This window comes from Hyalella azteca, unplaced genomic scaffold (assembly GCF_000764305.2).
Source record: "Hyalella azteca isolate HAZT.00-mixed unplaced genomic scaffold, Hazt_2.0.2 contig2099, whole genome shotgun sequence".
NCBI lineage: Eukaryota > Metazoa > Arthropoda > Malacostraca > Amphipoda > Hyalellidae > Hyalella > Hyalella azteca.
Genome location: NW_025932386.1, coordinates 48256 through 120344, shown reverse-complemented (window position 1 = coordinate 120344; position 72089 = coordinate 48256). Strand labels below are relative to the sequence as shown.

The window sequence follows — 72089 nt, the reverse complement described above, 5'->3', positions numbered from 1 at the left end:
TCCTATGTGTGAAATGAACGCTTCCAATAAATAATGAGCACTTCATGAAATTGATTTTCTTGATATTTTTTAATGAATTATTTGTTGGAAGGTCAAAATATTGTGGTTTTCAAAAAAACTATAATACATTCTTTATTAATCGAATAAAAACTATTTACGAACCGATGATTTCAATGGATTTCCATGCAATTAAGCGGGATTTTTCTAATTGATTGATTAACTATTTCGCCCACCTCTCTATGTCGGACTTTGTTAAACACTTACCCCAAGAAACACCCAACAAGCCGTCCAATTATTCTCCCCGTATTAACAGTTTTCGAGATAACGTTCTTTAAACTTCTAAAAATACGTCATTATTATTCTCCACGGTAATTATAACTTTCTCTTACGCCGCTCCAGCAAACTGGAAAACTCGAGCGTTGATTGCCTCTAAGTTTCCCGTTCATTGATGCTTATTTTAAATGTACGGCGCAGGAAAAACTCATGAGGTAAAGTGGATATGTTTTGCTAAACTTTGCGGAAAATAATCAAATTGTGCAATACGTTACGTGGGCTGGAATTATGTTAATGGGTGGAAATACAATAGAATAAAATGAAATGGATTTGATTGCCGCGAAAAATTTATATTGAAATAGAATTCTAGCTCAACTGTCGATCGAGTACATTTATCGAGTCTGGTCGTTAAATCACCCGTTTATTTCATCCGTCGAATCACCTGTCTAATCCACCCGTCTAGTCCTTCCGTCTAGTCCACCCGTCTAGTACACCCGTCTAGTCCACCCGTCTACTCCACTCGTGAATGCATCACTGATATTCGCGTGTCCACAAGACACTCCACGTAATAAAAAAGACTCACGCACGTTATTAAAGCTATACTTCACTTTTGGGTTCGTACTTTGCAATTGGCGTTGACATGGCAATGCGAAGGACGGACCCTGTCTCAAATTCAAGCGCGTGAAGAATCTCATTAAGGCCTACAAAAAATGAGTAGACACATAAAAACACACGTAGTAGTATATAAGCACATTTAACAACAACAAGCATACAATCCTTATATTAAAAGAAAAGACTGCAATATTGAAGTAAAATATTACCACTGCAATTAATATCAACAAATACAGAGACGAATGTTAAAAATGCCCTTAGGAAGGTGGCTTGCTTCACTTCTTCATAAACAGAAGAAATAGAGACAGAAATATTAAGAGATCTCCACAGAAATAGAGAGGGGGCCGGCCGTGGTCTTAGATACAGTGTGCATTGGGGCGCAATATCGGCGCTGTCTTGGCTGTTTGCCTTCCTTGGTCTCAGCAACCGGGGGGCGGTGAGTACACTTGATGAATGTGTTTACAGCGCAGTACACGCTGTAAACAGTGCAGTACACGCTGTAAACAGTGCAGTACACGCTGTAAACAGTGCAGTACACGCTGTAAACAGTGCAGTACACGCTGTAAACAGTGCAGTAAACGCTGTAAACAGTGCAGTAAACGCTGTAAACAGTGCAGTACACGCTGTAAACAGTGCAGCATATGCTGTAAATTACGCAGTACACACTGTAAACAGTGCTGTACACGCTGTAAACTGTGCAGTACACGCTGTAAACAGCGCAGTACACGCTGTAAACATTGCAGTACACGCTGTATAAGCGCAGTATATCATGTGTACAGTGCCGTATTACACATTTACAGTGCAGTGTAACATCTTTACAATGCAGTACACAATGTGCATTGTGCAGTATCACATGTGTACAGTGTACTGTGCATAAAGTGTGCATTTTCACCGTTCTGAACGATCTTCTCTCCTAATTTATGACATGCACACAGTGTTCTGTGTGCGCTGTACGAAGTACAGTGCGCACAGTGCACACTGTTTACCCTCTGCTTGAAGTCTTGCTATGTGAAAAGAATAATATGAAACGACAATTCGATATCGTACAAGATGTTGAATATTTAAAAATGTTCAGCAAGAAATAGAGGGCAACAGTTAAGCAATTCCAAGTACAGTATTTGTAGAATTTGCCGTTACGTGACGATGTATGAACAAGATGATAATGACGCGTGAGTTTGAAATATAGTGCTTGAATTTCTCCGGACAAGGTCTTAAGATTTTAAATGAAGTTGAACTATAGAAACAGGCTGCGTATTGTCCTGCACTCCGCTACTGCACAAATAACAAACTTGCTTTTACTACGCGGCTAACGAGCCAGCGGGGATTTTGCTGAAGAATCACCGACGTATATGCATCAGTTTATACCGCATTATTCATGCCTAACGCTAAATTAGTTTCTTATTGTTATTTACTCTTTAAATGAGTGTATATTAACAAATAATTTTAATTTTATTAAACGTATAAGGCTTGTGCAACGAACATTGTGTTTGCTACTCGCTGCATAATTAAGAGTTAAACAGTTAAACAGTCTCCTCATTAGTCGCGCTGCAATTCACGGCGAATTATGCTCATTAATTTATAGCCGCTTTAAACTAACAAGGAGCACTTTAGTTTGTTAAGTAAAATTAGAAGATTGGAAAGTGTCGCAGAGGTGAGATTTTATAAGACAGTTTTTTGTTAAAAACTCCATCTTTTGTGTATTTTTGTGAAGTTTTCCTATTTTTTTGAAACATCGGCACGAAGTAGAGAATTAATTTTCTATTTGAATTGAGAATTTATAGTGAAAATCATAAAATGAAGCAATGAAATATTTAAACATTAAATAATACAACAACGAAACGTTTACTGCATACTTGGGGCCATAGAAGCTTAACCCTTTTAGTTCTTATTTTTCTGTTTTGTGCAATCCGCCTCCGCCTATTATAGGCTGCCAAAATTTGAACAGTTAAAACGAACTGTTTGCTTAGGCGATACTTTTTAATTGACTCAAAATTCCTTTGTATCATTTACATTTCTAAATACTCTCGAATAAAGCTTATTACGACCATTAATTAGCAAGGGTATATTATGACGCTTTGTTTTGTCGAGCTGGGATAAAACTTTTCATTTTACCGCAGAACTCGATTGAGGGGAAAATGTTTTCATCAAAGACACTTCTTAATTGCGTTTAAACATATAAATCATTTGTTAGCTAAACTACACGTGGATTAATTTAGGTTGAATATTGATGAGTTTCGAAGGTCAATTTATCCGGAGTGCATTTTTTCCTGGTCTATTATGAATAATGGTCTTCGTTCCTTTACGATGGCTGCTGAGAAATTCACGATCCAGAAGTAAAGTAAAAAATTTTTTAGAAGCAAAACTTTGCTATTATTGCGATCATGTTCATATCTGATGACTCTACAAATTAAAGATTGAAAAATTACATTAATGAATTCTGCTAGTAATAAAATTTGTATGGCCTGACTCTCTGGTCCCGGCTTTGGGACCCATCTTTGAATATTTTCTACTGTTGTGCATGATACCATCGACCATCCTTATTCAAACTCGAGGCAATGCTTGCACTCAGATTCCAGTGCGCTATGTTGTATTTCTAGAAGGTATCAAAGGTGGATCCATGGATAAAAAAATTAATTTGGAATCACGCAATTTTTGGTTCACATGTTATCATCTATGACCGAGATGATCAATATTATTGTTTATTATTTCTGAAACATTCTGACAGTCACAAAGAAATCCAAAATAAATTATTTGGAATAATAATTCGTGCACCGTAATTCATTTCCTATTACTTTCTTACCCTTATTAGCAAAATGAGATCCCTGTTTATGTGCTGATAAAAATACAATGAATAAATTTGGGCACATTTACCCCAATGACTACGATTCTGTAATCAACACTAGTTATGAGAGCTGATACGACATGAACGAGCACCAGCTGTACCGCTAAACATGACACCCAATGTTCTATAAAAAACTTCAGAATTACCTGAGGCTTTTTTGAAGGAACTTCATTAAAAGTCTTTAGAGTTGTGAGCGAAACTTCGATCGCGGGCTTCGAGCGCCGAAATTTGGCAGTTAGGATGGCAAAGTTCGGTGAAACATTGGGACAAATTTCTTAATATAGACTGCGAAGAAATATAAGCAATAAAAAAGTCTCGGTCAAAAATTCAGGTAGTGAAGCCGGTGATGTATAGGCATTTAAGTCGATCAATAGCGCACAGGGAGCGAACGCCAGTCGCTCTTCGGAAGAGTCGAAAATTCGTTCCATTTACGCGCTTAAATATCTGCGGCCGCGATGTGGCGGTGAAGTCATGCGCCTGGGATCGCCGGCTTAGCGCGGTCGAAAGCTGGCTATAATTCCGCAGAAAACGCGAGCGTAATGGTTCTTGTCAACTGCATGGCAGCACCAACGTAAGTTTACAGGATTTTAAATTGAGACGGGAGAGCCGCCTACCTCTGGGATAAGAGCCCCCGCCTTTCCCTGGGAAGAGGCACAGGGATGCACGCATTGGAAGAGGCGCTGGTGTAGAACGATGCACGAAGAGGAAGAGAGGCACAGAAGAAGAAGGGGGTCGTGATGGGCTCTAAATGAGACGAGCCAAGCGTCCCGAAGTTCCTGTGACAGCTAGCAGCCTCTATATGCTCCTTGAAACTCAGCAGCACGCTGCACAGTGATGTGGCGGTGATCCCTAACTGTGCAGCCACGTTGATGTGCATTGGATGAGAGTTTCGGTGGTTGGGAGGTGTACTGGATGAGAAGATACCGCCATGTGTAGGTGCAGTGACTGATATAGATTTACAACCAATTGGAGCAGCAATGAAAGAAGCTGTAAGTTGAGGTGCAGTAGATAGCAGTGAAAGAAATGAGCAACAAAGGGTATAAGCTGAAAAAGATAGGCACTTATTAAAAGTGCATTTGAAGGAAAGGTGTATATAAGTAGAGGTGCTGTCGCAAGAAGACAAAACAGAGTTTGAGGTAATGTGGAAAGACGAGGAAGTGTGATGACTGGGAGCTGTAGGTTTATGGAGGTGCGAATTGATAGAGTAGCGACCGATGAAAGGTACGAATGAGGAATGATTCGTTTGAAGGGAGTTGCAATGGAAGAGAAGTGCTGTGGTAGGGAGCTGCAATGCAGGAGAGGTGTGTTGAAAGGAAAATGCAATAGAAGGAATATGCAATAGAAGGAATGTGCAATTGAAGGAATATGCAACGGAAGGGAAATGCAACGGAAGGAAAATGCAATGGAAGGAAAATGCATTGGAAGAAAAATGCAATGGAAGGAAAATGCAATGGAAGGAATGTGCAATTGAAGGAATATGCAACGGAAGGGAAATGCAACGGAAGGAAAATGCATTGGAAGAAAAATGCAATGGAAGGAAAATGCAATGGAAGGAAAATGCAACGGAAGGAAAATGCAATGGAAGGAAAATGCAATGGAAGGAAAATGCAATGGAAGTAATGGAAGGAAAATGCATTGGAAGGAAAATGCATTGGAAGGAATATGTAATGGAAGGAAAATGCATTGGAAGGAATATGTAATGGAAGGGATGTGTAATGGAAGGAATGTGTTCTAAGAATACCGCTTGCCATAGTTACCGAATAATACTGCACAGCATCTATGTATAATATACCAGTAATCCAGGTTGATAAATAATATTTTTCAGATCTACTTTCAGATATCTGCCTGCCGGTGTCCATTTTATATTTGAGAATATAAAATTTTCAAGCAGCACCTGTTTCGAAATTATTCGGAATAAGAATTTTTTTTTAATATCTGAGCATGAATTTATTGTTGTACAGAAATTTTTTTTACATTTTTCTCATCTCCTCCTTCTTTCCGACTTATAAAGCCTCATGATTCTTCCACAAGAATTAGAATTTGGGCCGGCGAACCTATATCGCAGCTCAGTATAAGATAAGTAATCGCTTACTCATGGGAATAATTTTATCAAAGCATGTACACCTATTATGAGCAACATTATGCATCCTAAATTTTGTTAAATATATCATGTGTCTCTTATCGAAATTGTATTTTGTGCGCACTATTTGTGGTTAACATACCATACCAAAAAAGATAGGGGGACAAAAATTTGCGTTTCATATTGGAACAATGGCATTTTACGGACCGAAGTTCCAACTTTAAATGCGTCATATGGCGAGTGGGGCTACGTAACTCGAAGGGGAGTAATTATATACGTTACTCAGTAACTCGTTTAATTTACTAAGTATTTCGTTTAATTTTAATTTGATCTGGAGTGTCAATATCTTATAGTTCCCTCCAAGTTAATATTCCACAGATAAGCAGGGGCAAATCATTATGATCAATGAGGATAAAAATACCTGATCTGACCTCTGTGCAGTTCCAACCTCTAGAAATTTTCCAATACACCGACATTCCGCCATCCCTGCTTTATTGCCCATAAATCGTGTCGATTGCTCCAGGCTTCATTTGGCCATAAGTATTCATTTGAGTGGCGCTTCCGGAGACGAGGGACTCTAGATGTGTCCATTATTTTCCCTCTGGAGGTCTTGACGGGCGCTTATGTAACGATGTGCATGTATAGTAAAGTTCCCGTTCACATACAATCAGGATTGACCCATTCATTAATAGATTACTTACAGATTTCAAGATTAGACGAAAAATTTTACACGTATGGTAAACTTACATATATAATCACGTACAGTCAGAATTTCACGTGATTTCAATCAGAAAACTGATTGAAATCACGTACAGTCAGAGTCGGAAACACATCCCGAAGCGCACCGCAATAAGCCTTAACTAATTTCTTCTCGTGTGTGAGTCCGGCTAAAAATTTTCATTGAAGCTAGTCTGCTTCAAGGGTTACGTTCATAATCCTGATGTGGATTTAAAACTGATTGAAATTATAATTCAATTGATCGAAACGTATGAACAATTAAGCATGGAATTAAGGTATACGAGCTAGCCTACAAATCGTTACGCTCATACGCTATAAATATTACACAGCCAAGATTAGCTCAAGTCTTGTGGTATTGCGATTCAGTCGGTCAAAAGAAGAGAGAAAATCCATTGCGTGGATGAGAAATCAATGGAAAATCCATTGCCTGGAAGAGATACCTAAATCTACGCGACTAGAATGGGTGTTTTTTCTAGTACTAGTAATCTATTTAGTGGTTATGAAAGGTTTGGTGTAGAGTCAATGCATTCCTGTTACTTTTACAAAGTTATCGGATGCCACTCTGGAGCTCCGGCGGCGTTTGCGCTTCTTCCATTTTTTTATTAGAAAAAACAGAGAACCTCCCAACTTACCGACGCGTTTTTATTAAGTGATTCTCAACGGAAAAGAAGCCAGAAATGCAAATTTTACGAGGCAACTTCGCACTGCGGTAAAGTTCTTACCAGCAGAAGATCAGCCGAGGCTCAGAGCTCGCTTCGATGATTATTTTTTGCCGGGATGCAAAGTTTTGAGGGTCGAACGAAAGCAAAATTCAAGCACCGCATAGATTTTTCAGAAACATTTGTATCTTTTGCAAGTAAGGGCCAAAATTACTGAAGTTTATTAATCAATAAGAATGTAGTTTCAGCTTTAGAATACACTTAGTGTAAAAACCGTATTCATACCATAAAACAATTCTGCAGCTGAAGACAATTAAATAAACTTAAATTGCAATCCGCTGTAAGCTTTAGGCCTGACAGCTCCGTGCATGCTTAGCATTGCAATCGAGCTTGCTCATGGAGCTCAGTTGAAATTCGCTTTCAAGTTCGTTTTCGAAATGAAGGCATTAACAATCGAATGCTCTCTGTTTTGCGCAAAGTCGTTTGGGTATTGAAGTATTCTCGGGATTATTGTAACAATGGATCACGATTATCGTAACATATAAAATCTCACTAGCAACGATCAGAGTTTTTCGTTTTTCTGTGCATATAACCACGACTGATGTTTAAGAAACAGCCTCATATTGAAGGACCGGATCGGTACCAAAGCCTATAGTCGTGACCGAGCTGCAAATCAAGACAGAAAAGCTTCATTAAATTAGAGCCGACCAAACTATTTAGCTATGCGACCTTGTCTTCGTTAGCGCTCTGAGACCCCAAGGAATGCATACAGGAGACATAAGAGAGAAGAATTTAAGGTTTTCCCTATGCGACTCCGGAGACTTCAATGTTATAAAGTAAGAATAGAATATTTTGCATACACGTACCTTGACTCGAATTCTCCTGGCACAAAGAGAGTCCGAGGAATCTGGAATGATAGAAATTTTTGGCTTCATGCTCGTCCGCATGAAAATTCTATAAAAGGAGATTTTATGCCATAAGTTGATAAAGTGTGATATTATTCACTGAAAAATCAGTTTGATCATCCAAAATGAATATATCAGGTTGAAATTGAATTTTAAAATTTCGTTGGCGTCGTAAATCCCGCTACAGGTTCCAAGAAAAAATGTACAAGGGGAGGAAAAAAGTATTGAAATTGATGAAGAAATGTTTATGTGATACGCTTGTTCGTAGACATCACTGTGTGACTGGGACTAATTTAAATTTTACGAATTTTTCTCGAACGAAAGGGAAGAAAACTAAGTTCAGTTAAATTATAGTTTTTTGATTGTAATGTTTATCTCTTTTTTTTAGCCTGAATAATGAGATTGATGAACTTACCAAGAATATTTACTTAATTCGTTAGAAATAGATGCAAGGAAATGAATTCTACTTAGCAGTGAAGTTATAGTTAAAAGTTATAGTTAAAAATTTATGTGTATCGCATTCTCAGAGTAAACGAACTCTTTATTAATAGGCAGAGCAAGAGCCGTACAGAAAATGTTACATATTGATGAAACTGCCTGAATTATTGGAAATATAAGAACTCCAAAGCTGAAACACTGTTTAAATATTTGAAAACAAAGCTACTTCTATGCATGTAAAAATGGTTCGAAAAATTACGTTTTTGACGCAGCTACGTCGAGCTTAGTTTAGGCTATAATGAACGAAATTTAGTCAATGATATTACGACTAAAGAAACGGACAAAACTGCTATAAAATTTATACGCTTGTAAAACAATTTTACATAGTAAAACCATTTGATTACAGTCTCAATTAATGGAAATAAGGTAAAATATTAAAGCGGACAGATAAATACATATTTTTTAGCTGAGGAACGTTAAGCGTAGGCAGGGGAGTGGTCTGTAGAGACTTAAAAGAATCGTGTCATCGATAACTTCTATCTTAAAAAAAGTGCGAAATTATGTGTTCGTTTGCATGTTAAATTTTAGAGTTGGATGTAAGCCGTGAATTTTAGTATCTGCCCTGAATAGAAGTTCGAACTTAGTATATTTAAATTATCATTATTTCAGGAACCATGACACAGATCGAGTGAGCCGTAGGCAAAACTTGGAAAGTTTCGAAAAGTTGTATTGAGATTAGTCTGGAAGTGCCGAGAAGAACGTAAACAGAGAGCAAAAATGAGTTATAAAGTTCAGCGCATCCTGTCGTTCCTCAATAAACTCACGTCCTCTTTACAACACTGGTGTATTAAGACATGGCGACCCGTTACAATGCAGCCTTGGATTACGCAGAAATACAAAAAAATGAGTATTGTACACTTTCTGGACGCAAATTCATAGAATTCTCATTTTAGAATTTTAGAATTAAACAATGTTCACGAATATTTCAGGAAACGTATCCTCTCGACGGTGACGTTCGACAAAGACTTGTCTATATTGAGCTCCCTGCGAGATCAGCCGCTGTGTCACTCACCAGCCTCTGAATACGTTATTCTTCAGAACAATGGCCTGACATGTCTGATGCGGTTCATGTGAAAAATTTGTTACTAGAGAGAAGTTTTGGCTTTCATGTAAGATTTGTTTATGAAGTATGCGGTTAATTTACTTTTCAATATCAATAATGTCTTTGACTACTTAGCTTGCCAAATGTTACTGAAAACGAAGCTCAAGTGTTTGCTTTATACGAGTGTTTAAAACGACAGCTCTGAATGACCAAACGTTAGTAGCATTAATGAAAATTCAAATTATCGTTTACCGTAGATGTTTCCGGAAACAATTTACGGTAGAGTCAGTGAAAATGTCTATCTGAAAGGTATCTGTTAATGTATTCGAAATAATGTAAGCACTAATCTAAGTAATTAGACTACATGTAGTAGGGGCTGTGCATCGTACTCTAATTAGCTGCTGAATAGATGCTAATCAGGGCCTGCCAATTAGCTGCCAGAGTAATCAGGACCGGAGCGGCGTTACTTTAGAGGCTTGCATAAACTAAATAGCAAACTAATTTTCTTTATTATGGCAAAATTTTGAAAGTTAAAATCAAATAACAAGCATTATTAATAATATGTCACTTTTCAAGCTATCCTAAGCCAGGTAAAGCCATCCAAAATAAGTCCAGGAATGACAAACAGAGCCTAACAAGCATCTGTTGTTAATGAGCTAAAGCCTTCGATTCCTTGTTCGATCTCATGAGCTGAATTCCTATTCCCATTCCTCTTGCGAAGATGAATGCTGTTTGCAAGAACAAAATTAATTGCCTCCGGAATGCACTACTTGATCTGCAATTCGAGCAATATATTCTCGATGTTTACGGTAGGTAGTGACAAAGCGACCGTATATGTATTTGTGCGTAACATATGCGATGGTCATAGAGTTTAAATTTCAATGTTCGTGACATTATTAGAAACATGCCGTTTTGTGAATACGTGACCATGTGTCATGATTATTGATGCAAAGTTTTTTCCAATAGATGAGCAGTTTTACTGTAAAAGAGGGTAATCAATAGAAACTTTGTTAAAAATCTTCTCTCATAGGTACTGTATGCCAGTATTGACTATTAAACCTGAAAAAATGCATTAAAAATAAATGCATAGTGCTTGTATAAATAAACGTATTGAATAAAATGGATACATCTTAAGTAATCTGCATTCTTCTTTGATGATAATTCTTTCAATTAAAAAAAAAAGAATTGTACATTTTTGCATAAAGCCTTTCTAGAGTTGGTATAACTACATTTCCTACTTTCTGTTCAATGCAAAGTTTTTGTGAATGCAAATTACTGTTGCCTTTTACGATAATTTCATAATTTGATTCTCTCATAGCGTTCATTATAATTTTGAGATTTCTAGAACTGAAAAAAATATAACTCAGTACTTACTGCAGTGAGTGACAGAGAGTCATTTCAGTCACTTCACGTCGACGAAAACGTGAAGTCATAGAAAGACGGACAGACAGACGGACATGACGAGCACAATAGGGATTTTTTTCATAAATGAGAAAATGCGCTAAAAAGGCCTTTCAATCATTCATGTTTCTCTGAAAATTTTTTTCTGTTATGTTATAATTGAGCAAAGTTACTCAGAAGGCATGCTGGTTAAACGCAGGGATTGTTTTCCATTCAATATAGTTTACTCTAAGTCTAAAGTATCAGGAATAACATCATTCACTTTAAATGATATTAAAATATGTGAAATATCTGGTCGGAAATGAACGTCATTAATCAGGAATTTCAAAAATCCATCTGAGTTCATTAAAAAAATATGAATAAAAAAGGGAAGCCAATTTCAAATATATATGATGGATTTTGTCCAGTGCTTTTTTACTTCATGAAAAAGGGAAGCCATTTTCAAATATATAATAGGGTTTAGTTGATATGAATGACAATAATTAGTTGATATGAATGATTTTTGGACAATAGTTAAATAGGAAAATAAATTAAAATCGATTCAACGAACTCGGAAGAACATAAGAAGGTCTAAAATCATGCGGATTGTCCGAAGATTCAAATCAAAGGCCCAGGAGACAAGCCCTTCCCCCGGTGATGGCATTCTGTCTGCTGAAGACGTCGTGTCATTTCCCCTTCCGGGCCTCCATCGTCACAACGAAATCTCGGTCCTGAAGTCAATGAATCGATTGGTTTAGCATTTTAGCCAATGTCCGATTTTTAGTGAGTGCAATCTCTGGATTACAATGTCCGATTTTTAGTGAGTACAATCTCTGGATTACAATGTCCGATTTTTAGTGAGTGCAATCTCTGGATTACAACTGCTGTCTCTTATACACATCTAGATGTGTATAAGAGACAGGATCACAGCTGTTGTGTTATTCCTTGGGAATCGAATGCCGTTTAATAATCCATCATTGTTTTCCAAACCATCACCGAGAGAACAATAAACTGCGGCCAAAATAATAAACGCATTAAGCAGTGGTTCATCCTGCCGAAGCCTTGTGAATGAACTATCGGAGAAATCAACAATTATTGAAGACAAGAGTTAATTAGGCCGAGAAATTAATTTTCATTTTAATTGTAAAGCGCTCATGTTTTTTTATCTTCATTGACAGCTGTAGAAGTTAATTTTAATTCAAGTTGAATATTTGTTGTGCACAACTCGGTGCATGTGTTGCTGTGAGGATTTAGGATGAGAAAAAAGTCCTAGAAATACTAATTGATTTAGAATTGGAATTCTTCAAACGAAAACCATCACGAGAAACATAATTAAAAGGATTTTCCACGATAACTGAGAAACCCCATGCACAATGCGGGCTGTTTCCTGAATCGGTCTTGAGTGAGCCAAGTTTTGGCCCCACAGTCTAACTTGTCAAGCTCGGCAACTTCTCCAATATCTGTAGCTTTAGCTTAAGACATGATGTAAGTCAAGCAGTTACACGGACGCTTGTTCTCATTATATATTCATATTTACACTGTCGTTAGTTGCCCTAGGAACACAAAATAATTGTGATGTTCGTTAACTTACGCTCATTGTCTATATCTGATGTAGTACATGTTTAAGCGCTAGGCAGGAATTTCGTAACATGAATAAGACATGTAGCATTGTTGGTCAAGTTCATACATGAATAAAAAGTATTACCGTTAATTCGCTTTGCGAAAGATTAAAATCATATCAAATTTTATGCGAAACGAAGATATTTCTTCGACAATATTAATATAGACATCATTTTGTACAAGATGAAGATTGACAAAGATTGTTCAGTCTAGTCACTGGTCTAAACTGCTGGTCTCGTCAGTTGCCTCCCAGTGAGATTGCATAATGACTGCGCTGAGAGTTCTCACTGACATCCATTGCCAATATGACATGCGTACACGCCACGCTATATTTTTTAAGAAGAGACTCCAGTATTTGAGATCTTCTTTGTAGCGCTGACAATTTCAAATGTAGATTTGGGGAACGATACTAAAATTTCCGGCAAACTGGGCACAGACCTGTAAGTTGGTTATGGTCAATTTGGATAAAATAATGTGGAAGTGTGTGAAGCAAGTCCAAAACTCACTTTGTTTAAATTTCGTGTTAATATACATTTTGTGAGTGTGGAACATGAATTTTTCTTTTGAAAGTAAATGCAAATCCGGGGACTTTTTCTACCGATTCCCATCAATTCGTGCATCTATTGTAAAATAAATAAATAAAAAATATTTGATATAGACTAAATTATATAATCTTTGCGATGTCGCTCCTATGCAAGAAGAATATGAACAATAAACATGAATAATAATAGAAAAAGCACAAGAATAAAATATTGGATTATATTTAATAAAAACTAACTCACTTTATTTGTCCCAGAAGGAGCTGAGAGCGGGCGTAGAACGTATTCGCTTTTTTCCAGGTTAACTGGGTCATCTTGACACAGTTTAGCTTATCCATTGAAGGAAAAAAATATAACTCAGTACTCACTGCAGTGAGTGACAGAGAGCGCATTTTCTCGTCGACGAAAACTTGAGGTCACGGACGGACGGACAGACAGACAGACGGACAGGGCGAGCACAATAGGACATTTTTTTCATAAATGAGAAAATGCGCCAAAAAAGGCATCGCTGCTGTAACAAATTCTCGTTCATTTCTCCGAGTTAAGCTTTGACGGCATATTGCCCGCAAGGCAGAGGCATTTTTATAAATGTTTTAGGGTGTGTGTGTTTTAAGGGGGGTACTGGAAATTTTAGAAAACCAAATTTTTGGTAGATACTTGGTTCTTTTAGTCAAGTTGAAGCAACGGCTGTCTTGGAGAATTAGTTGTCGGTGTAATCAGATGGGAAGATGAGATAAAATGAAGTAGAACACAGGCAAGGCTAGTGGCTGATTTTTAGGATCGATGAAAGGGGAGAAACATATTCGAATTCGTTCTGTCACTGTCACTAGTAAGATGAAGCTAATAATTATAAAAACGTACCTATGTTACGGTAAGAAGTTAAAATGTCCACGTTTTGCTTGTAACTAGCAATATGTAGCCACAAACTGGCTCTTGCTATAAAGCAGTTGCAAGTGTCGAGCTTAACAAATTTATTGCTAAGCGAGTCTAACAGTCGCTAATCAGATGCAAGAGCAGCACAACAAAATTCTCTCTTGGGCTGCAAGCAATTTGTGGTGCGTCTGCTCTAGCACTTACATTTAGACGAATGCGAAGACCCAATTCAATAATGCTTTCACTGCTTAGAATGTATGTTGCTTTTATTGTTTTTAGTGCATTTTCTAATTTATGGAGAAAATGCACTATTGTGCTCGCCATGTTCGTCCGTCTGTCTGTCCGTCTGTCCGTCCGTGACTGCACGTTTTCGTCGACGGGAAAATGCGCTCTCTGCATGTCACTCACTGCAGTGACTACTGAGATATATTTTTTTGTGTAGAGCTTAGGAATAGTCAAATGTTCCGATTTATGCAGTAACCGAATCATACCACTAAAGCAAACAAAGTTTCTGAACTTTTCGTGTGTGATAGCTCATGAGAAGTTTCGGCGGTTGACCATGGCCCGCTTGCTGCGTGTTGACTCCCCATTTCACAAGGGCGATTTGTCTGCCTGACCTCCAGAGACGCTATATTTGGAATATCTTGTCCAGGATAAAGATCTCATGAGTCGCCGTTTATAGCTTCTTTGTTTCTCCGTGCAGCCAATGCCCAGAGGAACACTGCCGTCTTGACTAGGATACTTCCAGCTTGATAATGATACTTGATACTTCCAGCTTCATAATGATACTTGATTCTTCCAGCACATCAATGTTTTTATAGCTTTTTAACCTCCGAGCAACCAATGTACAGAGGAACACTGCAGTCTTGACTAGGATACTTCCTAGTCAGGAACTATTCTAATATGCTAGGATCGATCCTAGCTGTGGTTATCCTAAACTGTGGTTATCCCGGAACTGTGGTTATCCTAAAACCTGAACGCGGATTTACGTCAACCCAAACTCAACTAAACGGAAAGCGTTTTACAATAGAACTGTGTCCGAGAGTAGTTTGTGGAGACAAATCCTCATGTGTTTACCAGCAGACCTAGTAAGCTATTAGTATACGGTGTCACTGAGAGCTTGCCTTAGACGCTGAGTCAACTGCTAATACAGCATAAGTCATGAGTCAATATAAAGGCTGGGAACTTTAGTAAGGCCCCCCAGTAACTAAAAAGCACGCCTCCATGTAACATTCTCCATAGAGCTACTCCGACCGGTCGACGTCTTAGCCTATACTTTTATTGTATCTCTCATGTATTACCACCCCGTATCAAGATAAGTTCTATAGAGAGAAGTGCCTTACTTATCCCTCACGCATATGTCAACGAATCTCTGTCCTCAGCTAGAAAAATATAACCAGTCGAGCTTAATGGTGCCCTTTGACATGTAGCGCCCGAACACGTTGATTAAGGTTGACCTTTGATTTTCTTAGTGAAGCCCTAATTTTGCTCGACTACAATTGTGAGACTTTGTGTGAGGCTGCAGCGAAAGACTTGTAAAGTGTATATGATTATAGCAACCCTGCCGCATTCTGATTTTCGTCCGGTCAAGCCTTTCAGCAGATTTTTTCTGTGATATTAAACTCACTCAAACGTTCAATCAACGAATAATCCAAGAAGACTATTATCTAATAATTACACTATATCAGCAGCCGCAAAATGTGAGAAGAGATACAAATTTTTATTGGCGCCTTTTAGTATTTTACCTGCAACGTCAAGAGTTTCTTATTGAGTCGATGACTGACGCAGAGACAAATTTGAAGAGTCTACACATTTTTTTGCGTTCTTCGGAATCTGGTACGACCATACAGATAGCAAATAAAGGCGGTAGTCGTTCGACGCTCTTTCCTCGCAAAGCACAAAGACTTAATGCAGAGATGGGAGGCTACGAGCGACCACAGCCGGGGCAGGCAGCAGCTGAGGGCAGAAGTGTTCCTGATATCGTCGGCAGTGTAGTGATACGGTGGCAGTGTAGTGATACGGTGGCAGCGTAGTGATACGGTGGCAGCGTAGTGATACGGTGGCAGTGTAGTGATACGGTGGCAGCGTAGTGATACGGTGGCAGCGTAGTGATACGGTGGCAGCGTAGTAATATGGTGGCAGTGTAGTGATACGGTGGCAGCGATATGGCAGCGACTGTCGCCACCGTATGCAGTGACAGCAAAAAGGAATCAACAAGAAGAAACTGAAAAATTAAGTCAGTTTTTCAGCAGACAGATCAGCTGAAAAATGTACTGAAAAAGTCAGTATATAAGTCAGCGGAAGTCGAATACAGCGACTGAGAAGATTATTCGAGCCACAGCAAATGCATCTTGAGTTGATCTACGTGGTTGGAATGTCTTGCAAAAGCTAAGCAAAGCTATTGATTCGTAAGTAGAGTATAATTCTACCCTTTTAGGCGTTGATAGCAATAGCAGTTTATCGAATTGATTATGGTGGATGTAGCAGAGTATTCGCGACATTCTGTAATATTTTACCTGATTATGTCATGATATAACTCTTTTGTGTGTAAATTTTAACAAATTTCAAAGTTATACAATGTGCTCTGAACGAATTTTACTCTGATAAAATCTAAATCCGCAGTCATAAATAGATAATGCTGATTAAAATAATGTTCCATTGTAACACAACGATTAGCGAATAGAGATGTAGAATTTTAGAGATAATTTTGCCCCTTTTCATTAAATACCCGTGCTATTTAAATTTATACGAGATAAATTAAGCTGAAATATTTTATTGAATTTAAATAATGCAAAGGCTAAAATATCAGAGTATCTAAGACTCACCTAAATGACATATAAATATATGAACATAATTCTCATAATATGCATAATATTGAGGCAGTAAAGCTTCTTAATAAATTTAATTTCACGTCTTACCCCATTTTGCGGCAGTCGCTGCAAAAAAACAAAATCGAACGCTGCAACAGCCACTGCAGAACGATAACTATAAATAATAACATTAATTTCAATAACGTTAGAGTATTGTGAATGCACGAAGCAGTAAATAATTGTAAGCAAGTATTATCGAATATACGTACCGATAAAATGGAAGCCACAGTAAAGAGTGAATTAGGTAAGCTGAGTACATGTTTATGAACGACGAAGCGAGTTTATGAACAATTATAAGGCCGATTGAGTCAGGTGACGCTTAATTAATGGTGCCGTCTGACAACTGCCATATGTGAAGAAATTGCGATCACATTGTTCATCGTGCATATACAATGCTACTAAAAAGGCATACAAGCGTGAAATTATTTTAAATGGAGTGTGGCGAACTACAAATGTTTGAACTTTGCGTGACCTGACAGAACATTGTTCGTAAATTGAGCGCTTGGGACCGAGCCGATTATTTGCGATAATAATCATGGATTAGTTCAGGTTAATCTAAGATTAGTTGAACTCAATATTTAGGAAGTCTGCCCACTCTGATGGAAATTGCATTGCAATCAGCACATTAAAATCTACTTTTGATTGCCAATGAAATTTGTTCATCTAATAACCCGTGACTACGAACCGAATTAGCTGACAAAAATATTTCACACAAATTTAAACCGTGATGATGGAAGTTGAATAAAAGTTAACCGAACTTTTTAAGCATTATTTAACGAAGATAAAGTAGTTTTCAAAAATTTCGACGCAAAAAATTTTGAGTCGAAAAGTTTCTTGTCTGCTGCAACAAAATAATTTTCCAAGGAAACGCTCAGGACCACAATCTCGGGTCTCTGTGGGAGGGGACGGCTCTTGATAGCTGCTAATTCTTACATTTTATCGTGAATTAATTGTACCATATTATATACCGACGATACACGGTACTTATCGTGTCAGAAATTAAACTGGAAGTAAAATCTTAATTTTCCGTTCGTATCTTTGGTCATGGAAAATGCGAAAATAAGAAGAGATGGTTTTGATAGAAAATATTCAAAACTTTGAAACTTTAAAATAAACTTCCAGTTTGGCGTTAATTATATTAAAGATATAAAGGTAAAATAAATGTTATATAATAAAACAGGACTTTATGAGGAGTTTCGTATTAAATGTGATTTCGAACAGGTCATTCTTCAATGAATGTTTTTGGTTGCAAAATTATAAGCCGGATTCGGGATGATGGGATGCGGAGTAACAGTTATTTATTATAATTTTATATATAATTATATTAAATTATAACCTCAAATTGTGGTTATAATTTAATTTGGGCTCACGTGCAGGCTCTTACAAAAATTAGGTGATAACGAATAAAAAGAATACTGTGCGGTGACAACTCCGAAGAAGTGCATTAAAAAAATGGGTCAGGCTGGATAAATTCATTTTTCAGGCAAAATGTAGCTGTAGTTTTATCACATATGTTGCTTATAACTGCGTAGTAAATGAGCCTAAATGATCTCAATTATTATTATTTTAATCATCATTAGTTGTGAAAATGGGTTTAAAAATTCAATCCTAGACATAATATTCAATGTATTTCGAAGGTAGAAGGAAAAAATTTTGCACAAAATTTACATTTCTTTATTCGAGACAATTATCGCACTGTATTCCAATGCATCTAAACTACTATCGTACATGATGCAGTAATCGGTCAAAAATAGGACTCTTATCTTAATACAAAATATAAATTTATCTCTGATGATGGATGCAAATTCTAAGACAATTATGACTGATGAAACGATAAAACTAGACATATAATAATTGGGAGACATAAACTACGTAATTTCGGCTACGTAAAACTACGAGAAATACCATAGCTAATAACTGAACGTTAAGAGAGAGGACAAAGCTACCATCCTTGGAAATGACGATAAGGCTGCACGTAAATTCTAAATCATGGAAATTTTGGCTTCGAACTTATGGAAAACAATAATATGATCATTGAATGAAAAGCAATAAATTTTACCAAGCCTGACCAACATTAATAATAAAAACCAACTGTATTAATAAACACAAATGAAAAATACCTGCCTTAAGTCGATCAATCTTCACCTACGAAAGATTAATCAAAGCCCACAAAATACATTTTCGTACAATTTTGATGTTAGCGATCATTTGCTAAAAAGTTCAGTGTGCCATGTAAATTATATTAAACAAATATGTTCCTTGCTCTTGTTTTCACTAAAATAGCCTTTTATTTGCCTAATTTATTACAAGTATAAGCACTGTTCAGTAACCAGTCTTAACTGTAAATTTCTCTGATAACAACAGTGAACAGCTTTAATTACCGCCGGGAAATATAATTAGTAAAATATTTCAGTATCAAGTGGAATTGCCACGTAGCAATCGATACGCGATATACTCGACGCACAGATCTTTTAGATTGGACCCTCTTGGGCTTTTTTCTCGCTATCGTATTCATGTTATATTCTTGAAGTCCTGGCGAACTATGAAATGTCTGACTATCTTGTAACAAACTGTATTCGAAAAGTTTATTGAGAAAATCTCGAATGAAAATCGAATCGCATATCTTGTTGAAAAAACCCAAATTAAAAATATTTCAAAAAGTTCTCATTCCATATATATAAGAAATTGCCAAAATATGCCAAACAAACGATTCAAAAAGAATAATCTTTACGTCTTGCTACAATTCGACGATGATCTTCCCAATGCGATTCGTAAACTTGTGTAAATTCTACAACATGTCGAGACTTTTTCTTTACTATTTTCATAACGTTTACTCTGCGGTTGACCTTTACGGTGAAAAAAACATTATGTAAGAAATTGGTTTAAAACATTCAGATAACATATATTATAGGATAACTTATATAGTTCTTCGCTTGTAAAGAAGTTTTGTAACAATTTAACCGTATTAAAATTACCTATTGTCATTTACTCATGAAAGCAAATGAAAAATCACGAGACGGCCACGTTAACATTTAATTTAATCTAACCACATGGGTAGAAGAAGTTAGGCTCCTACCATAAACAAATGGTACAAAATTATGGTCATCATATAGCGAGCAGATGAAAACTCAATGTGAATTAAATAATTTCATTTATTTCATAAATTTTATTAAAGAAATTAAATTTAGAGTCCAGTTATCAAGCTTGAATTTCATATTATCTGTCATCAATAATATTTGTTACAACTTTTCCTATTGAATTTTAGGGGTCGTACGTTACATCCTCTGACAGCCTAAAAATTTGTTTAGTGTCATTGGTTGTTGGATAAAATGTTATATCATCCTTATAGTATACAAAGGAAGCGTTCTAGTCATAATTTTTCAAATCCCCCCTATCCAGGATAAGATATCTGTTATTTAAGATATCTGTGATAAGAAATCAATCCTCTAGGTAAGACATCTGTTATTTTAGTCTAAACATTGTCCTCTTGGTAAATGAAGCACTCAAGGCAAATATTACAGCCTCCTACGCAACCTTCAAGCTTATATCCTGCAGAATTTCAGAGAGGCCGAGCAAGCAAATGCATAGCACGGCGCACTACAATGCTTCAGTCTCCTGTGAATACAAATCATTTACGTCTTGAGCAAATGCGTATTGTGTGGACGCGTCTTTCGCAGCGAGATATATTGCGCAAAATGAATAGAATGTGAATAGCAGGAATACATTCCATTCTGTGGCGCAATTGAAATAATTGACGAGGAATATTTTCGATGTGTGATGGTTAACGCATATGCTATAGCTAAAAATGAGTGCTCGATTGACGGGAGTTGATAACTCAAGATGGATTGCTACTTAAAATGAGACCATCATCGCAATAATATTTGTGAAGATAAAAACTCAATTGGAGAAATATTAGATGATCAGTCCAGCTGACAGGGATCAGATGAACGCACCCACTGCTTATATTTGCGCTCACCGCAGTAATAAAATCTCTGCAATAAAGATTTTCCTGTTTGCAGTTATATGAATTCTAACTGCACTTGAGAGACTAAAATTTTATTCATTTATCAACACAGGCAAACAAACATCGGAATATTTATAACCACTGCTACATTTTAAAGCGCAGTTGGATGGATGTGTTTGTTCGCATCATAAATACTGTGTCATGTGTTTTTTTTTCAGTCAGCCGAACGCACGCGCGTTGTGCGATTGGCGTTAGCCGGACCAAGTTTTGTTTGTTTATTAACAAAGTCGTAGGATACGCGGGCGACAGGCCTATTTTAACAGAATAAATTGAGCCAGACACAATTTATATTTTTTGCGAGCAGCTTTGTAGTGTTAATTTGATGTTGCCACTCGTATCCCGCTATTTGTTTACGTTCAAGCGCTGGGAAAATTGGCTTGCTGGCCGCTGGGCTTCTAGAAGCGATCCCGCATCGTAATGGCGATTTATCAAGCGTTGGAAGCCTAAAACATTTATCTATTTTAAAGTATATTCAGGGTGATTAATTTTGTATAATTAAAATATCTAATTCGTAGAAATAACACACCGAGAACATGGAAAATTTTAGAATTTACTTTATTTTTTATTTTTTACTTTCTTTCAACTTTAGTATTTCCATTACATTTCACTGTCTAATTTACATCAGCCAATGAAATTCAAAAGTTTTAATTACTATAAGTTAGCTAAACCTAATAACATATGTTGATAGCTGAGCGGTTTCAATTTTCTATTGAAATTATTATCATTTATGAGAGGAGTCTAAAAATTTGTAAACACTGTTTCCACAAATCAACAGCATTTTCGTGACGAAGGATGCTGGCGTGGGCGCCCCTGTACTGGTCAAGGGAAGATGTCGTGCAGGGAGTTATTACTGATAATAGATGGCAGCGACTATGAGCCATCGATGTCTAAAATATGGCCGCTGCTAAACTCACGTGATTTATGATGTTTCGCTAGACCCGTTCGGGATCGCCTTTGGATGTAATTCAAATTTATAATGCCTAGAGATGATAGGATCAATCATGATCGCTATCAATGTTTAATATGTGATAAGAACGGTTGAGTGATAGAGGATAATGTAATAACGATTGTTAAAGGTCGAAATTAAATAGAACAAATGAAGTTTATTTACAATAAATATTTCATACATATGCCGTCTGGTGGAAATAAAGTGTTCCGTTAGAATAGTCTTTAAGTGACGACATCAAAGGGTAGTCTAAAGGCTGAGAGAATTCACAGTGAAAAGAATGCGAGCAAAAAATGGCAGAGCTCTGAGGAATCGAAAAAACGAACTCGACTACAAACGATGCGCAAGCAGAGCAGCGACGATACAAAGTTGGTCGGCATACGCGCTGCTTCTGAACTTTTATCAGAAATGCAATAGCCGGAGAGTTTTTTGGCTCGCCGTGCCTTTCATAAATGTCGTTGAATACGGAGGAGATTGCAAACATTTCAGGACATTATTCCGCATGAGAGGATGCCTGTGAGCGGTAGGCATTGAGAATCAAAATAAGCGAATCGTCTCATATTGACCGTAGGTGTTATTTATGTCGGGTGAAGTGTAAACTTGAATACGAGGATAGCGCTGCCTAGACTTACTGGAGAGCAGCGTGGTTAAATAGCTTTATAAATAACCAAACCAATTCCGCTTTAGTGTTATATAGTTTCTATTCAATGCGGTAAATTATTTGAAATTGAGGGAGGAATTCATGAAATATCCTGTGTTCAATTTGTGTCGTATGCAGTGGATATTTAATAAAAATTTTATTTAGTGGGTCTTATAGAAACCGGAATCAAAAATAGGAAAATTAATGTAGTAGGACATGGAATTACAGCGAGGAAAAAATTGTCGACCTCTGCAGAGGTAAATCTCCGTGACAGCCGCCTAGTAAATCTTGTGGCAAAAAGCGTCTGCTGACTGGATGTTCAGCTTCTAAATGACGAGAAAAAATCGTCAGGTTTCGTATTGGTGGCTTTCGGGCTACAGAAAATCAATGGAGTCTTCAGTTTTCCCTGCGCGGCCTGGACTCATTCTCGCTCGTCAGAGGCTGCTGATTTTGTAGAGATTTATCGCTCGCTAAGAAAAGAGCTATGGAATTGCCAGTCACTGGATTTTCAGGTACAATTTACATTTAAAGCGTGCATGTGACTAAAAATCGATATTCCCTATATATTATAATATATGTTTGATGTGTGTGATGTTCCATAATGAATTATTATTTGTTAATTATCTGAAATAAATAATTTCCTGGGAGCGGCAGAGGGTCCAAGATGATACAAACCTGCTACACGGTGTGGAAATGAAATACAAAGCAATATATTCGACGTGAAAAATGAGAACTATTTACCTGTGGGATCTCAAATATTTTTCGAGCAGTTTCCTCTTCATAGAATTTCTGATTTATAATCAACCTCAGAAGAGGACAGACGAAAAAGTAAACAAAGACAGAATGGACAGATATCAATATTAAGAATGACTATAGAATGGACAGATAACAAATATTAAGAAAGACTAGAATGGATAGATATAAATAATAACAAAGACTAGAATGAACTGTCATCAATGTAAACAAAGAATACAAAGGGTAGATATAATTATTAACAAAGGCTACGAGTTATTTCAACATTGTATATATCAGCCCATTCAACAATACTTCGGGTTTGACTACAACTGCCTGTATAATACAGATTAATAATAGGCAAACAATAATTGTCAGTCTTGGAGCCCTGCGGTATAGAAAAATTATTTTCGTTTTATAGTTTTGTGGAAATTGTTTGGCTTCATCATCAAAAGCTTAGGCAACAACAACTTTAATCTAAAGGGCAAATAAACAACCTGGTTTGTCGGCCAAGATCCCGAGTAATTATTGCCAGACTGGATTGGTTTCCCTGGAGACGTCGAGTTCGAGAACATTTCTTATTATATTACAGAGAGATTATACGAGTGAAAACTTAAAAAAAATGAAAGTTGAGAGATTATAAAATGTTAACAAAATAAGCTACTATGATGATATTGAATAGTGTATGAAACTTAAGTAATAATTGTATTTTATTCAAATAATTTTCGAAGATAGCCTGTGTTGTGATGGAATAAACATCAAAATTAATTCAATGCTGATTAATTGTTATTGAGAACTTAATCTCAAATCAAAGAGATGAAAGTAAGATTGACATTTTTTTTTAATTTTCGAGTTCCGGAACGCAGTATCTCAGCATCCTTTATGTTATCACTTTAACCCTTAATTTTTGCAGCCGATTACTGGTTGTAGCACGCTACAGCATAATGTGAGGCGTAGCCTAAATCAACCCTAAGTTTTTATTTTTCTTCGCAAATTTTTCTTGATTTGTAGTTGGCGGTTTAAGAAGAATTAATACTCGAATAAGTGCCAATCTCACGAGCACAATGACCTAAGATTATTGCTCTCATTCAGAATAAATCTACAACTCGGAATTTTTTTCACCCGATTACATAAGGACATGAAATTTTTATTCCGAGATTAAGATTATCATTATTGAATTGCGGTTGTAAACTATCACGGATCATAGTTAAAAAACCAAGAATCTTGCAGCACGAACATTCAACATTTGATATGTTGCTTTTAATATCCTAAAGCTTCGAACCCTAACCATGAACATTAATAATTTAGATCCTACACATTCAACTGAAATATCTTCTATCACATCAACACCTTCGACAATTGAGAGGGTTCTTAACGGGAACTACACTGTAGACACAAAGCATTTAATTCTACAGTGTAGCATTTAATAATAACATTTATTTAAGCATTTAATAATAACAATTTGCTTGCCATTTGAAGTTGAGAAGCAACGTAAACACTAAACAGCCCGTAATAATTCATTTCTAAATTTTTGTAAGCCAGTAATTGAGATCAAGGAGTTTCTTCAGGCAATTGAAGACAATTGTTTTTAATGGATAAATTACTCAGGGGAAATCGAAGTAATGACAGACGTTCAATTTGCACTGCATTTAGAATACTGGTATATAGAACAGTTCGCTGGAAGTAAAATCAAGCAGTGACTCGAAAAATATCAATAGTAATAACGCATGCGGGACTGACGATGAAAGAATCCATATCGACTATAAATAGAATCCCATGCAAATTTGAATACCGGCAAACTTCATTACTGCGCTAATTTGGACGAAAGAAAATCAAACACAATATTTGTTTGCGTGGGTCTGAGAGCTCCAGGCATCTTTTTGACGTATATTACTGAAGTTACATGAATAACTAACTGAATTTTGAATACTTGAATAATAACAAACTTGAATTTGGAATTTTTTTGAATAACAAACATGAATTACTGAGCATCAGCGGAGCACTAAATATTGATAAAATAATAAACTGTAATGGAGTTAAACGTAAGAAATACACGAGTACGAAGTTAATTTAAATCATTAGGTAACTTCGAAATAGTTTTTGGCGAGACCTCTATTCGTCGCTCTTCTATTCAGCTGTCTTTAGTAGATCCAGCTGCCGGATTGCTATTTCTTCGTCCTTTTAAAGCAGAATGTTTGGCTGCTGATTGATAAGTTCCAGACGCTGGTCGCAGCATCGGAGTAGATGGAACACTAGTTGGCTTATGAGATTTAGCTTTGGTGCTTCTATCTTCGGCTTCTTTTGGACAGTCAGAAAATTCCTCAGCAGGAGAGGTTGCCATCGTACTTTGAGAAGTGTTATGAGAACACTGAGAAGTTGTGGAACATTGCGAAGTTCGATGGCAGCTTTTAAAACCTCGTTTGTCATCTGAATCGTGTTGCGTAGTTGACAAGAAGAACTCGTTGGCACTGTCTTTGCGTATTATTGCAGGTTCTTTCTGCGCTTTGTCTTCCTTGTCGTTGTCATCAGCAGGTCGTATGTCGTCAGAGCTCGATGTGCTCGAGCCTCCGTGCTCATTTTTGTGGTCGTTGCGTGCCGATTTGGAAGAATTAGAGAAGCCTCGACACATACCGCCGGCAAATATCTTAAGTCCTGTTTTGAAGCGGCCCATGTCGGAAGAGGAGCAGTGGTAAGGCAGGTCTACGCTGGTGGCTCTGGCTTGGGAAGATCCTTGATGTCGACTACCAGCGGGGACATGACACTGAACAATTGCGGTTACTGTGTTGCTACCATTGGTGTTGCTTGATGAAGTTGCGGCACTGGGAGATGTCATTTGGTCTTTACCGAGGGACAAGGTTGCACTAGGACCAGCAAGGGAATGTTTTTGGGAATCAAGAGGTAAGGAAGAGGTCGTCAGGTCACCCAGTGACTTGGAGTGAGGCATCGATGAATGTCCATTGATGGCTGGCCCGATGGCCTGTTGAGGAAATTAAATAGATGGCTTAAATATAAATTCCTTTAGTAGTTTTTATATGAATGCAGAATTGTCAATATTACAAGTGAATAAACATTTCTGCAACGAATTACGACAAGTGCAATGGTATCATAACAATTTCGGAATATTGGAATTTTGCTTGTCTCAGCTATTTAAAAATATTTAATAAATGCTGTAAGCGAGTTACGAACAATTACGATTTACCTTAAACGACGAAAGCTTCATAATTCTTGATTAATTACTATCAGTATCATATTCAAATAACAATAATATTTGCCGTTCATTAAACTCGGCTTAGTAGCAGAGTGCCAAAATGTACCCATGCATAAACGTTTAGAGACTTATTTACATTCAATATTATTAAATTATTTTAAAATAAACTTATCCATCTATTACCCATCTATCAAGAAATTAATTTCGACCTCTGTTGACTTTTGATCAACATATTTTGTTTAGTTAATAGTCTATTTTGGGACCACAATTTACAATTAGCATGATTATTATTATCGACGTTTCTGCAGCAGGACGAAACATTAAAGCCGCTACAATGCGAAGCAACTTTGAGCACGCGAGCAGCCATTTATAAAATATTGCAAGTATATTCACTTGCTTTCTAGTACAATGCGCAGCAGGATAGCAACCGACGCTTCATGGCAAATATGTAACTGATTTTTTGCTGTTTCAAGCCACGCTCTTTTACAGGTCTTTGTATGACGACTGTGTTAACAGATTTAGTATAGTTAATTATTACGTGCTGAATGGAGGAGTGGCATAATTAAGAAATGAAAGTTATGTAGGTCGTTAAAAGCAGAATAACTAGTGGGATATTATAACATAGGCAATCTAATTTCTAATGTATAAATGATAATTGATAACGGAGTTAAAGTTAGCAGAACTGGCATTTATTAACGATTTATTATTTTTCTATCTTCTCTGCCACTAAGAAGCATTTAATTATATATATATATTTTATTATATATATAAACATAATTATATATTGACAAAGATCGACATTGCTATGTGATTGCAAGTGCGGAAATAGCAGCTTGTATTTACTGATAAATCTTTGCGGCACCGATATAATCGAGCGCAGGTAGAAGGCACTCTGCACGCTCAACTTCTAACACGCGCGGGAAATTTCATGCCCGGCCTCTTCGAAATTTTGTGAAAGTTTTTCTCAGAAATATTGTGCAAGAACCCAGGGATGAATGCCAGGGATGAATTACCAGCCTAAATTACGTTCAGAAACCAAGAATGAATGCTTGCATATTACCAGCAGAAATTACGGTTATAATAATGAATGAGTAAGGATGACTCAAATCATAGCCGATAAAGAACAATTTCCTTTACATGACTTACTGTACATTGCAATACAACGTATCATCGAATGAGTTAAGTGTGACTCATACGAAGTTATAGCGAAGAAAACCATGACACAAAAGTGAGTCATGACAGCAGAGTTACTCATTAAGAATCCTGAATTGTTGTGAAGCGTTGGGCTCACTCATGACTGGGTCATCCTTATACTCTCATTTTTTGAGTGTAATAGATAATAATGCTCTCAGATGGGACACAAGGTATTGTGAGGAATGCGTACTCACGGGGGGCGAGGAATGCGTGCCTACGTGGGATGAGGAATGCGTGTTTACGAGGGACGAGGAATGCGTACTAAAGAGAGATGAGGGATGCGTACTTCCGCGTGAAAAGGAATGCGTACTCACGAAGTATGCATGCATCCATGCTCAATAGTTTTCAGCAAATGATGGTGCCGAGTTAGTCATTAACTACTTCAATTTAATAATAATTATTCATAATAAAAACCAATTGTTGTCTTAATGAATCTCCGTTTGATTTTAATAGAGTATTAACGTCAGTATTATAACTTCAGTTGATTGTTGTTGAATAGTAACATTAGTATTTTGAAGTTCCGGTTGATGTGTATAAAGTGTCACTGTCAACATTAGGACGCCTGTTGATTTAAAAAAAAGCTGATGACAAAAATGTAGTTAGCAGCTATAAGAAAAATGAAACATGATTCCATTAATAATGTAATAATAAAATAATGTGAAAAGCCTTAATCTAAGCTGAAAAATCTTTATAGGCATAATAACAATTAAGGTTAGAATAACGGTTAACAATAAACATGCTTCTATTCCATGCAAAACATTCACAAAGTGAAACGCCTCTTCACAAGGCATAATTGTTATCATATTTAGAGATCGCACTATTCTTTGTTCTACACGGGAGAAACTTTCATGCGCATTCAGTAACTTACTGAATTAGTTTCGGAAATAATTTCCCGATAGTTTATGGAAATCATAATAATTCACCTGGAGTGCTCGCGCAGTCTCACCGCCTCCCGAGGCAGGAGGGTTGTTGAGGCAGAGGTCGTCAAGAGGCGCCGTGCGTCTCATGAGTTTAAAAGGAACCTTTACGGTCACCTCGCCCCCCAGCGCACTTAAGGAGTTCGTTAAAACCTTTACCTGCGGGAGGAGAGAAGGAGGCTGTGAGAATAAAACGGTATGGGCTCCCTGAAAAGTCTTTAAAAAATTCGAAATTTTGAATGAAAGTTAAAATCTGGGGCAATCTAAATTATCACTTCGCTTCACAGGGAATAAGTGACATTGGGTGAAAAGTTCGAAAATGTCGTGCAAATTTTAAAGTCTTCGCAGTCATCCGTATTTATGGAATGACTAATTGGCTGAGCTCAAACTAATTTAACTAGAGAATAAAAAATACGGCTTACACTACGAGAAAAATGACTATGCTAAATCCATATAAAAATTGCTTAGTGCATGACCGTAAGATCTATGACCGTTAAATAACTCAAATAGATTTCCAAAAGTTTGGACTAAATCTCAACAGTGCATAATTGTTTACGTGAGCTCAAGAAGTGAGTTCACGGAATTGCAACCAAATCTAATGGACCGTTTCTGCTTAAAGAAGAAATAGTTAAGGAAAAATATGTTTCTTCCAACAGAAACTTTAGCTTCTCTTCCAGTTGGATCAGAGAAACTGCGATGTTAGAAGCAGGTGCCCACGCTCTTATGTATGTGATGGATGACAATAATATTAACGGAGATTTTCTTTCGATCATTACCTTCAACAATAAGACGTGCGTGCTTGACCTCGAGTGTGATTTAAATGATGGAAATTTGTTCACTTTATCGTATGTCAGAAGTCAGGATTACTGCACTGTGATCTTAACTTGACGTAGAAGCTGACGTTAAATAGCAAAGCTACCTCTTTCTTTTGTTATCAACTAACATGACGTACGACGAGTTGTTATACCGTGACGTAGTGGCTGACATAAACAGTGCAGACAACTCTCTCGATCAAGTGCCTCTCAAAAACATGGCGTGAGATGAGATGACTAACTATGTCGTTGTAGTGAACGTGAATAGTGAAGATCTTCTTTTTTGTGTCCTCCACAAACAATCGAACGTGACGAACGGTCTTACCTAGAAGTAGTAGCTGTCGTTGATAGTGGAACTGGCTCTTTCTTGTGTCTTCCAATAGCCACTATACAGTACGCATGACGCGCAACTTACCTTAACGTAATAGCTGACGTAAATAGCAAAGACATTTCTCTCTCCATTGTCCAACTTCTGAACAGTGGAGGCGAGAAAACTCTCCTGTTCGTAGAACTCTTCGAGGGCTATCCAGTTCTTGACGGTTCCTTTCTGCGGACACAGAGAATAGGTCCTGGAGAGCGAGCCACCAGGTGAGATAGGGCAGCCGTCTGTCGAGTGTAAGCTGGCCACCATGTTCTTGAACTTCCCGTTGCTGAACATGGCTACATCTACGAACTGGACGATGAAAACCTAAAACATATAAAATGTACGTCTTCAACTTGGTCGCCATTATAAGTATAAATTTCTGAAAGTTTTAGCTAAACAGTAAAATGAAATGAACGTTTGTTCAACATCTGCTGAGATTTGACAAAATTTTCTGCGATTTCCGAGTAAATACTTGCTAACTGAAGGAAATCTGCGCGCAGGAATATGTCTTACAATCTACGACTGAAGTAAAATACGATCGCGATGAATTTCTATGTATTGTGCATTATTGCTCGAAAGCAAAGAGTGATGCTACAATATAATATCGAGAACGAGATTAAATGAAACGTAGGGAAAGTTTGTCTCTCACAAGCTCTCCCCTTCAACGCTTAATTAGCGTATTTTAATTCTTTAGGCTCCGCCGAGACATAATGTATTATTTGTGTTTAACGTGAAGAATATTCTTCGGTGCATCGCAATAATTATAGTTTAATAAGTGTATATGTAAAATAAATTGATTCCTCCAAAAACACGCTTTACTGTCGGTGAAAGTAAAGTTGTTTGTTCATGAGCTGTTCTTTAGCTCCTTTTTGTGCATAAATCCACCTTAACAGCCTCCCGATCCTCCTGATCTTTGCGACAAGCATGAGCACGGCCATTACACGCATAATGTTCTTGGACCGCTCACAAACGTTCACTTTACTGATGTGGCCACGAAATTAGAAAAGCGCTTCAGTGATAATATTGAAAAATGTGTATGAATGCATATTGTGTTTTTGGCTCTGGATTTCATTTGAATTTATTGCTATCCTGGTAAAAAGTAAAAAGTTGTATCTTCTAATAGTATGTGACGCAAAATGAATCTTATGATCAGCTCGAATGAAAATTATTATGAATCAGAAACATCGGAGAAAAAAATTGGGGTAAGAATATCAAATTATTTAAATGATAAATGAAAATTATAATAAATTTTCATGAAGTGATAGAAAATAAGTAGAGAATTTTTGTGGTAGAAATAAGTGTTAAAACGCTATAAATCTATTAAAGAATATTGAATGGATTCAAATATTATTATGTGATTTCTCGCCTTTTTTCAACATTGAATGCTAGTTGTATATAACATGCTCATACATATCTATTAGGATATTGAAGTTCCAATAATTAGAACATATTAATTGCTTTCCTTATATACGGTTCATATTGATGTAGTTTTCGTTACATTTTGCTAAAATAACGTAAATATCAGTCATTTACCTTGATTTTCTTGACAGTTTTGGAGGAGTTGTTGGTGACGCTGATATTGACGAGGATTTCTTCGTCCCTCTCGTAGACCTGCTTGTCCAGGGACGCCTCTACGGAGACATGGCCCTCTGTCAGCAGGAACTGCTTGCTGGACGTCGCGCTGGGCAGCGGTCCTGACACCGGCCCGCTCACCTGGTACAGCTTCATACCCATCCGCACCGACGACCGCTTGTGCGGCCGCTGCTCCACGCTCTCACCTGCGGGTCACGGGGTTATGGAGAGATCCTGTCACCTGCGGGTCACGGGGTCACTGGATCACGGGGTTATGAGGAGATCCTGTCACCTGCGGATCACGGGGTCATGGGGTCACGGGGTTATGAGGAGATCCTGTCACCTGCGGGTCACGGGTTCACAAGGTCACGGGGTTATGGGAAGATCCTGTCACCTGCGGGTCACGGGGTTACGGGGAGATTAAGTCACATGCGGGTGGGGGAGTCACGGGGCGATGAAAGGACTTACGCGGAGATGGTGTCACTTACGCTCGATAGAAGAGGCACTGTTGCCTGGGGTGAGGGTGGTGTCACGGGTGGTGTCACGGGTGGTGTCACGGGTGGTGTCACGGGTGGTGTCACGGGTGGTGTCACTTGAGGTGTCACTTGTGGTGTCACTTGTGGTGTCACGGGTGGTGTTACGGGTGTAGTCACGGGTGGTTTCACGAGTGGTGTCACAGGTGTTGTCACGGGTGTAGTCAGGGGTGGAGTCACGGGGTTAAGGGGAGATGCTGTAACATGGGGTTGAAGGTAGTGTCAGGCACGTGGGCTGGAATCGGTTAACTAAAGTGGGGTGAAGAACGGGTGTACGGGTGAGACTGTCAACAGTGGGGTATGTATGGGACGGGTGACTGTGAGAGAATTTTCTTCCTGAGGTTTGGGTGAGGGACAGTTATATAATATCTGTTGTACGGCATATAAGAAGCTGTTAAACAAACTGTGAGGAGAAGCAACGTTTCATTTAGTGCACATTAACGCAGGACAGAATCTAACTGAGATCAGACGCGATCACCTTATAGCTGGTAAGGGTGAGACGGTGTTACTTTAAGGCTAGTGGGGGTGATATGCGGTCAACTTAATGGTAATGAGGGTAGAACATGGTAACCTGAATACCATTGTGGGGAGAAAATATCTCATTAGTGCTGATTAGCATTAGACGCGGTCACATCGCATTAGTGCCTATATGAGTGTCTCTTATGTAAAAATGCATTTTGTGTCACACGAGTAATCAAGAAAAACGGACGCTATCAATATCCATTGTTGCCTTAGCAATGATTCTGATATATATTTTTTCATTGAAATCCAGTACATTCTTCTTATACGACTCTAAAACACGAACATTTTACAGGGTAAAAGTCCTCTTTTTAATTGCAGTGTATTGCGGATCAAGGGAATTGCGAGCTTTTTTCTATGCCGGCGCTCTTAGTTAGGCATCTAGAATATTCCGAAATAGATGTTATGAGCTCAAAATAATGTCCGGAAACGAAGGAAAATTTGCGACCCAAACATTGTTCCGCAATATTCTTCAAGAACCGCGAAATATTCTGGATTAATTGTTTTGAAATCTAGATCATATGCATCGACCTATGTCTGTAGATCGGGATTAAATACTCAAAAATTTTCAGCGGCCGCGTGGGCGGACCAAATCATTCTCTTAAATAGTAATTACACAAAAAGTTCTTACTCTATAAATACGAAACAAAGAGATATTAAGACGCCATTAAAACCAGGATTTAATATTTTGATGCAATTAATATACATCAATAAGGACATTAATGCCCTCTAGCAAATATTCTGAAGTCACCACAATGCATCGACAAAATACTTTGGTCTCCTGATGAGCTCAGAAAAATATTCTTAGGCTTTCAAAATCTACTGAACAATACTATGAGGCTAAAAATATGGATAGATTAATACGATTAACCTAATAATACGCACTAACAAATATACTGCAGCTCCCAATACGGCAGACTTATATATTGAGTCTACTAATACGCACTGAGAAATATTTACCTGACTCTAGTATGCGAAGATTAGCTACATATTTCAATGCTTCTAATACTAGCAGACAATATCCTGAAGCCCCAAATAGAAATAACCTGAGGCACTTAATGCGCACCGATTATTATCTTGCCGCTCCCAATACCAAACAAACAACATCCTATATGGCTCCTAATACCAAGCGACATATATTTTAAGGCTCCTAATACGTACCGACAAATATCCTGAGGCACTTAATACGCACCGATAATTATTTTGCCGCTACTAATACCACCAAAAAACATCCTACAAGGCTGCTAATACCGAGCGACATATATTCTAAGGCTCCTAATACGTACCTACAAATATCCTGAGGTCATAAGTGGTGCCGATGGGCGCGCCGAAAGGCTGCTAATACCAAGCGACATATATTTTTAGGCTCCTAATACGTACCCACAAATATCCTGAGGTCATAAGTGGTGCCGATGGGCGCGCCGTTGTAGTTGCGTGCGGGCAGCAGCGTGACGGAGGGCGGCGCGTGAGTGCTCAGCGAGAAGCAGAAGGGCACGGCGCCCGCCCCCAGCCGTCGCACCAGCGTGTCCTGGCGCCAACACACATTCATAATTGGTACCATGTAAATAAATTTATAATGTTTCATTCACAATATTCGTGGAAGAAATTACCATGTAAATAAATTTATAATTTTTCATTCACAATATTCGTGGAAGAAAATGATACCTCGACCGTCGGGAGCGAAGATTTAATTTTCTTTTGGAAGCGTGGCGAGAAAAAAAGTAACGAAATTTTTAGACGTGCTTCCGTGGATTTACAAAATAATTTGTGGGTATTTCATTTGAGTTTTTGTAGTACATGCGTTCTCTTGATGCTTCGTTCAGAGGAATACTGAATTAAATAGGCCAGGCCTCGGTCATTTTTTAATCTGATGTTTCATAAGAGTAAATTGAGGTAAATCGATAATGAAAATGGGGTATCTCATCACTCCTAAGCATTCTTGAGACCGAGAAATATGAACGAAACTTGGGACTAGATTTTAATAAATAAGACATAGCATTCTTTGCTGAACATATAATTAATGAAGTTTCCATTTGTCATTTGTGAAATGATTAGTGTTCAAGTAGATCCTAATTCTTTTAATCCTGAGTCAAATTAAGAAATCGTTATGAGTTCCGTAAAAATGTTGTATGAATAAATAATATGATAACTTGATTACCGAGCTAATTAACTGAAATTCTGAGCAAAGTATGAAGACAAAGTAGAGAAGTATGAAGGATTGAAAGGGAAGGAATAAAGCGAGTATTAGGAAAAGAAGAAGAAATTAAAACGGAAATAAAATGAGAGTGAAAAATAATACTGCAATTTGAAAGATAAATTGATTAAAAGTAATCATACAAATTTATTTTGGAACTTACAAAATACAATACAAATACAAATTTATTTTGGTTGAATTGCATGCCGGCTACAATTTTTTGCGGACATTAATTGTCCCTTGACACATCCGCATCAACGGACGGGCGCGCTTACATCCATCGAATGCGACAGCGCGCGAATGAAATTCCCGCTAAAGGCAATACAAATTTAATTCGGAAAACTGAGTTGAACACTCTTGTGTATTACACACGCAAAATATTTTTCTATGAAACTTCTTATGGAAGAGTTAAAAAAACATTTTCGAGAAGTTTTGCGATTTTCATATTGCATGGACAAAAATTCTTGAGTTGAAACATCCAGCTGCAATTTTATAAGCCAAAACGAAGGTGTCTCTTCAGAGAAAGGAGCAATTCAGGAGACAGGCTTTGTAACATATGGCGATGTCACGTGCGATAGTTTCAATAAGGGAGATTCAAGAGAACAACATTTGTGAAGGAATGCACAAAGCAAGGAAGAAGGCTTCTTAAAGTTATGTTCGAGCTATGCGGTGAGCTTAATGCCGTTGTTTCCGAAAACTGAATAGATTATTTAAATAATAGTTGGAATTTTTCGCCGTGTCGTAAAATACTTGAAATTTTTGTTTCTATGTAAAAATAAATTTGGAATGTATGTATGTGGAAGTATTCGCATAACGCATGAAAAAGCCGTTTATTTCGATTATGTTTCTGACATGATGTTTGCTCTTTATTTTTTAAACCAGGAACAGTGGAAAATTTTCATAAAGCTGTAATAAAAGCAAAGGAAATTTGAACGAATATTCGTGTGGTAAAAATAATAATGTTTGAATTTTGTCGAATATTTAATGTCAATGTAAATTAGTCTAATCTTCATAAAACTGCGAAGAATGTATTAGAATAGAATAGAATAGAAGTGTCGGCGTTGAAGAAATAGGCCCATGGCCTGTTGCCGATTCTTGAACTTTTCGTGACTTGATTCACAAGGGATCCGGCCTTTGGAACCCGATCTTTCCATAGTAGTATTCTTTGTAAAAAATATTTTGTATAGTATTCTTTGATTCAAGAGTACCTTTAAACGTTAAAAGCTTACTTATAAATTTACTGGATTTGCTTAGAAACGAAGAAGAGTAATAACTAAGAATTTTGAATCTCATTTATTCAACAAAGATGCTCTCTAACTAAGCCAGACGAAAATCTCAGGAGATCGCGATGTTGTCACGTCCTGGCGCACCATTAGGGCAGGAATTCCTTTCATCCCCAGAATTTGGGGCACATTCTTTTACTTTGGGGGAATAAGTGGAAACTATTGCAAGATTTTTGGAGGCTGGGGAGAATTCCTTTTAGCGGGGCTTAGTGAGATAGCAGAAGCATTTATGAATAATTACCTGAAGCGGAGTGAGCTTGTCCGGGGCCACTTTAGGAGCACTTTCCTTAGGCCAGAGCTGCTCAGCGCAGAGGCAAGCTTCGTTACAGAAGCGCAGACCCATCACCTGTAGACAGGGAGGAGAAAGCTTTGTGTTACTTGTAGACAAGGAGAACAAATCATTCCTACTCATAGACAACAATGTAAAAACTTTATTTTAGGTTTAGACAAGGAAGAGATATTATTGTACGTCTAGACAAGGAGAAGAAAGCATAATGTTACGGGGAGAAATAAAGCTCGAGTGAACAAAGAGAGAATTGGGATGCAGAGATCCCAATATTAATATTGACTGATAATTATTGATTTTAGAGATTATTTCTAAAGAAATCTCCCGAGCTTATTAAAATATCATCTTGATCAACTGAGTAAGTTACGGCAACTCCAATTGATTTCTCTGACATAATTTAAAAACAACCTACGAGAATGCAGAGCACAATAAACTGTTACGACCAAGGTCGTGAAGTCAACCCTACACTAATGACAGGTTCGTCGAAGACCACCTGAGACATTCCATTGTTAAGAAATAATCTCAGGCTTTAAGAAGGCAAGGCCGATGAACCTCTAAAGGAGATGGGAGGATAAGGGAGAAAATTGGTGAAGTTAAGAATTGTGTTGCGCTGTGATTGCACTGAAAACAAAGGAGCCTCGGCTGAGGCATGGACTGAAGGGTGTAATGATGCAGAAAGTGATGCAACTCTCAGCATCGCTTACCGAGAAGAGAAGAAGGGTTAATGATGAAGACGAAAGTCAATTTTAACAGCGGGCGACTGTGATTTTCACAAAAATATAATTCATGACAACATTGGACATTGTGAATGTTAGCTACAGCTTTAAATTAATTTCTCCACTTTAGGAGCACTTTCCTTAGGCCAGAGCTGCTCAGCGCAGAGGCAAGCTTCGTTACAGAAACGCAGACCCATCACCTGTAGACAGGGAGGAGAAAGCATTGTCTTACTTATAGACAAGGAGAACAAATCATTCCTACTCATAGACAATGATGTAGAATAGTATTTTCCGTACAGACAAGGAAGAAAAAACATTGTTTTACCTCTAGACAGGGAGGAGAAAGCACTGTCTTACTTGTTGACAAGGAGAACAAATAACTCCTTCTCATAGACAATAATGTAAAAACTTTATTTTAGGTTTAGACAAAGAAGAGATAACATTATTTTACGTATAGACAGGGAGGAGTAAGCATAATGTTACAGGGAGAAAAAGGCTCGAGTGAACAATCAGGCACTGGTTTGAAATTACGAGGATAAACGGTGGCAGCTTTTGTATCATATGCAAACAGAGAATTGTATGCCTAACGTACACTAGTGACACTAATGGTAGTGTCATCAATATCCCTTTAGTTGATATGGAGGTTCAAACATAGCTTTGATGAAGGTATCATTGATATATCCCGTTATTTGATATTGAGATATAAACATAGCGGTGCTGGTGGCAGCTTAAAATTATGGCTTTCATGGACGCAGAGATCCCAATATATTATTAAAGACTGAGAGCAGCGTTTTTAGAGATTATTTCTAAAGAAATCTTCCAAGTTTATCAAAATATCACCTTGAACAACTGAGTAAGTTACGGTAGCTTCAACTGATTTCTCTTTTATAATTAATAAACAACCTACGAGAATTACACAGCACAGTAAACTGTTACCACTAAGGAAGTGAAGTCATTGCACTAATGACAGGTGCGTCGAAGACCACCTGAGACATTGCATTGTTAAGAAATAATCTCAGGCTTTAAGAAGGCAAGGCCGATGAACCTCAAAAGGAGATGGGAGGATAAGGGAGAAAATTGGTGAAGTTAAGAATTGTGTTGCGCTAAGATTGCACTGAAAACAAAGGAGCCTCGGCTGAGACATGGACTGAAGGGTGTAATGATGCAGAAAGTGATGCAACCCTCAGCATCGCTTACCGAGAAGAGAAGAAGGGTCAGAGATGAAGACGAAAGTCAATTTTAACAGCGGGCGACTGTGATTTTTACATAAATATAATTCATGAACAACATTGGACATTGTGAATGTTAGCTACAGCTTTAAATTAATTTCAATTAATGATAATACTTAGTGGCAACCATTAGTTAGAAAAACGCAAATTTTGCATTGCAACAGAACCGAGACAAGCTAAGCACCTTTGAAAGAACATGATAAATTATAACAATGTTTCCCTGAATGGAATTGAAAGCCATGAAAACTCCTTGCAGCCGCAAACACATAAAACAATAGCAATTCGGCATTGAACCTGAAAAGTAATCAACGCTCGGTTAACAATTAAGTTCATGAAGCCCTTCAATGGTCTCTGAACATATTCCATCTTGAATTGTGAATCTCCGTACATATCGTACGTAATTCAAACAATTTTTTTCAGCACCCTTGAACGGTAAGAAGAAATTATCTTGTTGTTTTGTGCTGAATAAATCTCCCTTCTGCTTTCTAACTGAATATTAGGAGTCTAATTCTTGCCGGTCACCATTGTATGCCGGGATTGATTTATAACTCTCACAAATTTGTTGATGCATTAATGCCCACTTGGAAAACTGGACCATGCACTCACTGATGTCAGAAAAGTTGAATAAATAAAAAAAAGTGATATTTGTTTGTGAATATTTCCTTATTTAGCTTAGGCTATTTTTGCGAGGTGTGAACTCCTCTTAATAATAGCTCCGTAATTGCAAGGATCGAAGCAAGTCAATTGCCTCTGATTAGTAGAGCTTCTCGCACTCTGATCCTTTTAATTATGCGTTGCGTTCAAATCAGATTAGTTCCACCCCTTTTAGAATTGCCTGCAAGCATCATGCAGTAGAGGGGATGACGTCAGTTTCATTATGAGTTATGACTGCCATACATTTTTTACAATTTAATACTCTCATTAGATGCTCTACAAAATTACTTATTTTCAAAATTACTCGTACGGTGTTAAGATATCTATCTAGATTATTCAGAATTAATTAAATATTATCGAAATCGTGTGAGTTTTGTGCGCACTGACAGCTGGCACTGAATCTCTGAAGGCATTATTTGAGCGTGCAACACCAATACTTGTAGTATTACCCGATATTGCCTGTGAGCACGAGGCAGCACATAACAAGGTTTGGTTAGAATTAATTGAAATAATTACGTTTTAATTTATAAAAATCAAATTTAATAAAAATTATCAATTTAAATTCCTTACAAGGATCAAGATGTATTAAAAAAAAGGCATTTTTCCTTCAATCAGCATTTATCCGGTTTTTATGATTCCAGGTATCATGATTCCATGAGGGATTGTCAAATGTCAAGCATTGTCTATTCCGAGCAGCGCTCAGTTATGTATTTCAGAATTAGATAAGTTCAAGCAAGTAGCAAAGTCGTCCGTAAATGTATTTGCGCGCAAACACATTCCTATCGAAAATCTATTTGTTCACCTACTGCTATTGCTAAAAAAAATTAAAATTGCAAAAATTGCTCATTTTATGACACCCAAAATAGCAAATAATGTTTTAGTAATAGCATGACACGCAAACAGCATGATTTCAAGAAAACAAAATGAAAAAATTGCGAGTAAAATAGCCTGCATGCCGAATTTCAGATCTCTAGAACAATCAGAAGTGGGCTAATTTTCGTTCCCAATGTTAACAACAAACAAACAAACAAACAAACAAATAAACAAACAAACAAACAAACGCGAAGCTAAGCTAAGAAAAACGTGTTAAAATTGGAACAAATATTAAATACAGATTAATAATGGTAAAATGCAGAAATGAATGATTATATTATGATTACAATAAAATAATTTCGAGAAATGTTTTTCTTGAATGTTCTGTGTTTTTCTCGAATGTTTCTGTGTGTTTCATCCTCCGACGGGCGTGATTGCTAAGGCAGTTGGTTGAACTGTTACCACAAAACATCTAACAAAATGAACATCTTATTTATCCTATAATTGGATCGAGCATGACGAGTTAATTTTCCTAGCAATGTCAGTGTTTGCTAAAGCTTTATCGTTGCTAAATATAATTTTTTTATTATATTAAATATTTACTTGGTTGTTTGATTTATATTACTCCCGCTAATGAGATTCACTGTGTGCCCTCTCAATATTATATTGGAGGATTTGATTTCCCTATTATGTGAATATGGCTCCATGTTTCATAGGAGGGTAGTTGTTGATTGTGCTCTTTATTTTAAGATATTACTAAACTTAATGTGATATTGCACCAATAGAACTTCTGAATGTTCCTCGGTCATGTTTAGATGACCCAAGGATTATATGTGGGTATAAACGCTCTCTAATGATATACGATGTATATGTATAAAAAGTTCATAATAAGACTTCCTTGCTGCGGAAACCATTACAAAATCTGTTATATTTTTGTTGTCCAATGAAAAAAATATAACTCAGTACTCACTGCAGTGAGTGACAGAGAGCGCATTTTCTCGTCGACTAAAACGTGAAGTCACGGACGGACAGATAAACAGACGGACAGACGGACAGACGGACGGACGGACATATGGCGAGCTAAATAGTGCATTTTTTTCATAAATGAGAAAATGCGCTAAAAAGAACCTACTTTCATCAGAAGAACCTGTAGATCGTATTTTTGTGGTCCCTGCTGCTGTATCAAAGTTTAACTGTACTTGCTTGAAAATGTCAAATAAATAATAGGAACATTGCTGCAATTTTACCGCCAACGGTAGCGAAAATATTTTGTATGCTTTCCATCGCTAATACGATAATACAGTTATTACGATGTTGGAAATCTTGACAGTGAGTTTCTAGGCAAGCCCTCAAGCTTAGAGCTTTTAATACAAGCAGGTCGATTGAAAGATGATATTACGAGGGATGAAACTGAAGCTTATATAGTCGAGAAAAATCTATCAATTGCAACGAATGTATTCTAGAATATTCTAGACCATACCTCTTATTAAGGCTATTGTTTTTATACCATCGTAGTAGGAAAATGGGAGAAAATGTTAAATCAGAGTGATGACCTTTATTTTTCTTATGAATTTTTCTCCTGTATCAGTAAAGCTGTCAGAAGCACACGAAGAATCTTACGCCGGTCATGTATTTTCCATTCCCTTTAGAATGACTCCAAAAATCTGGAAGAATTTCACTTCACAATAAGTTTGTTTTCATAAGAAACGAAAGTCTCGGGAAAAAGTTCGTATTTGAAAGCTTCTGTTCGAGCGGATCATAAGCTTTGAATTTTTATCTCAATTCTGTAAAACTTGAACAACAAGAATTCGTTTCACTGGATAAAAATATGTTCAACTTTTCAGCGGTTGCTTTACGTTTGAAGCAGCTTCTTGTTGCTTCAAAGCATGATATTAGTCGTTCATGGTAGTAGAATGATAGTAAGTCGATCGTCAGGTCAAAGAATGAGAATCATAATCTTCGAAACTTCAGCAAAATTAGGTTGAGCCGCCAAACTTGTTGGATATCGTTTGAAATTTATTTGATAATTCTTTGGAAGCCACTTGAAAACAGTGCAGAACCTGATCAATAGCCAGACATGCGTTCATCAATAATGTTTCAGAAGATTTATTGCAAACAAATATTTTGTTGAAATTATTGCAGACGCGTTCTTGATCAAAAACATTATATGGTAAAACATAAATTTAATCTGTACTTTTTTGTAAAACCAAACGATATTTTCATGGCAGTATACTTTGCCATTGAAGTATTCACAGTCTTATAACTTTGCGATTCTCGAGGTTGCTTTGCGTGGCAAGTCAGAACATGGCCTAGTTGGTATCAAACTTTGCTGACTTCGCGGTTTATCCGTAGACTTTTGTGAGGCTAGGTGATTAATATTACTGCATAATATATGAAGAAATTATGTTTGAATAAAATTTGAATTTATGATTGTATTTTATTTGGGTATATTACAGGTCCTGAAGATTGTATAGGTGCTGGCCTAAATTGTATTTTATTGTTCAAATATTATTATTCCACTAAATATATATGTGTTCTGAATTTATTATTAATAAGGAGTAGAATTCTAACAATGTTTAGAGAGCGTTTTTTAATCGAGATTAGAGCTTGTGAATAGGAAAATAGTTGTTTTGAACGTGGACTTGATCGAAGGCAGCGTCACGCCTCTCGGGAACCTATCCGAGGGAAGTGAAGGATCAATCGTTGCCGTTTATCGTTATCGACCAATCGTTGCCCGTCCGTGAAAGTTAACATATAATACGTTCCTTGTACATAGACAAGTTTTAATGGAATTTTCGTGCAATAAATTGTTTTAATGTAACTGGTGATTATGCTGATCACAGAGCCACTGTGCGCTGCCACTGTACCCACTACAATATTTAGTGAAGTCGTGTAATTCTAAATTTCTTAGGAAACTGCTTTATGAGATACGTGACAAAATACTTCAGGTGAATTGCATATTAAAACATGTACAATTATACACAAACTTGATGTGTTAAATGTGTTTAAATTTGTCGATTCAAAATCCATTTGGTCACGATGCTGACTAAATGAAAAGCGGAGAAGTTCAGATAAATATTTTAATATTTTTGTTATAAGATGTAATGAGACAAAAAATATAGATATTGATTATTGTTTGCTTACTATACCTGTTGAAATATTTGTTGAAATATTTCAAACATAGGAGATTAATTTTCACAGTTCGGGGAAAATTAGGGAACACGAAATCTAGAAATTTTCTGTATGCAATACTAACTTATTCAGTGCCGTTACAAATTTTTTAATATTATATTTGAATGGCTAGCATCGAGGAAATGAGTATTATCGAACTAAATCAATGATGCATAGAATTTCAAACTTTCGTTAATGTATATTTGCATCCCCTTATAATTACTTTCTGAGGCTTCAGGCCCTGCCGTCATCGCAAAAAAGCAAGTAACTCTTTATTCCCATGCGCAGTCAGTCAGCATATTTGTCAGATGGCATTGAAGCGACGCAAATATTTACGTTTAATCGCTGCAAAGTTCCATAAGGGGAGGGCATATAACAATAGAAGCCGGAAAGAAACTCTGAAAGACTATATAAGACGTGAGCACGAAATTAAAATTTTACGGAAATCTCGGAATTTAAATTTTACGAAAATCTCGAAATTTATAATTGGGGGCGAGAAAATAGAGATAGTGAAATCATGTAAATGATTCAATTGTAATTTCGTATCAGCATAGGACTAACGATTGGATAATTATAAAAAACAACATATTTTGGTGATTTCTTAACATTTTATAGAAGAATGCTCGACTAAAACTTAGGTTTATAATTTTATTCCTATTGAAGCAAACCTTGCATATTTCGTTGCAAAGCGTTCCTAAGAAATTTTTATTCGTGTGACGATGATATTTAACCTTCAAATTTGTAATGAATTGATTATTTTATTGAGTTTCTCCGACAAAAAAGAAGATTCACCTGTGATATTTTACAATTTCGAGTTATTGCTCTGATTTCTCCATCGTAATATAATTGTACAATTGTAATGTAATTTGAGTATTGGGACTATTTAAATGAGGCAAAAATTTACTGTGCTGTGTCTTCAGGCTGATTTAAAGAACAATTCTGAAACATTTGAACAATATTCGTTTCAATGGGTAATCTAGCAATTGTCCTTAGTCCGATACTGTATGTTCTTAAGGTAAGATAAATTCAACGTCATGCCTTTTTTGCATTGATTCATACCCTAATGTATTTAATCCTTTTCATCGTGATCCAATTTTTATATCAGGTGACAAGGATCAGTAATTGAGTATTATTTCCGGCAGGTCCGAAGTTCAATACTGAATTCAATTAGGATTTTCAGTCAAGTTCATGAACGTCGGAGGATGAAACGTTCGCAAATAAAAAATTCATTCGCTTTCTGGAATAAAGTGAGACCGTATTCCTGACGGCAGGATGAATATACAATGCATTTCATTTTGCTGGGGATGTGCTCAATGCAAGAAAAATATATGTTCGTGAATTATAACGCATTTTTTAGTCACATTCAACATGTATTTTAATGTTTTTAATATTAATATTTTTTTATTCGTGTCATAAACATCATTACACTATTTCTAAAATCTGGAACCGGAGTATTCAGCGTATCCAATTTATTTTCATTGTGTAAAATCCTTTTCAGTTATTGTAAGTATAGTTTCTCGTCACATTTGAAAGATTTGTAAAAGTATACAAGGATGATTGCGTTTCTTCAACTGGCTAGTTGTCACAAGCAGGTGCTATGTTCAGGTGCAATTAAATGGATTAGTACGGGGGTGCCTCATGAGACATGCGATATCCAATAAATAATATTAAAATTATACTAGAAAAACGTATTATTTACATGGAGTTCATGGAAGACGCTTTCGCTGTCTACTTGAAAAGATTGAACTTTGTTTCTCGAAGGATGAAAGCGAGCGAACGTACACCAAGGTGTCAATAAATTAATTTTTATCTTCAATAGAGTAAACGATGTTCAGGAACTACGATCTAAGGACTGGATATATTCCACCAACTTTGTCATTCTTTGAAGTAAATTATTTTCTTTATATTCGTCGAGTTGCAGAGAATCGACATCGGTATCGAGTGTCTCTGACACCTTACAGAATGACGCTCCATGTCATCAAAGCTCTGATTGTGTTTTATGGGAAACTCGCGCGTCGAATATTTTTCCGGCAACGTTCTGCATTTTGCCGGAAATTGTCTGTCGCCAATTTCATTTTGAATCTTATGTGCGATAGCATTGATGAAAGAAACTGCGTTCAGTAGAAACGTGTTGAGATTTGCTGGCAAATAATAAATAATAGTAAAAGATAATTAATAGCAAATGAATAGTAATATTGATAAAAATAGTGATAACTAAGCTGTATGATAACAAAGCGAATAATCAGTACAAATTCTTTATGTCTTGGATTATAGAAGAAACTACCGGATGCACAATTATGTTTTTTGATCCATTATACAGTTTGGGACACAATCACCTCGAACACGAACTCAGAATAGCAGCAACGCAAAAATTTTGCCCTCTGAAATTTGTATAATATGATAATTCACATACCTCTTCATCTTCTCTGCCGTATCTGAAAGTGAGCACGAATTGTCCGTAGATTTTCCTGTCTTTAGCGTAGCTCGTGTCGACCAACATAACCCCTTGCACAGGCTGCATCTGCCCCTCTGACTGCGCCAGCTCTCTCTTCTCCACGTACACGGTGAGCTTGCCGTTGGGAGAGGTCTTTTTGAAGACTCTAAAGAGGATAGGAACAAATTGCTGTACGAGCAAGAACATTTAGTGGAAACCAAAGACGAATTATCGGAAAACGATAGACCGCTAGAGGAAGTTTGATGACTCGACCGTCGCTCAGCTTCCAGTTCACATAATGGTGGGAGAAATAATGTCTGCAGACAATTAGATGATCACAAATGCGTGAGGATGATTTGTTAAATGTCATATCAAATAATAAAATTAATTTCGTGAAAGGTGCAAACGTTCTCGTTATCAGCTGCATTTTTTCGTTTATAATAATTTAATTACCAAAAGCATTCTAGGCTAAAACAAATACATGTATAGTGTAAACCTAGTCAGTGCAGGGTACATATTGAGTAGAATAAGAATTTAGTTAATCGGAAAATATTGATTCCTTGTCAAAAACCCCAATCCGTCTACAAGCAACGCGTTACGTTGTCAGGGCCGTGAGGCAAAGGATCATATTTAAAAAATTTATGATAGGGGTACTTTCTAATTAAATTTAAAAAACTGCAAAAATAAAATGAATGGAATTTTTATAGTGGAACCTACAAATAAACTAGTATATTTTGAGTTATCGGCCTTTTTTGGCATTTTTTAATTTTTCATTCTCGGATTTGGCCAATTTTAGGCAACCTGAATTATGTACGTACCACTACGTCCTGGAGAAATACATTTCGTGGTACGCATATGTATCACTTCACTCAACGTGTTAACAAGCTATATAGCTGTCACTCGGCCGTGCCTTTATATAAATCAATTCGTGCGAAATTGAATGAAAACCTCTGATAGAATTTTATTCTCGTAAACTGAGTCATCCATGATCCAGCTTTCCATTGTGTTGGCAGCGGGACTTATAGCTCAATCACTTTTAATTTTTAAAGAGGTCGGTCATTTTTATTACACAAAATTTGAATATTTTTAACAAATTTTCTAACCATCATCCGCGAGCCAGAACTATATATCCGGAACACGGCTTCAGGGTGACGAAGCTGGAATCTCCATGGAAGCTGCACATGACACGTGATTCTGCTCGCTCGTGTGATGCAGCTTTGGTCGCAATCTATATATTGTTTGCATTATTGTCCATTCATACTTATCATTCCTACATCATTGCTTAAGCAGCCTAGATGATAATGCATACTGGAGCGTTAAAATATGTTAATGTTTATATGAAAAAAATGACGCTGTACGTTGCCGTGTGTTGCGCGAAGGCTCGCTCGAACTGTGGCAACCGTGGCAACTGTAACATGGGGGTAGACTACTGACTAATGTAAGTTAGGCTTTGATTTATTGGCTCAGTTTAAACAATTAAGACTTTGTAGACACTTTTGAAAGAAAAAGAAGAAAAATGGTGCGTTACAATTCATGTTAAATTGATGGAGCTAAACCAGCAATGACAAAATTTTAAACCCCAAATTTTAAAAACTAAGTTAAGTGAAATGAGAATCTCGAAGAGTCTGGTTAACATCTGTCCATTAACCGCTTCTGTACGGGAAATTCACGTGATGAAATCAGACAAGCTTGTCAAATTGACGTCAGGCAGAAAAAAAAACAGTCCAGAGGTGGCTATTTAGCACACAGTCCAAATATATACTTACGAACGGTTTGAGGTTCCGATAACAATATTTTGACTGTACAAGACACGTCGCGAAACTTTTGGAACGGATCCATTTTATCCTGCTCCTGATATTTGTCCAACGCCAGTGACTTGTTGGCCGATGTTACTTCATTCTCCCAAGAAGACTGAATTCAAATGACAAAAACCGATAAATGAGGCCTTATAACAGCATTGTTGGTGAATTTAACGAGGTTAGTTTCAGCAAGTTACCGAAACGGCAGCCATGCTATCACGCAAAGTTCTTCGATGAAGCTCATTTCCAAGATGTCCATCAACCAAGTCCACACGCAGCAGTCTGATCGTCATCGCAGTTGATTTTATTGCATAATGCCGAATAATCTACTGTACTCTTACAGTTCCAGATAATATTCTGTAGCAACGTGAGTGGTAATGATGAAAGGATTATTAAATTGACCTTTTTGGCCTAAAAAACTTTTCGATTTTTCTACGTGCGTGTGTAAATTTAAAAATTTCCGACAAAGTTTCAAAAATCTTAGTCTAAACTCTAATACCTCATAAATAAAGGCATAATAAATTCCTTTTTGATATTTTATCCCCTGTTGTAACCAAAATGGGAGTCCAGCTAATAGATCCAAAAAATATAAAATTGGAATCAGAATAAATATAATTACGAAAGAAGAGGCTACCTAATGGTGCAGTGTCATTAGAAATAGTGTTGACGCTTCATTGAAGGTTTGAGAAATTGTGAAAAAAGTTTTTTCCAAAGTTCTGCACAGTTTTCACCTTGATGCCTACGTCGATAAAGACCGCAATGCATTGCTTTCCTTGCTGGGCAACAGCTGAACTTCAGAGTTTGCCAACAGACAACACATGTTCAAGGCCTCAAAAAAATTGATGTGTTCTCTAAATACGTCAAGTAACATCAAGGCGCGAGAGAAACCCAGAGCTTGTGGCAGAAATTAATAATATTGCTTGGGGAGTAACACAAAATTATAGATCGGCACATCCATGGTATCACTGAAAGCAATGTAATTGAAAGTTTAATAGTGTATATTTTTACTATTCAATAACAATCACTGTTGTATAGACAGGTCCTGAAATTTTAATATTTGTAATATTGTTAATGCACGTAAAACAAAGAGGTAATAACAATTGAGGGTTTGATGTCATGGCTACCGAGAATGAGAACGTTCCATAGCGGGCGAGGAGCTCGGGAGACCGTAACACTAACAATTTAGGCTCGAAGAGCGGGACACAATAGTGGAAGGATACATTGTTTTGGCCTAATAACATTCCCAAAAATTCAAACCTTTGATTTTTAGCGCATTTTCTCATTTATGAAAAAAATGCACTATTGTGCTCGCCATGTCCGTCTGTCTGTCCGTCCGTGACTTCACGTTTTCGTCGACGAGAAAATGCTCTCTCTGTCACTCACTGCAGTGAGTATTGAGTTATATTTTTCATAGATTTTTTACACAAACAGTAATAATAAATGTTAAGAAATTGTCACAAATGGCCGATCCCTTAGACTTACAGAATTCCGCATTGTTGTTGTTTATAATTTTTTCACTTCAGCTGTCTACAAATGGACGTTCACAGGGCAGGGACAGGAAATGAGGTAACCGGTTTTTCGCCCACGGAAAATCAGATTTTTCATTCATAGAGTAGCCAATTTTACGGATTTCCACATCACTCAAATCACTTTGAAGTTTTTGTTTGAGAGCCGTGGGTTTTAATTGTAGTGATTTTCGGGGCCGTGAATTTTCTAATCGTTCCAAAAATAGGATCTACAGTTTTTCAAATCCTTGTATGCTTCTTCTCTACATCGCTCTTACTCATACCCACAAGAGTATAAATAACGCGCATTCAACCAATATTTTTGAAGTCAACAGAATTCATTTCTTACACATGATAAACGGGTTGGAAGGCATCTCTGAAGAGGGAGACTTCAGAAGAGAACAGGAGCTCAACGGCAACAAACATGATAAAAAACATGTCAATTCGCAGCAAACTACGGCCCGCATTTCCTTAATACTTCAGAATCACTGTCAGCATATCCACCAATCCCTGTCCACTAAACCACTAATCCCTATTGATGGAATCTCTCATGAAATGTTAAACATTTGTGTAGGATCAGCTAATTAAGCCAGCGTATGCATGCCATGTGACCACCACAAATATGGCACCTTTTGAAGTCCGAGTGCACAACCATTTATATTGATTTATTATAAGCCTTTCAGGTATTGTTAAAAGCAAAGGAAAATGATACACACGAAATTTTGCCCTGCCAGTGATTGTTCTCACAACACGTTAGTATATATGCTGCACAAATGTTAAGGGGTTTTAATATTTTGTTGAACCTTGAATAACCAGAACTACCAGTGAAAGTTTTCTTTCCGAAGCAGACGCTGGTATCAGTTGGGACTTGAATGATCAAATTCGGTTGTGCAAAAATTATTAATTATTTCAGGTTTTTGCCCTAAACGTCGATTTTACTGATAAAAAATCCTTGGTAGTTTTAGTGCTGTATTGCCTGCAGGTATGTCAATTAAATTACTCGATCCCACAAAATTTGAGTGCTGAATATGATAAGAGAAATGACGTATTGCGTCCACATGTCCACTGGGAAATTTATTCCGCGAACATTATTTGCATTTTGCGGCAGCCGTTTGAAGTGCTCGTTAAAATACGGCAGTGCTTTTGCGTTGAATTCACAATGTTGACCTCCGATGAATGTACGTACAGAAGACGTTCCAAGAAAGTTTCGAGGAAAAAAACTGAGCGGATTCGATTTTTCTCCAGGAAACATGTAAGATTTGCGTATATATTGGTTACAATCAAAATTTTATTGATAATTCCTCAAGTTTGAACGTCTTTGATCATCATGTGTATTATGAATCCCATTGTGTCACGTTAATAGACGATCAAAACTTAATCTATTTATTGACGAGGGTTCATACCAATCCTGATCGAAGATATTCATACTCTGCTTACTAGGATTGTACTATTCATTTCCAGAAAGTTGATGCTTCTTATGTGCTTAGGTTTAAATTATTCAGTTCAATTTAATGGTTGAATCTGGCTCCTCACAGAAGATTAAAGCTCATTAATTATGACATAGAGTTTTTATTTTGAATCGAACAAAATTTCACCATAAATTTACTGGAAGTGTTAAATTTTTTTTCCAAGAAATAAGAACAGGATTTTTTCTGGAGAGTATTCTCCTTCGACGAAGTTCAATTCAAACGTGTAGCAATTCTCAAATAGTAAAAATAACTATTCCGAATTCTAAAAGTTACCGGAAAGTGAATCACTCGAGAGGTAACAATTATAATATAATCCTCCTAACAGCCACAAAGACTTATTTCTAATTCAAGCATTGGCCAATTCTCCACGACTTCGACTCATGCTTCTGGTCGCGCTCTGATTGTCAACAATAGCGACCAATGTTGCCGCTATCCGCAAAATTGAGGAGGCTTGTAGATCAATGGAATAATTTACGCTATTCCTGCACAGCGTTCTATTGTCGTCAGCTACATACATTTTATAGAAATGACATTCAATCAGTTAATAACTCTGATCAACGAAATTTTTTAGTCTGTGGAACTTTCACATCTTGACAAGCTGGACAGAACATGTTACAAAATTCACCAAAATTGCAATGTAAACAAGTAACTGTAGGAGATAAGTGTATCAGAATAGCTCACCTTGCGTGGTTCATTTTGATGAAGAACTGATTGAGATTTGTTGCCGTAAATGCTGTTGGTTTTCGTGGTGACTGCTTGAGACCTCAGCTACCGAAGAATTTCGTCGGCGTTGACGCCGGATTTCTGCGGAAGAAGAATAGCAATCAATTAGATAATGGTTGCTCATGCAACATGGCATCAATAATACCGGAGCTTAATTATTCTGTTGACTTAGACAGAATTATGGATAAAAAGCATGGAGAAGAGTGTAGTAACTTATGGAGGAAAAATGTAATGTCAAGATTCGTTTGTTTTAAAAGTTTTAAAATTAACACCGTATATCAAGATCTGCATGCTTTCCATACTTAAAGGCTGTAGATTAAGATAAGTCTATGATATCCGAAATACATTCCATTTTCATCTTAATTAATTTGAATTTAAATCTGAGTAAATTCAATTTATTCCATCATCAAAAAAGTTGAATAACTTCGGCCAATTTGCTCGATTTTTTTAAATTTCTCTGCAAAGTTTGAACAATTTCATTAAAAATTTCATATTTTTACATATTTCTTATAGTACATTTTTTTATTTTTGTTTGGAGTAATTAGTTATCAAATTTTGGATCCATCTACTGGAATTTAATATAATTTTTGAATAACTAAGATATATTTTTGCCGAAGTAATGCTGTCTTTCTGCATAATTAATTTGGTTCGTTGTGATTAATCTACGCCAACTTTTGCTCAATTTCTGTTTCGTTTCAGAACATCTAAATGACTTTCCTCGTTACCTCTTCACTACTCGATTGTAGTAAACCTAAAGCCCATCCTCCTTCTAATATCTAATTCACAACTTTAGCTAATGAAAGTTCCACAATTTATTCACAATTTAAACATAGCAGGAGATTTCATCTGAACTCCATATTCGTGTTTCGCTTAATTTATTTTCCCGAGTCCCAGCGGACGCGGCCAGAGCAAGCGTCAAGATGATGCATGGCCACGCCAGTCGATCTCATCAGCAGATATCATCTAATTTCGGAGTGAGCAACAGTTATTCAGTATGCAGTCAGAAACAGAGAACCTGGATTTTATTAATATCTAGGCGTAGATTATATATGTCATGCAAAGTGGTTAAATGAGTAATAAAAATCAAGGTTTCAGTGGAAAGCTGGAGGAAAATTATTCATAAAATATGTTTTTAAATAAAATTAATGATTGTTTGAATAGAAAGTTCTAAGGTTGCAAATGTTTAGCTATTGCCTGTAATTTGTGATTTGCCTGAAGTCTGAGCACAATCATTGGGAACATTTAAAGGAAAGTTGAGTACGTAACCTCACGATCTTTGACAAGGCAAGCCTTACAGCAAGAATTCAAAAGCAAGAAAACGTCAAGTAGGTTCATCGTATCTTAAAGTAAAACGGTTCTGTGGTTTTTTATATATATAGTGAATTTTTTCTGTGCTTTGTTTTAGCGCATTTTCTCATTTGTGGAAAAAAAGGCGCTATTGTGCTCGCCATGTCCGTCCGCCCGTCTGTCTGTCCGTCCGTGACTTCAAGTTTTCGTCGACGAGAAAATGCTCTCTCTGTCACTCACTGCAGTGAGTACTGAGTTATATTTTTAATGCTTCTATATTCTTAGTGAAGCTACGATTTGAGCAGACAAAAGAGACAAGCTTCATATTTTTTGCCAATATAGGGACTATTGACTAAAAATTTAAGTTCTGAGTCATGTTGTGCTAGAATTAATTAAATATGAAAATATAAGGCAATTTTCAATCTCCAAGCAAATATTCTAGGCAATCACACAAAATGGAAATTTACACAATAATTAGATGTTGGGATTTGGACTTCATTGCTTCTGGATTTCCAAGATTACGGATTAATTCTCTACAAAAAAATTACATTGCTCTACAAAACATTGCATAATCCCCCCCCACTCTGAGATTCTGCTTATAACGTATTCGCTCTAAATGAGTTGTTTTCAGGTTAACCCGTGATGCACAAGATCTCTGAAGCTGTTCGAGAAACTTCATTAAACATCAAGTGAGCCTTGATGATTTTGACAAATGTTCTCGAGTGAGTAACATATATTCTTCACGAAACAATGTATATTCAAGCAAAGCTGTCAGCCGCAGGACCAAATAACTAGCAACGTGTGAATATGATTGGAATTTTCGAAAATTAACGAAATTCTCGTCAAGTCCTGGAACAAATTAACTGTAGTTTATTTCTGCCGTGGATTCAGTTAACCGAGATGCGAAATATAAAATCTGGTTACAGGAGCTATGTAACATGAGGAGTTAGGGCTTAAGCCCATGGATATTTCTTTAAAATCTTTTGACTTAAACTGTGGAATTTAAATTTATGAGCCACAAATTTGATTCTTATTATTCCCTACAGAAGTAACTAAACAACCAAATTCAGAAGTCCTGCTGATATCCCGATTATTTGGTACTATCAATACACAATATGTACGTGATGCATTCCCATGTTTTTTCTCCTCATTGGAATTAGTTAGAAACATGCGGTTTGTTTAAAATGAGCGGGTACGCATTACAAATGTGTGCTAGAGATGGCAGCTCTGTGCGGAAAAGAGAACCATATAGGGGCAGCGGCATGAGTTAGGGTTGTTTTCGATTCTTAAAGTTGGCGACGTTTTCATTATACGTCGAGCGTGCATGCAATCATTCGCTTCCTGCAGTTGCGTGCTGCTATATCAATTGAATGGATGGATGCTACGGGTGCGATGGTTTAAAGAAAGGACGTCGTGTGACAACGAACAAAGACAGCCTCGGCCTCATATAAGCCGGTCAGTTGACACGATCGAGCGATTGCAGAAAGCTGGTAGTATGCATGGACATTCATAACAAGGAACTACCTTGAACGATGAATACATAAATAATATTTCGATAACTTTATAAAATATTGATGAACTCGTGAATTTTTCCAGTGTTGCACATGTTCGAAATTTATTTCATTATGTTCTTATTTAACACAAACCTGGCTTCTGAGATATCAATGACCAAGTAGCAGTGAAACAATGAAAAAAATTAACAATATATTTATGTAATATATTTTAATGTTGTTTTAACAATTTGGGAACACAATTTTATTTCATGATATACGACAGTCAAATTCAGAATTCATCAATTATTAGTTTGTCATCACATGCGCTTCCTAGCAGCGCAGGTCAGCTAGCCATATTCACTGATCCAGCATCTTCAGCAGGAGCCGAAATTCAGGAAGCGTTTCAAGGAAGACGAGCTGGTAAAGTATAAAGAGCTTTACACTTTTAGATTGGATTTGCATTCAATCCCGCATGAATTTACATGAGCCTGGAGCCGAGAAAATTTATCTTCGCTTCGCGATATTGCGCGGTGACAGGAAATTTAAGTACAAAAAGTTACTGAACACACAAGAGGAAATTGAAGACTGTGACAAGGATGACTATACTAGAGAATTCGTTTATCTTAGGGAGATCTAACGCACGGAGGAGCATGAATATATTACTGCAGTAATATAGAATCACTTTTAGGTTATTATTATCCGGACGTAAAAAGCTCTTATTTATCCTCTTCAATTTGGCGTTGTGGCATATGCGTCTCAAAAAAGTGTAATTGAAAAAACATCTAAAACTTATTTCAGTGGTCTCTACACAAAGTGATCCAAGTAATACTCTTTGCTGACCTGAGTACTGTGCCTCGCTGTAAAGTACACCTCACTGCCCAGTGTTCTATGGAGGTAATTTTCATTCTGAAATGGTTGGAGGAACGATAACAAAATGGAAATAAGCGGCCACTGAGCTGTCATGGCGGAGATGAGGACTGACAGTCGAGCGTCGACATATCGAGCCGCAGTCTCGACGTCGAACGCTCGCCCACATTAATGCAGTGTGGGTAGCGTTAGTGTGATGGGAGTTATAAAATGGTAATGAGGTATTAGAAATTTATCAAAAAGTCTCAGTATATTATATACAGAAAATTATCAAAGTGTTATCATATGATTGTGAAAGACTGAACAAGAATATGAATGACTGTATACGAGACTTTTTTGATCAATTTTATTCCAGTTATAACTTTCTTCATAAACTTTCACATCTAACGGTAAAGTATCAGATAACTCAAATGATAATAATATATTTAACAATAAATGCATCAATTTTATATTTTCCTATTGTTTTCCGGGCCAAATTTGATTAAATTCAATCGCGATCATTAGGCGAAGTCCGTAAATTTGATCTGATTTAATCTTATGGACATTGCATCGAATTATAGAAAAAAGTCATACAGTCCCCGCATTTAAAATGATTGCGAAGCTAGGTGAACGCATACAGCCTTTTTTCGAACGGGTGCCAAGTCGTTAAAATAAAGTTTGGATGGATATTTCGCTAGAGTTTAAAATAAAATACATAAAAATAACTTTTTTAAAAAACTACGTTTTTTTCTTGTGGACTAGAAAGTAGAATATAAATTATGGCCCGCCCCAAAAAACGTGTGTCGGGCAGATTTATGATTGAAGCGAAAAGCACACAACACACGAATTTTGGAAATTTGATGGTGAACGTACATGGCGGAGATGAGGACTGACAGTCGAGCGTCGATATATCGAGCCGCAGTCTCGACGTCGAACGCTCGCCCAGATTAAGGCAGTGTGGGTAGCGTTAGTGTGATGGGAGTTATAAAATGGTAATGAGGTATTAGAAATTTAAAAAAATTCAAGTATATGTATATTATATACAGAAACTTATCAAAGTGCTATCATATGATTGTGAAAGACTGAACAAGAATATGAATGACTGTATACGAAGATTTTTTGATCAATTTTATTCCAGTTATTACTTTTCTTCATAAACTTTCACATCTAACGATAAAGTATCAGACAACTCAAATAATAGTAATATATATAATAATAAATGTTTCTATTTTACATTTTCGCAGTTTTTTCCGGGAAAAAACTGATTGTAACTATAACTGATGATTTAGTTACGAACATTGGATCGAATTACAAAAAAAAATCATACAATCCAATCATTTGAAATGATTGCGAAGTTATATGTGAACACATACAGCCATTTTTCGAACGGGTGCCAAGTCGTTAATATGAAGTTTGGATGGATAGTTTGCTAGAGTTTAAAAATAACGATTAAATAAACGTTGTTTATTTCATGGGACGACGGAATGCTGGTGAGAATAGACAAATGTGCGTTGATGAACTATTTGCATTTAATTGATGACCCCTTTAAGTTATAGATAAACAAACTAGACTATAGAAAGTATGGGAATAAATTGGGTTCAAATTAAAGGCGGAAAAGACATTCTATTAAGGAAACTAAATTTAAGAACCTAAATGATACGAAACAGATAATATGCTTTCCATAGATTTTGTTAGAATTAGAAACTACTACAATATTTGGTTGGAAATCCAGAATTCTTATTGTATGAATATAAAATTTGTTCTAAAACTAATTTTATTGACCATTCTTTTCATTTTTTCTTGGAATTATAATTCTTCATAAAATATATACTGCAGATTATGACCAGGCTCGGACACGAGGCCTCTAATAAATTATGGTAATGTTCACAAGCGGGAAAAAATTCAATGAGAACCTAAACTCTCGCTGGATGTTACTACTCATTTCATTCAATATTAATGTACGACGCACAATTTCCAGATGGAAAGAGACATTATCTTGTCATAGGCAATCATAAGTGGAGTGGGTTCAATTCCATGGGCATATAATGGAAAACGTGACTTGCTTGCAAAAGGTATGCACAATTTTAAACAGCAAATATTTTTAGAGACCACTAAACGTTAGCGAGTTTGGACCGAGCTTTCTTTCCATGTCTTGTCGGCTTTCGACGAGTTGTAAATAGCTATTGCGTTAGACTGAGATTGAAAATCGATAATAATTTATCGATTTTTATCGTATAAATATAAATTGGACTCTCATCTTAAACATGCTACATGTTTTCTCAGGTTTCTCATATTCACTTGCATCATGTGCACTTTGAAGATTAATTACAATTATTTAATGGGTGAGCCTTGGCATCTTTCCGAAATTAGTAATAGAGGCTTTTTTTGATGATGCAATATAATTCTATTTTGCGAATTATTACACAACTTGAATGATATCAACTCTGGTCATAATATTTACATACCGTCGTAACGCATCAGATTTCTAAAAAATCTGCAATAATTGCAAGTTGTAGTTCTATTAAAAATTGAATTACAAGTATTGTGAAATAAAAGGTCGACCTTATCAGGTTTCATTGGAAGAGAATTCATGTTTTATATGAAGTGAGTTATTCTTCCGTGAGTATTAACACTTCGATCGATGTTATTATCTCGCTAGCTGATGCGAGGGCGGACGCAACCTGAGGGTAGCAGGCAGAGCAAGTCAGGACTGTCTGGCAGCGGGCGTACACTGAGCACTCAACTGTATTCGCATCATTATATGTTGGCTCAATATTTCCACTATGGCCCAATTTATCAATTATTAAATCATTTCAAAATTATTTAACAAAGTTAGTCGACGCATACAAACGTTGTTTTATAGTTTTTTCGTGTGAAGCCATATTGTCGATTGAATTGACGCACTATTGATTCATGAATGGGCAAATACGATGAAGAGATGCGTGCCATTCGCGCAAAGGTGTGTAACTTGTGAGACTTTTAAATTTTATTCATGCGTCATTTATAACCCTTAAGGTCATATTTTAACATCGTTATGAAATTCAACAGCTCTCAGAGTGACACAGTAGCTAAATTTAAATAGCAGACCACTTATTACAATCACTTTTCCAGTGCATGTTAGCATTCAATAACGTATTGCGCTCAAAATAGAAAAATGAAATAAAAAAGATCTAAACTAAAAAACGTCGATCAGAACTTACAATCTCCCATTTTTTAGCATTGATGGCTTATAAAAGGAGGCAAAGAACCCTTGATGATGAGAAAAGCTCTCGTCAGAGCTGGCTAGATACAAGATATTCGAAATTGCGTCATACATTTTTGCCCTAACTATTGACACTTGCTAATTGGTGCTACCAGAGGGAGTTAATTGCTGGAGCAGACTCAGGGTAACATTTCCGGGTAACAAGTTAGAAGATATGGAAGATCCCTTTGAAAAGAATTTCCTTGTTCATCCGTGGGTGATCACAATTACGAAAAAAATATTGAACTAATTACAAGAATATTAGAATTTAGAGTGAAATAATTGAATGTAGTATAATAAAGATTTAATTACAGAACACGACCAACATTAAGGAGGTTTGCAAATATTGGTCCAAAATTGAAAAAGCTCCTGTGTATTTTAATTTTATAGCCATATCCTTAATTTCCAATTATCTTAAATTTGAATTCGAGCTGTAAAATACGGAGATAATAAAAATAGTTGCTGATGAATTCAAGTCTGGCCATTTAAACATGCGGCTTGTCGAGTGCATAGTCGTTGAGTCATGGGCCGAAATTGCAGAACTTTAGTGCAATTTTCAGGCGTTAGGCTAAACTTAGCATTTGATCATGAGATAAGTCGTGGCGTGCTTAGATCCTCATTAGGTTTAATAATAACTCGGGTGTATGCAAGACGGAGGTTGATACGTTGCATGCTAATAATATATTTTTTTATTACATAGATTGTTATAATTATGTTGTATTTTAAAAATAAATGCTTGAGAGCTGTAATAATAATAGTAGTAATGATTTAATGTGTAATTGACGTGAAGATGCAGATAGGACTTGAACAAAGAGAAATTTAACTCAAGCTTAATAAAAAACAATGAAGAGACTTGAACCGTGTTGTGGCTAATTAAAAACATACGAGAGTTCAATAAAAAAATGTATCACATTCGACAACATGGCATGTGGCTCTCACTTCCCCTTCACACATCGAAAATTGTTTACAATTTAATTAGTCCAAGGCCTACTCGTATATATTTGAAGGCAAGCTTGGGTGAAATATAGGTTCTCGGAAATTATTTTTCTAAACTAAGTGTTCATTTTTCCGTAATCTCGCTTCCATTTTCCTAGACCAACTAAGTTCTTATTCGACTGCAGAATAATAAAAATAACTAACGGGGCCTCTTAAAATAGCACGGGAGTATTTCTGTCACAACAACCCATTTTTGTAACTTTCATAGTGCACTCGAAAGGTCAAGGTGCAAAAATAAGCTCAATATTAAATGTCAAATTCCGATTAATTTTTTGGTGCTAAAAAATTTTATTCACTTTCATGAGTCGAATGAAGCGTAAAGAAGTAAATGATTCAGCCGATATTTTACCTATTTCCCAGGTACCTATAAAAAGTATTTACAAAATCATTTTCTTGTTCCTCACCTCGAGCTGTATCCTGTTAATTTTTTCAGTAATATAAATATACATCATATATCCAGGATTATTGATAGAAATCATATTATTTTAACAACTCTACAGTCATGAGTTGCATCAAAATATTTGCGAGCCGTTACAATTTTTTTGAATATATACATATACACGTAGGAATATTATTGTTACTCCTGCACTTAGTACGAAGTGGTCATTCCGCTTTAAAATTTTCTTTTCTTTTAGAAAAGAAAATTTTCTTTTCTTTTGAGAAATTTTCTTTTAGAAAAAAGAAAAAAAAATTTCTTTTAGAAAAAAGAAAAAAGGAAAATTTTCTTTTTTCTAATTTTCTTTTAGAAAATTTTTAGAAAAACTGTCGGCGCATGCATTAGTCACCGATATTTCTAGGAAGTTATTTATGCTCAAAATAATTAATTTTTCAACCGTGCCGGAAATTTATGGTCAAAATAATTCATTCCCCAACAATGCCGAAAGAAAGATTGCAACTTTTATTGGTATACTCTAATAAAGGGAAGAAAATTCTGAAGTGAGTTAAATCTCTTTGCCTTATCTAAATGGTTTGCGCAAATCGTTTAGAAGTAATCAATTTCTCGCAAATAATTATGTACAACTTAAACGTAAATTTTTCAATTTTGAAATGCGGCGAATGTGTTGACGATAAAACCTCTCGTGACGGGAAAATGATAAGAAATTTTCCACTATCGGAGAAGATACACTTGTTGTAAAACAACGTCACTCTTGAAGGAAAACTTATGTCACAATTAGCAACTTTATCATGTACTTCTCGAGAAAGTCGAGTCAGCTTATGAGATTCCTCAAATTTCAACAAGAACATTGCTACATACTCCCGTCAACTCCGGGCAAAAATGAAATTTTTCCATTGCGCTCGTTTAGTATTTCTATGTGTTTATTTTCGTTGCTTAATTTCAGGCTGACGTCAAACTCGAATTTTTCCAACTGTTACCGAATCTTTGCTCAATTAAATAAGCTTTTGAAGCTGATTTAGAGCTTGTTGGTTGCAGCCAGATTAAGATCTGTTCAATTTTTCTGTCACTAAAACGCAGCTAATCTGAAATTTATTCTGCATGCTATTTTACAAAATAATTTACAAATACATGTAATTTAAGTTTGAAAATTCGTCAATTGCTGCTAAATGTTATTTTTTCACAAAAATCTTTGACCAGTAGTGACTGCTATAAACTCCACTACAATTTGTGTATAATGTTTTCTATGTACTGGTATTCAATTACAACAAAATTTGAAACTATTGAATGGTTACACTATATTTGGAGAATTTGATCGATTGAGGAGTATTTTTAACAGAAAAATTCGAAAAGTCAATAACAATACTTAAAAAATTAGGTACTGATGGGATAAAGTTTAATACACAATTGAAAGATTGATAACACACTTAAAATGTCTTGTATTATAACACAGCACTCCTTGGAACAAGTCATAAAATTAGTAAACAATATAAAAAGTATTTATCGAGCGAATTAAAGTGTCTCTGGCTGCGATTATCCGTGAATTTCAGGATAGTTGATTGGGTCTTCTCTGCATAAAATGTGAGTTCATTGCGTGAGCATTAAATGCATTACATGCGTTCACTTAAGTTTGATCTGATATTATTTTTATCGGCCAAATCGACTAATATTTGATTTCTGGTTGATATTTATATGCAACATTGGAACGTTTACTTCTTAACCTCTCTGGTTACCTATGATTTTCTTTGGATTAATAGTAAAAGAAAAAAGTTGTTAGTAATGGAATACAGAAAGAAAGTTCGGACAAACGATGCATTAAACCTGAAGTATAGTTACTGCAAAAAGCATGAAATACTGTACAATGACATCATATAAGTTAATGTTATTTGAAGTAACATAAATAAGTGGCCGAACAAAAAGAACACTATACGTAGTGATACTTTGAAAAGCTTACACTTGGTATTTACTTGCATTACAGTCACGTACTTGATAATGACTTGCAGCTCCGTGCTGTGTAACACAATATTAAAGAAAATATATTTGCAGATCTATCAATTCGGAAGACGATTATTGACTCCATGAGTCGTCTGAAATTTTATGATCTTCTAACATTAATTTTAAGAACATGGATGAACCATTCTACGCAAATGGTACAAAAATTGGCACACTTTTCTGAGAGATTCAGTATATATCCAATCAAAAGAATAAGTATATTGTTTATACGATCAATTTCAGTAACTCAATCAATTTCACAAAGTAATGTAAATCATGAAGAATATCAGTTAGCACATTTCCCTACACTGCACAGTCAAAAGTAATTCTTCAAATTAGGCCTTTAATGCATACTATTCTTGGCCACAATTGTGGAATATTGTCTGCGAACATAAATCTTAATGTCACTGAAATACGGAACGCTAACAGGTATTTAGTTCAATTGAATTATTTGGGAGAAAACCCACTTGTGAAAAAAAATTCATCGTCTGACCAATATCGAAAACTGAGAAAATGATTTAAGCAGACTCGACAAAAGACCTTTTCAACTGCAGACCTATAAGAGCCATCTTGTCTTGCAGTTGATATCTGAGGCTCTTCATAAAGCAACATATGAGCACAGCCTTGTCGGATGTCAAGTTTCAATTGTGGAAGAAATTGGATGTTTCAATTGTGGAAGAAATTTATCTCACTGTTACCCGAGCATCCCACATGACTCTGATGCCTAAGTCATGACCAGCGTACCAGCCAAACGAAACAAGCAATTCCTGCGTGTCGTGCGATGCTTGTCTATATGACTAAAGCATAGGCTCCTCGTGGGTGACCGACGAATGACCGACATTTTACAGCAGCCATTTATCTTTTGCATAAAAGAGTAAATCGAGTGTTATTGATTATATCCACAAATTAAATTAATTTTTAAATTTAATTGACGTACAACTTATAGAAGTTAGTCCCTCAAATGATTCCATAGATTTACTAATAGCATTAAAACATCTGAATATCTGTAAACAAGTCCCAAATGAAGAAGTAAAGTATAGGGTTTTGGTCAGTGAGCATTATTACTTATTTCAGGAATACGTCAATGCAAAAAACCTGACTAGTGGAGCGAAGCGTTCTAGAAATAAACACATTTATTTAAAAAGTGGAAGCCGGTGATGACTCGAGCTTCCAGAGCAATGGCCCCTAGAAAGATGAGTATACCAGCTAAAACATCGTACATTACTGGAAATTTAATTTGGTGCTTCAAAAATTTTCCATCGCACTCCCGATTTTAACTTTAAATATTGCAACATTGTTATGAATTTGTCACTAGACTGTCAGTAATGTCAGCGCAACTAGTCCGTGAATGACGTCATTCTGTGATCTGCACATTCCTACAATTCCAGACCGTCTTGTACGAAGGCTTGACTCGAACTTCCTTAATTGCATTACTTCCAATGGAACCTGTATCAAACTTGACTGCAGACGGAACATCTCCTTATAAATTAAGTTATTTTGGGCGACTTATTTATTATTCCAGTATGAGGTATTCTTCTTCAAATTTATCATCCTATTATGTTATTACATAAGAATTATAAATGACTCTTCATTGCCAGGATAATTTATTATATTATTATTTATTCATATTTATATATATTTATTTATATTATTAAAAACATACGAGAGTTCAATAAAAAAATGTATCACATTCGACAACATGGCATGTGGCTCTCACTTCCCCTTCACACATCGAAAATTGTTTAAAATTTAATTAGTCCAAGGCCTACTCGTATATATTTGAAGGCAAGCTTGGATCAACTAGGTTCTCGAAAATTATTTTTCTAAACTAAGTGTTCATTTTTCCGTAATCTCGCTTCTATTTTCCTAGATCAAATAAGTTCTTATTCGATTGCAGAATAATAAAAATAACTAACGGGGCCGCTTAAAATAGCACGGGAGTATTTCTGTCGCAACAACCAAGTTTTTGTAACTTTTATAGTGCACTCAAAAGGTTAAGGCGCAAAAATAAGCTCAATATTAAAAGTCAAATTCCGAATAATTTTCTGGTGCTAAAAAATTTTGTTAACTGCGTCGAATGATGTGATATGATGTGTCAGAAAATGATTTATACGGTTTTGTACATTTTTCTCAGGTACCTATAAAAAATATTTACAAAATCATTATCTTGTTCCTCACCTCAAGCTTTTTCCTCTTTAGCTTTTTATTTTTTAGCAATATAAATATACATAAAATATTCAGGATCATTTATATAAATCATATTACTTAAACTACTCTCCAGGCATGAGTTGCATAAAAATATTAGCAAGCCGTTAAAATTTTTTTTAAATATACAGTATACACATACACGTGGGAATATTATTACTACTCCTGCACTTAGTACGAAGTGGTCAATCCGCTTTAAAAATTTTAAATCTCTTAGAAATCACTGTCGGTGCAGGCATTAGTCACCGATATTTCTAGTAAGTTATTTATGCTCAAAATAATTCATTTCTCAACAGTGCCGGAAATTTATGGTCAAAATAATTCATTCCTCAACAATGCTGGAAGAATGATTGCAACTTTTATTGGTATACTCTAATAAAGAGAAGAAAATTCTTAAATAAATGAAATCTCTTTGCCTTATCTAAATGGTTTACGCAAATCGTTTAGAAGTAATCAATTTCTCGCAAATAATAATGTAAAATTGAAACGCAAATTTTTCACTTTCGCAATGCGGCGAATGTGTTGACGATAAAACCTCTTGTGACGGGAAAAGAATAAGAAATTTTCCACTATCGGAGAACATACACTTGTTGTAAAATAACGTCACTTTTGAAGGAAAACTCGTGTCACAGTTGCAACTTTATCATGTACTTTTCGAGAAAGCCGAGTCAGCTTATGAGATTCTTCAAATTTCAACAAGAACTTTGCTACAAACTCCCGTCAACTCCGGGCAAAAATGAAATTTTTCTACTACGCTCGTTTAATATTTTCATGTGTTTGTTTTCATTGCGCACTTAATTTCAGACTGACGTCAAACTCGAATTTTTCCAACTGCTACCGATTCTTTGCTCAATTAAATAAGCTTTTGAAGCTGATTTAGAGCTTGTTGGTTGCAGCCAGAATTAGATCTGTTCAATTTTTCTGTCACTAAAACGCAGCTAATCTGAAATTTATTCTGCATGCTATTTTACAAAATAATTTACAAGTACATGTATTTAAGCTTGAAAAACTCGTCAATTGCTGCTTAATGTTATTTTTTCACAAAAATTTTTGACCTTTAGTGACTGCTATAAACTCCACGACAATTTGTATGTAATGTTTTCTATGTAGTGGTATTCAGTTACAACAAAATTTGAAAGTATTGAATGATCACGCTATGTTTGAAGAATTTTATCAATTGAGGAGTATTTTTAACAGGAAAATTCCAAAAGTCAATAAAATTACTTAAAAAATTAGGTACTGATGGATTAAAGTACAATACACAACTGAAGGATTAATAACAAACTTGAATATCTTGCATTTAAGTGTGTTATTATCTTAGTTATTATAACTGTAGTGTGCTAATGTTATATCTTGTCATAGTACTCCTTTGAACAAGGCATAAAATTAGTAAACAATATACAAAGCATTTAAGCGAATTAAAGTCTCTCTGGCTGCTATTAACCGTAAATTTCATGATAGTTGATTGGATCTTCTTTACATAAAATGTGAGTGTGCGCATTACATGAGTTCACTTAAGTTTAATCTGATATTATGTTAGTCATAAATAGTATGGAACTTTTCCAAGAACAATAAATTCTCAGTCAAACTGTATGTTTTGCTTATTGGTTTGATCGGCCAAGTCGACTAATATTTGATTTCTGGTTGATATTTATATTCAATTTTTGTACGTTTACTCCTTAACATTTGTGGTTATTTATGATTTTCTTTGGATAAATAGTAAAAGGAAAAAAAGTTGTTAGTAATGGAATACAGAAAGAAATTTCGGACAAACGATGCATTAAACAAGCAGTATAATTACTGCAAAAAGATTGAAATACTGTACTGTGACATCATAAGTTAATGTTATTTGAAGTAACATAAATAACTGGTTGAACAAAAAGAACACTATACGTAGTGATACTTCGAAAAATACATACACTTGCTAATTACCTGCATTACAGTTACGTACTTGATAATGCCTTGCAGCTCCGTGCTGTGTAACACAATATTAAAGAAAATATATTTGCAGATCTATCAATTCGGAAGACAATTATTGAGGCCATGAGTCATCTGAAAATTTATGATCTTCTAATAATAATTATAAAAACATGGATGAACCATTCCACGCAATTGGTAAAAATATTGGCACACTTTTCTGAGAGATTTAGTATATTTACATTCAAGAGAACAAGTATATTTATACGATCAATTTCAATAACTCAATCAATTTCACAAAGTAATGTAAATCATGAAGAATATCAGTTAGCACATTACCCTAGACTGCACAGTCAGATGTATTTCTTCAAATTAAGCCTTTAATGCATACTATTCTTGGCCACAATTGTGGAATATTGTCTGAGAACATAAATCTTAATGTCACTGAAATACGGAACGCTAACAGGTATTTACTTCAATTGAATTATTTGGGAGAAAACCCACTTGTGAAAAGAAATTAATCGTCTGACCGATATCGAAAACTGAGAAAATGATTTAAGCAGACTCGACAAAAGACCTTTTCAACTTCGCAGGATGTAACATTGCACAGGCGTATAATATTTTGACCATTCTATTGTTGAACTACGAGATATCCTAGGGGCCGTAGTTTGGAGACCCCTGGCCTAGAGTGTAAATGATTACACGTAACGTAATTCGCACGGATTATACAATTATACTAAGGTATAATCATTAGACAACGATTATACCTTACGTAATTCGCACCCTGAACATATCTCGAACTGTAACTAGCGAATAATGGACTGTCGCAAGTCAGAAGGTAAGAATAAACATTTTTATGAACTAAAAACTTTATTGCATCTATTTGAAGTGTAAACTGCTGTCTTCCTCTTCGGCACCGCTTGTCAGCTGCAATAATAACATTAAAAATTCTTTGAGTGCAAAGGCTGCCCAGAGAGCACTGATAACGATCAGTGTTCAGGTGCCGGCTTCCGTGCAGCGCCTCCTCTGCAGGAGGCGGCCGACCAGACAGCACGCAGCTCCACCAGCTGCTCCGTAATTTCATAAACTGCCTCGGGCCGTGCTGAGGCATCAAGAGAGGCGGAGGGGGCGAGGGTGTCGTGGCCTCTCTCGTCTTCAGCCTCAAGAACCTCCTCCTCCAGACGCTCAGTCTCCTCCACTCTGCAAGTTAAACTCAACTATTGGAGGTTTCTCGGAAAAACTTTGGACAAATCTCGCAGGATATCGGGATTCTAAATGACGGGATTTATAAAACCTCAAAAATATTTTCTTCCAGATAACGCCAGGTTAACTTAGCAGGACAATGCAAGATTAATCTAGCTCAATGTATGGAAGGAAGCTGAGCGACTTCCAACAACGTATTGAAAAGCCTACCGTTTTTGCTGCAGCTCCTTGATCAGAGCGTCCTTCTTACATTATTGAATTCTACGTTATTATTATTATTTATATTATGCGTCCGTTATTATTATTACATTATTGAATTCTACATCTTAGAAAGTCGGTAGTCTTCTACGTCGACCTCCTCGAACACGGCCTCGACTGAGGCCATGGCCACCTCGACTGCGGCGGCGAGGGCCTTCTCCATCTGGGAGATGGTCCCGGCGAGGGTCTCATCGGCGCAGCTCTCCTGCAGCAATTATATAGTACGAGCAATTAATGCGTGCTTTGCTCTAAAATAAGTACGAGCAATTAATGCGTGCTTTGTTTAAAATTAAGCTCCGAGGAACTAGGAGACCCGACACGTCTCCAACAGGTGGTCAGCCCTGAAGTCCTCCAGGAGCTGCCACGTGCGGGTCTCCAATTCCGCCTCCACACATATCTGATGAACAATAATATACTGCACTGAACAAACTGGCCATCCTTGTCTGGGAAGCATGGTATTGTAAGCATTAAAGTTAACAGTACACTTAAATTAAGACATGAATTAACACAATTCAACGTATATCATTGAATTTCAATTCATTGATTGAAATACTATGATTCATTGACCATTAAATATCAGCTTGATAGTTTAGTCACTACAGCAGCAGACGACGTACCAAGCAGTAAGGCACCAGCAGGGCCTCAGACTCTGCAGAAGAGTCGGCAGACTCTGCAGAGGAGTCGGCAGGCCCTGCATCCCACAGCTCCATCAGCTGGTTCGCTCGGGTGAGCAGTTCGACCAGCTCTGCTCGCATCAGCTCATTCGGCACCACCGCAGGCCTGCGTAGCATAAACATTACGTGGAAATTAGCAAGTTAACAAGACGAGTTAACATAAACATGACCTAAAGACTGTAAACACAGATAAGTAAGCTTGCTTACCCATCAGAGTTTTGCGAGGCATCAAGGGCGGAGGCGAAAGTGTCCTCCGGGAGATAGAGGCTCTGCAAGAGGCGCTGGGAGACGCTGGCCAGCGCTGGAGCGTGGCCTCTCAGCGGGGCAACTTCCCCTTCATTGCCCAGGGTGCTGGTGCTCTCCTGCAGCACACCTCACATTTAAAAAGCTATCCGGCAGCACGCCGCAGCACGCCACAGCACGCCACAGCAACTATAATGAAACGTCTAACAAATGAGCGTAACTTTACCACCGAAGCAGGGAATTTCATGAATATTTCTAGTTTTTTATCATTTTTTATCATTTATTAAATCTAAAACTGACCTTTGACGTGGGGCTTGTGCCCTTAAACGGACGCCCACACGCCTTGCACGCTTCTTGAGGGAGCGGGAGCTGGAAAAGAAAGAAAAGGAGTCAAAATTAGGATCAAGTAATTAAAATAGAGCTACAAAATAAAAAAAACAATTGTATAAAGTCAACTTGTGTAACTAAATTTTAATAAAAGGATTACGTTGTGAAGTCGAATATACATTGCAAGGTATAAAAATCTTTAAGAATTATTACACCACTACTTACTCCCAGCAAATTCCTGTCAGCCGGAGGGCGGGCTGCAGGAAGAGGAGCAACAAAGTCCTTGGGCAGAAACCGCCCGCACTCAAAGCAGCGTTTTGCTGGCATCTGGAAAGAAAGAACAGACGTAAAATTTTGGATCGCATTAGGTTAACACATCCACAAATAACGACGATTTACGACAAGCGAGTTCGGACGAGGCATAATCGTAAGTGAAGGCAGAGCCACCATTCCAAAGAACGGTTGTTATAAATTGAACGATTCGAGAACAAGAACAAGAACAGAAAGAAAGATGAAAAAGAACAAGAAATGAAAGAAAGCTGAGCGACTTCCAACAACTTATTGAAAAGCCTACCGTTTTTCTTTTCGCAGCTCCTTGTTTTCTTGCCGGAGTGCGAGATTTTCGGATTCCTTATCTCGCAGCTCCAGCTGGAGCTGCGAGACCCTCTCAAGGAGCGAGGCCACCAGGGCCGCGTCATGAGCCTGCGAAGACGCTTCAGTCACCACCACCTCACCTGCTCCTGCTTCGCTGCCGCGACGGCCGCGGCCAGGGCCGCAGCCTGACCCGCCTAAAAATGCAACACAAAATTCAAGCAACGGATCAAAAGAGAGAAATTTCAATCGTCGAAATCCAAGTATTTCAACGAAACCAAGTATTAGAGTGTTCACACATAGCGGCAATAACCGTAAAAGCTAAGTGATTGATGTTGTGATTAAATCTAAAACTGACCTTGGACGTGGGGCTTGTGCCCGTGAATGGCCTGTGGCATTCTGGACACGAGACTTTAGGGAGCTGGAAAAGAAAGAAAAGGAGTCAAAATTAGGATCAAGTAATTAAAATAGAACAACAAAATTAAAGCAACTTTTTTATAAGGCACTTATAAAGTTTTTTTTTAAATCAAGCACCACTGCTTACTTCCAGCTTATTGCTGCTGGCGCCGACAACGGGCGCAACGGCGAAGAAAAGGATGGGCAGGTACAGAGCTGCCGGAGGCAGGGCTTCTCTTGGGAGAAACCTTCTTCAGGTTCCGCACGGCTTTCCTGGCATCTGGAAAGAAAGAACAGGAGCAACAGAAAGTTGCTGTTCTTCAACAAAATAACAGCAACAAAATCAAAGTTTTTTATAAAACACACGTATAAAGTTTTTTTTAAAAAGCAAGCAGCACTGGTTACCTCCAGCTTGTTGCTGCTCGAGGTTGCTCTAGGTTGCAGGAATAGGATGGTGGAACCACCACCGCCACCTACGCCCTCCGCCAGGGCTGCGCTGCCAATGAACCACTGGAATGTGCCACATCTTCGAGGCATCTGGAAAGAAAGAACAGGCGTAAAACTTTGGATCACATTAGGGTAACACGGGGCAGCATTAGGAATTCGTATGGAGAGCTAAGGGGCGCCAACCTACTAAAGTACGGGAACCACTGCCATAATCAATGCACATAGACACACCACGGACATAGTCGGTGTCACCAGAATTTTCTAAAAACTAATGGTTAAACTATATTCTTCGTACGTTACGCATACTGCCGTCCTAATTTCTCTAGACATTATCAATGGCAACAGTGCAAAAATTCAATGTATCGAGTCGTGCTTCTTTCAGCATTTCAGATAGTTGGTGTAGCCATTGATCCGTCATTAACTAATTTACGAAATTATGCTTGGTACCGCTCCACATGTTTGAAAATACTACAGACTGATGTTCTTGCAAGGAATAGCAATGCAAGCTTAATAGTTTTCGATGTAAGTAGAAAAGCTAACGAAAGTATCTGAAGCAAATTCTACGGTTGTAACTATACGAGTTATGATCTGTGGGCGAAGCCGCGGAGACACTACAAACGTTGGCAAGCAAGAAGCAGTTAGTTTTGGTAACACACTATGGCTTTGCATCACATTGCAATTCCTCTTAAGATGACAGCCAGTTATAGTATTAATTGCACTATGATTATGGGTATAAATTCAATTTTTTCAAGCTAATTTCTATAAAGAATGAAAATCGAAGAAGGAAAAAACTCGTAATACTTGGCCTTTATTTGAGATAATTAAATATATTTATATTACGTACCGTAGATATAATATTAGTACTATATTAATATATTTAACTATTTCATCCTTGGATAGACTAAATAAATTAAGACTAAACATGAGGCATTACAATTGATGAATCAAATATACCCCCCTAATGCCAGCTCACCCAAGGCCTGCTTCAAGGAATGGTGCAAGGCGGTCGTAGTCCAATGGAGGCGATCCACAGGACAGGAACGAGTCCAGGAGATACAAAAATATGCGAAAGCCGGCTTTGGCTAACTTGATGAGCAGGGGCGATAAACTCAGCATTGGGTTTCTGCATTAGATTCCACAATTGCTCCTGACCTCTTTCGAGTTGGACCATGGCTGCCTGAGCTTGCTGCTCGCCTTCAATATTCCATGATGTCATTTGAGGATTATCAATTTTACTATATAATTGAGGTTGCTGCTCGCCATCGATGAGCATGTAAATTATAAACAAGATGATTCATCTTATCATCTTATCGTTGATAAGATGATAAATCTTGATCGATAAGTAGGCAAGATCGGATTAATTTGATTGTCTAGAGTACCGTAGTAAACAAGCTTAATAACAGAACGTAAATAAAAATAAAGAATAAACAGCAACATTCATACAAACGAAAAGATAGATAAATAGAGCACAGGAAAAAATTTAGAACTTATTGTGGATTGATTGGTTGAAGTTGCCTGCACTGTTGCTGCGGTTGACGTGGTACTAGTCGCAAGACAATGCAACCCGGACCGAATATAGTTAGTCTGATAGCTAGTATGGTTATGAACCTACTGGCTCTGGCTGACTGGCTCTACCTGCAAACTTTACCTCTATTTGGCGAATAAAAATTACCCTAAATGGGACCCAACACGTGAAACAACAGCGAACCCGAACAAATTAACAATAGACAAAAAATGATCAATGGTGGGAAAATTTTCCCACACACTCCCGGGCGACAGAATTAGAAACCGTTTCGCATCTTAGAGAGAGCCTTTTCTGCGGCTCTTCTTTTCTGAGTTTTCAGTTTTCTTTTCAAACAGTTTCAGTTTCAAACAGTTTTCTGAGTTGGTTTAATTAGTTCTCCGCCTGCAACAGAACCGAAGCTGAGATTAGATGTTGAACATACTTTTAAGAAAGAATTAGGCGAAATTATTTGATTAGATGCATCAGCAGAATCTTGGTAAGTTAATGGGCGAGAATTTACCGCTTCTTGCACGTCTGATAATACCGTTAGAAAAGAGAAATATTCCATTTTACTTCTGCCCACGGCTTTGAATAAGCAATTTTTCACTACTCTAATTAATCGCTCCCATGCGCTTCCATACCAAGCACTATACAACGGTATCTTTATATGCCTCACGTTGTTACGGGCAAGCACCTCAGACACATGATCATCTGAAAACGATTTATTAAGAAAGTCAGCGGCCTGGGTAAATGAAGGCGCGTTATCACTATACAATGTACGCGGAAACCCAAATCGGTTGGTGAATCTAACAAAGGCAGGCAAGAAGGATGACACAGACATATCTTTGACTAGTTCTAGGTGAATGGCTCTAATCTTAAGGCAGGTGAAAATAATTAAATACATTTTGATTGAGTCATCGCCGAACTTAACGTAGAAGTGACCAGTGAAATCCACGCCCACGTTTTCGAAAGGCCTAATAAGATTAACTCTGCCAGCATGATAATCAGTAGGAGGAGGGAGGCGATAAGCTAATACATTGAATTTAGTACAAAGAATACACTGTTTAAGAATACGTTTGATTATTGGCCTGGCTTTAGGAAGCCAGAACCCTTGATTTCGAAGAGTATTTAAGGTTGAAGCGGTGCCCATGTGCTTACACATGTCATGGCAATTCTTAATAATTAATTCTGTCAAGTAACTTTGATTTGACAAGAGTACTGGATTCGTCACGTCAAAGGTTAAATGTTGACATTTATTTAGTCTAGTCTTAACTCTTATCAACCCATCCTTATCTAAGAACAAATTTAAGTCTCTGACGAGAGGAGGGACTTTCTCATCCCTGTCGAGTTTCAGTAAGAAATTGTACTCATAAGAATAATGCTGCTTTTGTTGCCATTTTAGCCAGT

The 72089-nt window shown here is 36.8% G+C and overlaps 1 protein-coding gene across 1 annotated transcript; it reads right to left on the bottom strand.

Annotated features, from left to right (window-relative positions):
- Positions 1-23881: 23881 nt before the first annotated feature.
- Positions 23882-50746, bottom strand: LOC108678164 (arrestin homolog). The gene is made up of 8 exons (XM_018166516.2): positions 50627-50746; positions 45152-45338; positions 36111-36215; positions 33773-33920; positions 31302-31546; positions 29820-30092; positions 28599-28751; positions 23882-26250 (listed from the first exon to the last, which is right to left on the bottom strand). Exons 1-8 carry the CDS (start codon positions 50638-50640, stop codon positions 25405-25407), a joined length of 1971 nt encoding a protein of 656 aa, XP_018022005.1. The 5' UTR covers positions 50641-50746; the 3' UTR covers positions 23882-25404.
- Positions 50747-72089: the final 21343 nt, after the last annotated feature.

Coding starts and splice junctions, on each gene's coding strand:
- LOC108678164 (XM_018166516.2), bottom strand. Junction 31,547..33,772: donor TGACCTCAGGATATTTGTGG/GTACGTATTAGG, acceptor CGTGACCCGCAG/GTGAGAGCGTGGAGCAGCGG. Junction 30,093..31,301: donor AAACTGTCAAGAAAATCAAG/GTAAATGACTGA, acceptor TATATGTTTTAG/GTTTTCATCGTCCAGTTCGT.